Source organism: Macrotis lagotis, chromosome 8 (genome assembly GCF_037893015.1).
Source record: "Macrotis lagotis isolate mMagLag1 chromosome 8, bilby.v1.9.chrom.fasta, whole genome shotgun sequence".
Classification (NCBI taxonomy): Eukaryota; Metazoa; Chordata; class Mammalia; order Peramelemorphia; family Peramelidae; genus Macrotis; species Macrotis lagotis.
In genome coordinates this window covers 165,089,164-165,161,252 of record NC_133665.1, presented here as the reverse complement: position 1 = coordinate 165,161,252, position 72,089 = coordinate 165,089,164, and the positions used below count along the sequence as shown (strand labels likewise).

Sequence of the window (72,089 nt, the reverse complement as noted above, 5' to 3'; positions counted from 1 at the left end):
AAGAGTTAATGCAAATGCATCTCCCCTGTCATTGCAATCGGGGAAATATGGCGTTTCAATAATCTAACTCACTTTAACTACTTGCAAACATTGGGACAGAAGTAGAAAGTAATTTAGAACCACAGCACTTGGGTTCAAATTCTGTTTCTTCCACTTATGGTCCACATGACCTCAGGAGGCCACTTTTCCTTCTGTCTCAATTTCCTATGTGGTCCTCTCAAGTTGCTAATCCGTGACCCTCGGACTAAAAGATGTTCCCTTCTGGAGAAGGGCAAAGGACTTGGATGAATTTTGTCCATAGATGAACCACCTAGTTCTCATTTTTACGAAAGCTGCTTTAGCAATCTCTTGTAAAATAAAGGAGTTTGTTGGAAGTTTCTGCTTCTGCTTTAGAAGCTCATCATTATAATAAATTCAAGGTTTTCTAGTGGAATTTAATTTTTTTTAGGCTTTTGAAAGGCAAATAGGGTTAAGTGGCTTCCCCAAGGCCACAAAGCTAGGTAATTATTAAGTGTCTGAGACTGGATTTGAACCCAGGTACTCCTGACTCCAAGGCCGGTGCTTTATCCGCTATGCCACCTAACCACCCCAGAATTTAATTTCTTATGAAATCCCCATTTATATGATGTCACATAGGACTATCTACTTTGGAGCATGAAGAATCTAAGTAAATCTTAAAATGTAAAAAATAAATAATTTGGAGTGCTTTCATTTGTGAGAGTGAAGTTCAAACAATGCACCTAAAATATTTTATTTATTTTATCTTTACTTTGATCTTTTTCTTACAATCAGACATTGTGGACATGCCATCAAAGCAGCTATCTCAGGACTGACTAATCAATTTTGAGAATGACATCTTTTGAACTGGTCAAAACATTTTAACATTTAAGTGGTAAAAATAGGTAGTGTCCATTTCAAATAGTCTCTGGATTTCCCAAGAGAACTGAATAGAATAAGGTTTTTCCTTATTAAAATATTGCACCACCATTTTCCTAGTATCCCATGAGGTGCATTGCTCACAAATATTGAAAGCATTTTTATTTTAGTGAATATGCAGGCTTCTGTTGCACAATGTTGTACAAGGCCATGACTGAATAATTTTGAACTTAGTAAATCCAAAAAGTAGTATTTTGAGGAGAGTGCTGCACATGTGTTGCCATAATGAGATCATATTTTTGGAGCATATTGACAAGATTTAGAAATAAGCTATTCTCACTTCTCAAAGGAAGAAATCCATGCTATAAACAGCCATGTGAAAAATTGCTAAAATAACGATTAAATAAAGGAAAATTAAAAGAACTCTGATTTTGCTCACACTCATCAGCATGTGAAAGATAGCAAAAAACTTACAGCTGTTAGAAGGACTGCAGGAAGGGAGGTACACTAATATACTCTTAAAAGAACTTTGAAATTGTCCATCTTTTCTGGAAAGCAATTCAGAACTATGCACTCAAAATCACTGCATTTACTTTATGTTTTGTTTCACCAATGCCACTATTAAAGGAAAAAATACCCTACATGTACAAATACATTTATAGCAACACTTTTTCTCTTAGACAAAAAAAACCTAGAAAGAATGGGGGTACTTAACAATTGGAGGTTGGATGAATTTAGTAAACTGCTAGAATGTAATATGAATACAATTAGGAAATAGTGAAAGAGATAGCTTCAAAGGAACGATAGAAATATGAGAGCTGATGTAGAATGAAATGAACAGAAACTACCCAATTTATACACAGCATAGTTTGAAAGAAAATTAAGGAAAGATGAAAGAAGTCTGGTCAATGCAATGACCAACCACAATTCCAAAAGAATGATGATGAAGCAAGCTACCCACCTCATAAAAAAAGGAGATGGAATGAAGGTAAAGAATGAAGCAGATACATTTCTTTGACATGGGCAATATCTTTTTTTTATTTTTATTTTAATTTAAGAATCTACCAACATCTTCTATGGAGTCACTTTAGGGCTACATTCTGAAGCTAGGAATCTACAGTGATTTATTGGACAAGGATATGGATCAGACCAGGATAACCATAGTTAAACTAAGCTTCTAAATGTAAATGGGAATCTTGGTATCTTACCTCTAAGCAGGGTTATGAAAAAAAAAAATGGTGTGATCTGGTTTCAGACAGTTTCCCACCTAGGCATTAAAAGGCACTTGTAAGACTTAAGGGGAAGCAAGATGCAGCCCAACTATAGCAGCTTTCTTTTCTTAAAATAAATTGGACTACAACACCTAGGCCTAACCACATCAATCAGTAAAGCAAAAGATGGCAAATCTTGGCACTGGAAAATTCTAGATTAATAACTGAAACAATAAATATGAATTTATGAGTATTATAAAGAAGAAAGTCTACAAAAATAATTACTATGAATTCAAAAACATCCGCCCCCAAATTGCCAGAGTAAATATAATTTAACAGTAAGCACAAGTAGAAACCCCTCCCCTGAAATGATTGTCTAAGATTTAATACAAGAAACAAAGACAGATATTTTAAATTCAGTTTTATTTTAATTTTCAGTTCCAAATTCATATCATCCCTCAACTCCCTTCCCTATCCATTGAGAAGGTAAGAATTAAAATAATGATTCTATATGTTGTTGGATTTCAATGCAGAATGTCTGAGAAAATAATTCAGAAATGCAAGCTTTCTCCTAGGCAAGTAGTCATTTCACTAGTCACTGCTATGGCACAGTGCTAAGAGTTAGGAGATGCTCTAATAATGCAAAATTCAATAAATGCTCTTTATATAGGACAGAGAAGAAGCAAGAAAAAATGGTTTGGGTTGGTAATTAAGTCTGTTTAAGGTGACTGAAGGTTAGAAGTGACCCCAGAAGAGGATGGCATCCACAGGAGGTAACTAATTGACAATGAAGTCAAAATACATGTCTGTTAAGTTAGCCTGGGTGGATTTTGGATGTCAAAGGAGACCCCAGGTGAATGATGATGATGAAGGGGCAGTTAAGAAAAGATAAGGCTTATAAATTGCTAAGTAAACCAATGGATAGTGGAGCTGATAAGGGAACAGGCAGAACTAATAAGCAATCCAAAGGTGGCCTCAAACAGGACAGAGACCAAAAGTAGGGTACAAAATACTAAGTTTAAAGTTTTCTTGGGATTCAGAGAAGATCAAAATGTTGGGGATGGGGAGCAGTTCAGAGAACTAGGACAACGATATTTAGAGTGGTTATGGACAAGGTTATCCCTACCCAGAGGAAGAAAAACAAAACAAAACAAAACACACACACACACACACACACACACACAGACAAAACACCCATTCAGAATCTGATCAAACTTTATAAAAATTATCTCTAATGTATCTTTTCCCTTAATCCTAATTCCTCATACCAAAAATAACTAATTTGTAACCATGTTTATAAAAAATATGTATGTACAATGTGAACCTGTTCGCCGCTGTGGGGAGGGTGGTGAGAAGGGAGGGTGGAAGGAAATTTTGTAACTTAAAAATAAACATGTGTAAATGGATGAAAATAAATTTTAAAATGTTGGGGGGGTCAATAATCAGGAACTCATTAATAAGAAGTCATGCAAATCACATTTTGGGAATTAGAAATGTTCAAAAAAAACAAAAAGAAAAGGAAAATATATTTAAAATGAAATTAGAATATTTGAAATAATAATAAATAGCCTAAAAAAGAGTTGATAATATTTCCCAAGCAATTGATACAATATCAGAATCTCTTGACTCCAAGAATACCACGAAGAAAGAAAAAAAATTGCATGGCGTGTTACAAGAAATACTAAAAATACCAAATTAAAATTACCAATAAAAGAAAAATCAAAACATCATATCATAAAGGAAATTGTTAGACATTGTTTTGTTTAATTATATGCCAATAAAGCATAATCTGAAAGAAATAGATATAGTCTTTCAAATATATGAAATTTTCATATTCAAAAAAGAAAAGAATTTTAAATAACTAATCTCTGAAAAAGAAATTGAGCAATGCATTAAAGATTATCCAAAGGGAAAAAGAAAGGACAAAATGAAATTAAAAATGAATTCTATTAACATCTCAAAGAGTATTTAACTCCAATATCAGTTAATTTTTCTAGAAAAATCAAGAAAAATATTACTAAACTCTTTTTTTGAACAAATATGATCATTATGCCTAAAACAAGACTCAATAAAGTACAAATCATATATTATGATTAACCAAAATGGATAAAATATTAGCAAAAATGTATAAATACAATCTGATCATAATGATTAATTTTGTCAACATTTTGAAAATTAATCATTACAATCAGATAAAAGAAATGTGGGGAATACTCAACAATAAGAAAATTATAAACATAATATACCATAACAAGAGCAAAACAACCTACATCAAAACACAATCATATAATTTTTGTAGAAAGCAGAATTTACCCTAAAATGATAAATTTTATTAGCAAAATTCCAGAACCAGATGTTGAGGCAATATGTATAGACAAAATAAAACAAATTATGAAAATTTATAGATGTTCCTAATATTCAACTAACATTAATCCTTTCCAATCTATCCTTTTTTCAACCACCAAAGTGATTCAACCTTGAACAAGATTTAATTCAGTAAATTTCAGTGACTTCTGATACTCTCTAGGATCAAGAGAAGCAATTTCTTCTTGCCATTCCAAGTCTGTCATGACTTAACCCCTTCCAGTTTTGTCAGTCTTCTCATATTTTATTCCCTGCCATTTACTCTTTTATCCAACTTCCTACGTAATCCATGAAAAAGATTTTTCATTGCTTAGTTGCAGATATTTCCTATGACTGTCCTCCATGCCAAGGAATTTCTCCATTCTCCTCTCTCCCAGCTCACCTCCTTGATTTCCTTTAGGATATAAATCTACCAATTCTTTCAGGAGGCCTTTGTGAACTTCTCTTAATTCTAGGGACTTTCTTTTTTTAATTATCTCCTATTTATCCTTTCTATGATTTGTGTGTATATATTTATATCTATTAATTAATCAATATATGCATGTATGCATGTATGTATAGATGTATCTATTTAATGGCTAGCTAGTGTGAAAGAATAATTTCTCATAATTATATTGTGATAGAAGATTAATTCCCTTTAGAGAATATTAGGTTTTATATTGGTCACCTTGCTCCTTAGTTAAAAATTAACTCTCCAAAGGTATATTATTAATCACCAATCTAAGAGAACAAAGCTTAGGAGGAAGCAAGAGAAGAATTTATACAAAGATGATAATCTTTGAGAAACAGTTTTCAGCTAAAAATATTGTGCAGTTTCTATGTATAGGTCACTAAGGAGGTTAATTATTTTCCCTATTCTCAAATAGTATGTAAAGTCCAATTTCTTGCCCAGTTCTATGTGGTCATAACCTTGGAGTGGTCTCCACCTCTAGGTTATGGGTAAGATGTTAGAAAATAAAACATAAAAATTTCTAACCTATATTTTCTCTCATTTTATTTTAACTATAATTTTAGGATTCACACTAGCTAACTATTTTTTATATCTCCTATTAGATTGTGAGCTTCTTGAAGACAGGGAATGAATGTCTTTTTCCTCTGTTCAGATCTTTAATGCATAGGATAGTGCCTAAAACAGAGTAATGGCTCAAGAAATGTTTATTATGTATTAATGATAACTTTAGCAAGGTAATAAGCTGTAAAATAAATACACAAAAATCTCCAATATTTCTTAACATTAGTACCAAATTTAATCCGGAAAACACTTGGAGAAATAGTCAAAATAACCACAGCATTTAGCTATCATTGTCCTGTCTGAAATAAGTACACAATCTTATGTTGATTTGGAACTGCTCTGAACAAATTATGATGATATATTTTAACAAAAGAGGAGTACCTGGCAATAAAAAAATACTTCAAAGAATAGTTAAAAGAATGTCTCAGGAACTTCACTCTCAGGGAGAAAGGTGGACAGATGAAATAATTTGAAAACATTTTAATAATTTAAATTGTTTTTAAAAATATTAATTCTTCATGGTTAGGCCATGCCAATACTTTATAAGAGTGATGATACTCCCTAATTTTTGACAGATTTAATTTAAAATACAAGGGCATGTATTTGTTATGCTATTTCATAGAGTGCATACAACAAAAAAAATAATATACACTATAGTTTGCTGCACTGGATATGTCCTATGAAGTTGGTTATATAAATAAAATAATTTTCTAAAAGTTAGTGGAGTGAAAAGAGATGAGCAACAGTCATGTGGCACTGAAAATGTTGCTGAAAATGTGATGTCTATACATCTTTACTATGTTAACCAATTTGTTGCTAATTAATATAAAAATCTTTAATTTAAAAAAAATAAAAGAGCAGTAGTATATTTAAGTATAAATGTAGTTTAGTATAAGAAGATATGTAGTATATGTAAATAAAAGCCAAAGTCACTTTTTTGATACAATAGGAGAAACCTGGACAGGGAAACCTACTCATGTCTTCACTCATCAGGTAGATCTCTCATTGGTTATCTTATTAAAACTTAACAGTATTATCTGAAGTATGATAGGTTAAGTCATTTGCCTGGGTTCACACAGGTAGCTATTTATTTGCTGGAGATGGTAGTAGAACAAATGTTTTACCGCCTGTAAATCCAACACCCTGTTCGTAAAGCCATGCTGCCTCTACTACTCTGTTCCAACTAATATGTGCTTAGCCATTGAGATGACATAAAAGAGGCAGGTGACAGTCTCTCTTCTGACACTCCTTTTATAATCTTGTGGTGTTGGGCTTACATAAAGAAAAATGAGAAGTGAATACGATGGATAAAAAGTTCAAGAGACATAGTTTCTGGGTAATTAATCATTTTATTAATTTTTCTAGCATGTATGGACAAAAGGATCAGTGGCAGTCTTGGCTAATAAAGACCTCTCATAGACCCCAATCAATGCTTATATGTCCTTAGATATTCACCCAAGTTTACAGGGTTGGTAAATGTCAAAAGCAATATTGGAACTCATGGCCTTTGATTTCATGGTATTCTTTCCACTGTCTGGTGGAGAAAGAAATAATGGCCTTCACTATTAGAATAGCCATGTTGGGGAAGTTTAATGAACCCTGTCTGAGAAACCTCAGGCCCAGGAGATATCTGGGAAAACTAACACAGAGCTTTCAAGAGAGCAAGGGTATTAGCAAGGATAAAATGATGGGAGTCAAAATCAATGAGATCTAAGTTCGAATCCTGCCTCAGGTACTTACTAGATTGTTGACTCTGGGAAAGTCATTTTTAACTTCTGAGTCTTTTTCCTGATGTGCAAAATAAGGTATGTCCGAGGCATCTACCTTAAGGGGTTGTGAGGATCAAATGAGACAGAGTTTTCAAGGTACTTTAAAATTCTTAGAAGTATCATATAATTGGGAGTATTTATTATTCCTATCCCAGAAGGCAGTCACCATCTCTCAGGAGAATCCTGATGCCTGGGGACATGTCATTGTTTTCATTTTTGGAAAGAGGCAACAACTTGCTGTATTTTGATCATAGAAACACATTTTGCAAAGCACAGGAGGAAGAATGGAATTAAGCCACACTCTACTATGAATTCAGAAAAGCAGCCTCTGTCATAGCCAGAAATGAGATTCCCAATGCACTGCTTCTTCCGCTCCAAGGATAGGCATTCTTTCTTCACTTTTGTGTGCTTAGAAATGGATGTATTTACAAGCAGATGTTCACAATTTCAAGGTAGTGACAGCCACTGCATAGACAAATCCTTGAATTTTTTAGGTATCTGTGATAGGCTTTCAAACATCTCACCATATTCTGGGAAACAGTGCTTTTATGATGTTTGGATAATGCTACTAAGAACCTCTGATTCCAAATAGGGGTTGGAAAAGACCCCTTAGGAGCAATGTGTGTTGCTGCTGCTGTTCCCAGCTGTGCAAGGTGTATGGTGAGATATATTAAGAAAAGAAAAACAAACAAACAAAAAACAAAAACAGAACTTGGACCTCTAGCTATACTTAGCCTGGCTGTGAGGGCCTCGTGATGAGGGTGGAGATCCTTGGGATAAACCCTCACCACATATTCCTACAAGATCTTATATTTCACTAAATTTATCAATCATTTAGAAATGAAAGGGACTTAGAGGCCAACCAGTCCAACTGCAGAAATGACTTTGATGCTCAGAGAAATGAAGTATATACAAAAATATTTAAAACTAATACATAATGATTTTTAGCTGTGGAGGAAGACACTAGCTCACTGAGTTTCTACTTTAGCAACTCATAAGGCCATCTAGTTCAATCTAATCTGTCCCAGCCTGGTCCAGTCCAGGACTGTCCAGACCAGTCCCATTCATTCCTATCCCAAGAAGCATTTTCAGTGAAAGATACTCAATGTTAAATATCCTCAAACCAAGTGCAGACCTTGCCCTTAAAGAGTAGCCATTTTACTATATTGGGTGAAGTAGTAGGCACCAAATGACTCCAAAGAAAACTGAAAAGTCCATAAGGGAGACTTCAGGTCAAGTCAACTTTTGGGTTTTTTTTTTTTTTTTTGCAAGGCAAACGGGGTTAAGTGGCTTGCCCAAAGCCACACAGCTAGGTCATGATTAAGTGTCTGAGACTGGATTTGAACCCAGGTACTCCTGACTCCAGGGCTGGTGCTTTATTCACTACGCCACCTAGCCGCCCCTCAAGTCAGCTTTAATTAGAATGCCTTAATTGATAGGGTGTGGCTAAATCAAATATGTTGAGTTTTCTTTGAAACATTAAAACTCAAATTTCCTTTTACTGGTTCTTGCAGCTACTGAGCCAAGATGTCCTTAATTAATGTTGTCTTTGGTGGTTTAATTGCATTAGAGTCCTCATGTTGTTTGCCTGACATTCTGCCATAAAATGATCATTGTTGCATGTGTAGTGTATGTATGTATGTATGTATATGTGTGTTTTAATAATTTTGCTCTGTTAGACATTTTTATAGTTGTGTTCTTGTTATGTTAGAACTACTGGGAATATGGAGCACGAAGCTTCTACAAATGCAATGTATGCAGGAAAATAAAATGTAATCTAATCAGCAATACTGGAATCTCACCTGCATGCAAGATGATCTTTTCCTACAGATGAGCCTAGCCTGTGGGAGAGAAGACCTACTGTCAGCCAGCTGTTGCTCCTTCTTCAATTGCTCTGCTTCTTGAAATGGATGAACTGCTTCCTCTGCTTCCCAGATTAGAGTGTTTGATGTTGGTGGAAACACTGACAAATGGAAGCCTTTGACCAGTAAGAATGCATAGTGTGTGCCTAATTCAAACCATTTATTTTCCAGATGAGGAAACTGAGGTCAAGAGAAGTGATAGAAACTACCCAAGATTTCATAGTAAATAGCAGAGCCATAATTTAAACCCAGGTTATCTGTCTCCAGATCCAGTATTCTTTCCCATTGAAATTGGGTTCAAGTCCAGCATTATACACTTACTAACTGTATGACCCTGCACAAATCAATTAATTTGTCTATGCCTTGATTTCCTCCTCTGCAAAGTAATAGCACCTGTTTTCTATATGAGGATCTAATGAGAGAGTATCTGTAAACCACTTAGCAAATATTAAAGGTCTGTATTAATGCTAAATCCTAACTTATCATAACGACTTCTATTCATATGGAACCTAATAGTAGCAAAAACAGAGTTTACTTTTATATTATTTTTATCATGTAGAGAATATTAGATTTTGGAGTCATTTTGGAATCACACCTGAGTATGAATTTCAACTCTGCTCCTTTTTGTTGTATGAACCTGGCTATATTTCTTCAATTTTCATTCCTAGATATTATTTTTTTAAGATTTGTAGAAAGGTATAAGAGTAGGTTGGAGGGATGATTTAATTTAGGTGATCTTCAGATTCACAATAGGATTATGATCTTATGCTCCCATTTCAAAAATTCAGAGTCTCAGAGATGGAACAACCATCATAGTACACCTAGTCAAACTATAAACAGAATCCACCTTTACACACTAACTCCAGCCTGTGGTCATCCATCTCTTTTTTGAAAACTTCAAGTGGAAGGGAAACCACTGCCTCAGGAAGCAGCCCCTTTCCATTTTTATATCTCTAATTGCCAATCAATAAATCAACCAATAAGAATTAATTCAATGACTCTGATGTGACAGGAACTCCTGTAGATTGGCAATACTGAGACAAAAATGAAAAAGATCCCAATTTCAAGGATCTTAAGGAGTATTTCTTAAAATTTTTGCCTAAAGTTGTCTCTTTGCAAATCATACCCAGTGCCCTTGCTTTTGCTTCTTGGAACAAAGTAGAGCAAGTCCTTCTTCTTCACAAGAACCTATCAAAATACTGGAAGATTGATGATGTTTTCTGTTTTGAAGATTTAACATCCCCATTTCATTTAATGTATTCTTATATGGTATACTTTAAATTTTCCTCTCCCCCTAGTTACCCTCCTCCAGAATGCATCATTTTTATTAATATAACTCTCCAAAGATGGTGCCAAGAGCAGAATGCAATAATGTAGGAATGATTTTAGCAAGGAAGAATATTGCAAGATTAGCAGTTCCTTGTTTCAGAACATGGTACCTATGATCACATCAGCTTTTTAAAATATCATCTGGGAAGTTGATTCATAATGCAGAATTAACAAAATTTCAGACTTGTAATGTACATTGCAATAACTATATAGTCCAACTAACATGGTAAAAAATTCTCTGGTATAAAACACTGGATTAGTGGACATTCATCCTTTGCTAGAATACCTCTAATAATGGAAAACCTCCTCCCTAAGTAGCTGGTGCCTCAGTAATGAAATACCAGATTTAGAATCAGAAAGATATGAATTCAAATTTCGCATGACATATATGCTAGTTGTGTGAGCTTGGTCAAGTCACTTAACCTCTGCCTGTCTCAATTTCTTCATCTGCTTATATGTCTACAAAATTTCATTCTCTCCTGAATTGACTTCCAGTCTCTCCTGAATTGACTTCCCTTGTAGAATATTAGTCCCCCTGGAATCTACCAATCTTTTTTTCTTAGCCCCTTGAAATCTATTTTTCAAAAATCTAAGACAAATGTCAAAGTCCACTTGGTTTACTCTCTTCCATCAATCAACAAGAATTTTTTAAGCACTTACTGTATGGCAGGCAATATGCAAGATATTAAAAATACAAAGACAAAAATAAAACTTTCCTTGATCTCAAGAAGCTAAAATTCTATAGGCAGTGATTCTTTCACATTTATTCTTTTATGCTCAGAGACTTACATTGTTCCTGAAGCAAAGTGGGTAACCAATAAATGTGAGTTGATCAATTGATTTACTCTTGGAAAAAACTCTTATTGTTCCCTAGAATTCCCTTCATTTACTCCCTAAGAACCAATTCTTTTTGTTACTGAGGACTAGACCCTGAAAATAACTTCCCCCTTTGCTTCCTCTAGCCCTGAAAAAAAATAAAATTGTCATGAAGGCAAGAATTGAAGCTATTAGCTAAAAAACTCAGTTTTTAGCAAATGGAGAACTCCAACAGACTAGGATGATAATTAACATACAGCATCATTCCTAGATTATACTTTGATGCCAGGTTTATAATTTGGTTCCAAAATGTACCATCTATTTCCTCCAAAAATTCCCTCTCTTTATTCTATAGAACATTCTTTTGCCAAAATTATTGCTGTTTCTACATCTATCAGTTCTTATCCAATGCTATCCATCATACTTCTCCTTGGTGCCTGAGTTTCTTCACATGATTATACGTTCTAAATATATAGTGCTCTCTTTCTCCCTGACCCCTTTTCTTTCCTTGATTTTTGAATAAAATATATCTATCTGTAGCTATTTTCTGGTTTTGGTTTTCATCCACTAAATTTCAGTTGCATTTAAGAGATCAACCAAATGTATCTCATCATATTAGGGCCTTGAGTCCATCTTGTATCTTGTCTAAATGGCATTTGCATGTAGAAATTTAAGTCCTTGTTTTTGTTGTTGCTTTTATTATTAGCTCCCAATATTCACCAGGCCTTCTTCATTATATCCTCTCATAACATTTTTCCAGTCTTCATAATCTTTTTCCACAGACGCTTTTGCCTTAAGCCCATAGATTAATAACACAATTTTCACTCAATTGCCTACTTATGATACCCTCTTTTTTATTCCACACTTTATTTTTTAGCTCAAGTAAAGCAATTGTCATTTATCCTTATTAAATTTCATTGTATTTTCATGAAAATCCCGTGAGATAGAATGGACGGTACTGTTAGTCTCAGTTTATAGATATGGCACAGCAGGACCGAGAGACTTGGTCTCATTCATCCGTTAGAAAGAGGCAAACTTGGGGTTCTTAAACAATTCTTTTGACTTTCCTATTATGCCCCATACTATCTCTTAATGTTCTTCCTACTGATTTGACCTAATTTCTTATTTTTATCCTCATAACTAAAGCATCATTTTAAGTCATAAGGGAAAGGAACTCAAAAGGCCATAAAATTATGACTGACTCTTTACTTCCTATTATCTGACACTTTGACTTTTATAAGGACGTTGAACCTGTAATCTATAAACTTCTTTATAAAATATTTTAATAACTGAATTTCAATCTGATTAGTTGCCTTTAGAATCTTCCTTATTTTACTTTCAATATTTAAACATGATTCTGCGAAGGGTATCAAAGAGTCAAAAGGGAGCCCATGACAGACAAAAATAAGAAAGTATAATTTAGATTGTAGGATAAAGGAAGATAGAGGGCAAAGGAAAGAAGAGAAACACAGATAGAAGGTTGCTCTAGGAAGGGATATATCTTCTGAGAAGTGCTGGAATAGATTTCAGGGTCTGATGAAATGTGAACTTGCTCTCTAGTCAAAGACTCTAGACTGAGAGCTGCCTCTTCTACACACTTTCATGGAAACTTGGGCCATCATATTATCTCTTTAGTTATCTCAGTTATCTGATCTCAGTTATCTGATCTCTAAAATTAGGAGATTTCTTTAGGTCACCTTCAAAGTCCCTTCCAGCTGAAATTCTCTTGCTACATCCAGCAAAAGCTGAATAGCACCATCACCCTCTCTCAACACAAGCTGGAAGATCTAGGACTAGTACTTTTGTTACCATAGAACCAGAGAGGATGCTGTGGAGGGAAGCTTATATATCATAGATTCACAAAATCTCACAGCTGTTAACAGTTTTCAGAAACCACAAGCTCAACCCTAGAGTCAGAAAGACAAGTCCAATTCATGTACTAAATTGCATAGACATTGTATGATTTGAATGGCAATAGAGAAACTAGAGCGCATGCCTCCTAATTCAGATACAGGAGTATTTCCACTGCATTACCTTCCTTTCTTTTAGGTAACACAATGAGACATCAAGGACCCCTATGTTTATTTAGATAGTCACATTTTTCACTGGCAGGACACAAGGCCCTTTATTTCTTAAACTTTTATCACCCTTTGGGTATAGTTACAAATTACTCTCCAGAATGGTTGGATCAGTTCACACCAACAGTGCATTAATGACTCAATTTCTCCACATCTCCGCCAACATTGATCATTTTCCTTTTGAGTCATGTTGGCCAATCTACTAAATGTGAGAAGGTACCTCAGAATTGCTTTGCCTAATTTGCATTTCTCTAATCAATAATGTTTTAATGTAGTTTTATATGACTATAGATAGTTTTAATTTCTTCTGAAAACTTCCTGATCATATAATTAGACCATTCATCAATTGGGAATGACTTGTATTTTTATAAATTTGACTCAGTTCTTTCCATGTTTTAGAAATGATTCTTTTATTAGAAACACTAGCTCTGAAAATTGTTTCCTAGATTTCTTCATTTCTTCTAATCTTTTATTTGTGCAAAACCTTTTTAATTTAAAGTAATAAAAATATCCATTTTTCATTTTATAAGTTCTCTATGTCTTTGTCTTATTTGGTCATCAGCTACAACTCTCTCAATAGAAAGGCCAGATAAATTATTCCTTGTCCTCCTCATTGGGTTATAGTATCACCCTCTAGGTCTAAATCATGTACCCATTTTGACCTTATCTTGGTATTCCAAGGGTGAGTTGTTGACCTATGTCTAGCTTGCGCCATCCTGTTTTCCAGTTTTCCCAGTATTTTTTGCAAATAGTGAATTCTGTTTATCAAACAGTAGATTACTGAAATCATTTACAATTATTTCTTTTCTACATACTCCATTCCACAGATTCACCAATCTGTTTCTTAGTCAGTACCAAGCCATTTTTATTACTGCCACTAATAATAATGTTTTATATCTGGTAGGTCTAGACCATCTTTCTTTATATTGTTTTCATTAATTCTCTGGTATTCATCATATTTTGTTCTGCCAGATGAATTTTGTTTCTATTTATTTTTATAGCTCTAATCCATTTTTAATAGTTTGATTGGTATGGCCTTAAATAAGTAAATCCATTTAGGTATGATTATAATTTTATCATATCAGTTCCATCTAACCAAGATTAATTGATATTTTTTTCAGTTTTTTTAGGTCTGACTTTATTTGCATTAAAAAGTGTTTTGCAATTTTGTTCATATACTTTCTGGATATGTCTTGGCAGGTAGACTATCAGGTATTTTCATTTATAATTATTTTAAATTTCTCTTTCTAGCGTTTGCTGCTGAGTCCTATTAGTAATATATGGAAATACTAATTATTTATGTGGATTTATTTTGTTTCCTCCAACTTTGTTAAAATTGCTAATTGTTTCAAGTAATTTCTCTAAGTATGCCATCAAATCATTTGCAAAGACTGAGTTTTGTTTCCTCACTGCCTATTCAAATCCTTCAGTTTCCTTTACTTCTTTTATTGCTAAAGCTAACATTTCTAATACAATATTGAATAATTGATGATGAGCATCTTTGATTAATCACTGATCTTATTGGAAATGTTTCTATCTTTTCCCCATTACATATTACACTTGCTGATGGTTGGGGATAGATACTACTTATCATTTTAAGGAAAACAATTTTATGCTTTCTAGGGTTTTAATAGGAACAGGTGTTATATTTTGTCAGTGACCTTTTCTGTATCCATTTAGAGAATCATAGAATTTCTGTTACTTTTGTTATTGATATGGTCAACTACATTGTTTTCCTGATACTGAACTATCTCTGCACACGTGATATAACTCTTCCCTGATTCACAGTGTATTTTTTAATAATAATTTGCTATAACCTCTTTGCTAGAATTTTTGGGAAATTGGTCTATAGTTTTTTTTGTCTGTTCTGGCTCTCCCTGGTTCAGATATAAGCACCATATTGATGTATTGATGTCATAAAAGGAATTTGGCAGAGTTCCTTCTTTGCCTGTTTTTAAAAAATAATATAGAATTGTAATTTATTGTTCTTTAAATGTTTGGTAGAAAAATCCATCTGATCCTGGAGATTTTTTTTCCTGAGAGAATTCACTGATGGCTTATTCAATATATTTTTCTGAAATGAAGTTATTTAAGAATTCTATTTCCTCTTCTGTAAATCTGAGTAATTTACACTTTTATAAAATTCATCCATGAAATTTATTGGCATACAGTTGAGAATAACAACTCAGAATTACTACTTTAGTTTCCTTTTCATTGGTGGTGAATTCACCCTTTCATTTTTGATGCTAGTGATTTGGTTTTTTGCTTTTTTTTCTTTATGTAAATGAAATTAATCAAAGGTTTGCCTATTTTATTGTTTTTTATAGTCAAGTCTTAGTTTCATTTGTTAGTTCAATATTATGAACATTTCCTTTGATTTTCAGAAATAGCAATTTGGCATTTAATTGGAAATTTTTAATTTGTTCTTTTCTATCTATTTCTCATTGCATGCCCAATTCATTGACCTTTTCTTTATTTTATTTGTGTATGCCTTTAGAGATATAAAATTTTGCCCTATAACCACTCTGTCTATATGCCATATGATTTGTTATGTAGTCTCCTTATTGATATTCTATTATTATTATTATTATTATTATCTTGGATGAAATTATTGATTATTTCTGTGATTTGTTGTTTAATCCACCAATTCTTTAAAATTAGGCTACTTAGTTTATATTTAATTTTAGGTCTATCTCTCCATGACCCTTTATTGACTGTGATTTTTATTGCACCATTATCTGAAAAGTATACGTGTAATATTTCTGCTTTTCTTCATTTTCTTGTAACATTATAATAACTCTAATTCAATGCCAATTATTTTGTAAATTCCATTTTCCACCAAGAAAAGATGTATTTCTATCCCCATTCAATTTTCTCCTTAATTTTATCATATCTAACTTTTCTAAGATTCTATTCCTCTCCTCAACTTCCTTCGCACTTATTTTGTGGCTAAAATTATCTAATTATTAGGGAGGTTTAGGTCTTGACTGGTATAATTTTGCTGTCTTCTTATAACTCATTTAGCTTTTCCTCTAAGAATATGAATGCAATCCCATATGGTACATAGGTACTAAAAGGTGACATTACTACATTTAAGAGGAAGTTTCCTTCCTTATCCTTTTTTGTTTGTAAGGCTATGGGATTAAGAGGCTAGCCCAAGGCCACACAGCTAACTAATTATTAGGTGTCTAAGGCCAGGATTGAACTCAGGTTCTCCTGACTCCAGGGCTGGTGCTCTCTATTTTTATCTATTTTATAGATTCTGCATTGACTGAGATCAGGACTGCTTCATGTCCTGCTCCAACCTTTGACATTTCCTCTGTGTCTCATTACTCTCCATCCTGTCTTCCCCCAGTTGGCATTATTCTCTCCTTTTACCCTATTCCTCCTCCCTAGTGTGTTTTTGTTCTGTTTTAGTTTTGTTGACTGATTTTTATTTTTTTTATTTCTTTTTTAGGTTTCTGCAAGGCAATGGGACTAAGCCACCCCCTTTTTGGCTAATTTTTAAACAAGTCTTTCTTTAATAAATTGGTGGGACAGTCAGCATTCAGCAGTGTAGAAAAGACAACCAGGGTTCATAGAGCTTGACCTGTTTTGTTCAGATTCACACCTCACGGTGGGAGCTTCATCTGCCAAATAAATAGAACACAGTGATACTGGGGTTACTGGGAAGTCATGGCTCTGGGCTCTAAAGGACAAAGTCACAGGGCCTGCTCCTCCTATGAGGCTCTCCTCTGTCTCCCTCCACATATGACTGAGGAGAACACAGGTCTTCTTTCTTCCTCCAGGTCCAGTCTGAATAGAGCATAGGCCTTCTGCAGTGAGACCCTTTCCTAAAAGCCCAGCCCTCAGATGGAACCTTCATAAAGGTAGCTGAGAAAGGAGCATTACTGTAATAAGGATAATTGTGCCACTCACCCCCCCCAACCCTTTGGGGTCATTTCTTAGGCATCCTATTATTGTCTCATCTTTGGCATCCTAATATTCTGAAATCATATGGTTATTTTCATGCTATTACAAGAGTTTACCTAATTATAGAACATGCAACTCAATGGAAGAAATCTATGGAGATCTTCAGAAGCTTTGATAAAATAGATAAGAAGGGTCTGGTGGGAGAACAAGGATGAAGATAACTGTAGTCCAGCTTTCTCAGCAAAATCAGTGTTCTGGGGTCAGCTGGGTGGTGCAGTGGAGTCAGGAGGACCTGAGTTCAAATGTGATCTTGGTCAAGTCACTTAACCCCATTGCCTTGCAAAAAAAAAAACCTAAAAAAAATCCAAGCTCTTTGGCAGCTCTTCTGTGTCTGCTTGACTCAGAGGACAGAGGCATCTAGCAACAGCAACTTTTATTCCTTCAGTACTTCAGAATGACCCCTCAGTGTGGTTGAGTTTTCTCACTTAACAGAACAGAAGACTGCAAGTAGTGGAAGCGAATGTCTTGACCATTCAAGTTATTCCCCCGCCCTTTCAACAATCCAAGATGAAAGCACTTTTCCAAAACTATATCCCACATTCTCGTACGGGGATCATAATAACTTCGTTTCACATTTCCTAGAAGGTCAGAATCTTTAGATTTCTGTATTGTTGAATTCTTTGCTTTTTCAGGTGATTTTGTAGAATTTGCTACTTACCAAGGATGTTTAAGGAGCTCTTTTGGTATCAGCCTTATGCTTCAAAAGTCTTGAAATGAGATCCTAGTCTCTTCTATTACACAGGGAATTTATATTCACATTTTGAAATGCTGCTTCTATAAGGTTTTTTTTTTATATATTTCTGACTCAAAAGGAAGAGGATTTGTACCTAGAAATTCATATCACACCACTCCATGACTATAGATTGCCCTTTTCCTCATGCATTCTGCCTTAAATCATCTCAGGAAGGAGAGAGTCAAGAGTGCAACAAAGAGTTGTCATCCTAAAGTGTTGGAGCATGAACTGACAAACCCAAATCTGCAATCTTTAGTTTTCCATCTCATCCAATTAGTAAGTTCTCTGACTTAATAACTCTAAGAATCACCCATTGTTGATGTTTGAGCTTAAGGATGACAAGGCATCTGCCAGTTCTATAATATACATAATCATTCTTTGTTCATTAAACTTTGAAAGCTTCTGAAGATCTCCATGGATTTCTTCCATTGAGGTGCATATTCTTTAAGTAGGTAAACTCTTGTAATAGCATGAAAATAACCATATGATTTCAGAATATTAGGATGTCTAAGATGAGAATATATTTCTACTTCTCACCTCAACTGATATTCAACTTCTGCCTTTTCCAGTTGGGCCTTACAGAGCACTCAAAATTGCCAGGATAAGCTTGTTTTGCTTCTCTCATGCCAAGTAAACACTTCCAAACTTTACTTGTCCCAAAGGATGTCTTATTTTATTTCCTCGTTTTTCTTGGTGTCTCTTTCCAGGAGCAGTTGCAGATATTGGTGTCTGAGATTGTCCATTGTTTAGAATGCTATTTGGTGGTCTTGATGTAGAAAAAAATTACAATTGCTGACTGTAACTTCTGTGGTTGTTCAATAAGAATTGCTTTATGGTTATAGATTTCTTTTGAGTGTGTGCCTGGGAAGAAACTCGAATATTATTTGAGGAACATCAGACTTGTTAAGCCTCTTTATTGCTTGCAGATAACCCGTTCTGAGCAGAAATCTACCATGTCACAGGCACACATTTTGAATCTGATCCAAGTAAGTTCTTGTCTTGTTGCTAGGCCTTGAAATACTGTTTACTATAAATTTGTCCATATTGCCTCTCCCCTGTCTCAAGTAAAGTCCACTTAGGATACTTCTGGAAGGGAATTTCTATCCCTCACTAGTGTTTTACTTCTGGCTACTGTCTCCTTCAATCTGCCTTCCCTTCTTTCTGTTCCTTTCCCTTTTTCCCCCATTCTTCTTCTACTCCCCCCCCCTTTCTTCTTCCAGCCTCTACCTCCCCCTTCCTTTTTCCTTTCCCCTCCTACTTTCCCAAATGGACAGGTAAATTTCTTAAGCCAATTAGAAATGTATGTCATTCCATATTTGAGCTAAATTTATTGATAGTAAGATTCACTCAATGTTCACACTCCCCCTTCTTTCCTTCTACTAATAATGGTCCTTTGTGCCTCTTCATCTGATGTTATTTACCTTCTTCTGCTTCCTCCTTCCTCTCCTAGTATAATCCTTTCTTCATTTTGATTATTTTTTATCTGTCTTATGCACATCTTCTGTCTAAGGACACTCTTTTCAACTATTCTAATAGAAATATAATTCTTGAGTTAAAAGTATCAACACATTGTAATCAACTGATACTACCCCACTCTGTCTCAGTATGTTCCTTTTAAGTATTCTAATAGAAATACTGTTCCCAAGAGTTACATGTAGGAATGTATATAGTTTAGTCTTACTGATTAGCATTTTTTCTTTTTTTGTTTGCCATTTTGTGCATCTGTTGAACCTTGTATTTGAAGATAACATTTTCTGTTGTCTTTTTATCAGTTAAATTTGAAAATCTCTCCTTCATTGAATGTCTTCTTTTCCACTGAAAGAGTATGCTGAATTCTGCAGGGTGATTGTTTTTTGTTTGTAATCCACACTCCTTTCCCTCTAGAATATTATATTTTAGGTCCTCCAGTCTTTAAATGCTGAAGCTGATAAATCCTGTGTAATCCTGACAGTGGTTTCTCGATATTTTAATTGTTTCTTTTTTACTTACTCTCAGTATTTTTTTCTTTTAGTTAATAATTCTAAAATTTGACTTCAGTATTTCTTCATTTATTTTAGGATCTCTTTCAGGAGGTAGTCTGAGGATTATTTCAAGGGCTATTTTACCCTCTTGTTCTAGGATGTTAGAGCAGTTTTCCTTGATAATTTCTTGAACGATATTGTGTCAGCTGTTTTATTGAACATGGTTTTCAAATATTTACAGTAATTTGTAAATTATCTCTCCTGGATCTATTTTCTAGTTTAATCATTTTTCCTAAAACATATTTTACATTTTCTTCTTTTTTCCCCCTCATTCTTTGGGTTTCATTTGATGAATCCCTGGTGTCTCATTGTGTTATTAGTTTTCACTTGCTAATTCTAATTTTAAAGGATTTATTTTCTTCAATTAGCTTCAATTCCTTTCTTCTTTCTCTCTTCTCTCATTATATTTCTTATTATATATATTTTTATCTTCTTTTCCAATTGATCAATACTACTCTTGAAAGTTTTTTCCATATTGTCAAGTCTACATTTAAAGGTATTGTTTTCTTCAGTCAGTTATTGTTTACTTTTCCAATTCTTAATTCTCCTGTATGACTCTCATTTCTTTTCTCAATTTCTTTTCTTCCTCTCTTATTTGATTTTTAAAATTCTTTGTGAACTCTTCAAAGAGGACATTTTGGATCTGAGACCAATTCATAATTCCCTTGACATGTAGGCATTTTGTTGCTGCTTTTCTCTTCTGAGATGGCATTTTGTTCTTCTCTGAAACCAAAGTACTTTCAATGATCAAGGTTCTTTTTGATTTTTTTTGCTTATTTTGAAAACTGATCTCTGCTCTTGGGACAGAGGGATTGCACTCCCAGGTTTTTTTGTGCTGGGGTGGGGGAGAAGCTGACTGGTTCCTTGCTTTTCACACTGAGATCTCAGAAGCTTGTGATTTGATCCCTACTTTGGGGTAGCTTGATCTAGTACCACTTGTTGCAATGGTGTTCTAGGGTTCACAGTATATATTCCACACTTGGGCTATAGATTTCATTGCTGGACTACTGTACCACAGACCTACTGACTCAGGATCCAGATGCCTTGTTTATTAACTGTACTGTGGTGCAGAGCCTTTTGCAGGCTTCCCAGTTCCCCTGACTATGATGGACTGCACACCATTTTTATCCATGTGAAACAGACCTTTCCTGAAGTTCCTCCAACATACCTTGAACTAAAAATATATATTTTTTCACTATCTTTTTGAAGTCTCTGTCACTTTAGCATTTGGTAAGAGGCTTAATTTATAGTTGTTGCAGAGGGAAATTGGAAAAAGCTCTGAGAACTTCCTAGCTTCTCTGTGACCTATCTTTATCCTTTTTTTCCCTCTCTCCTGCAATCACTCTCCCTTCCTTTCTATCTTTCTTTCATTTTCTTTCATTCTTATCCTCTATCTTCCTTCCTTCCTTCCTTCCTTCCTTCCTTCCTTCCTTCCTTCCTTCCTTCCTTCCTTTCTTCTTTCTCTCTTCTCATTTTCTCTCTTATTATATGTTTTTATTTGCCTTACTTTTTTTCCTCTCTCCTTTCCTTCCTTCCTCCTTTTTTCCTTTGTACCTCTTTGAGAGTTACTACAAAAAAATTTCATAAACCCCACTTTGTGACAAGATTGTCAAAATCTAAGCGCCTCTTTAGATAATAGGTACATAATTCATTTCTTTGCCCATTCTTAAATTCATTCTGGCTAGGCAGAAACTGCTTTAGCCATTGAGGATCCATGATCACCTCTGAACTACAATGAAGAAGGAATGAAGGGTTTTCCTGGAAGATGAAACATTGATAGCTTTTTAAAATTTATTTAGTTTTGGATCAGCTTGATTTCTCCTTGTTAAAGTTTCCATCTTATAAGTCTTACATATATAGAAGCTCTAGGGAAGTGCCTCCACAAGGCCTGCAGGATCATCCCCACAGATGGCTTGCAATGTGTTGCAGAAATGCTTGCTCACAATGGGGATCATTTGTGTTTTCTTTTTCATGCACATTTCCGAGCCTTTCTTAGGTTCTCCTTTCCTGTATCTCTTAGTCAGAACTATACCCCATATATCAAGCAAGGTGGGAGTTGAGTAACTGCTTGACAAAAACAGGAAACGCTTTTGAGTAAACATTTTACAAAAGAGGGCATCTTTTGAAAGGAAAATAGATTTAAATCTCCTTTTTTGTCCCCTTCCCCCAATCATTATGCTAATATGCTATAATTCTCAAAAAAGAGAGAGCCAGCTAACTCTATAAATAAGTAGACTATAAAATGAGAACCTTAGTTCTGAAATAATGACCAAGATAGCAGGCAGGCACAATATGGGGATTTCTCTATCACTATGGTGTCAAATTCAAATAGGAATGGCAGCTACCCTGGGGTATACAATCTTTTAGTTCCTCTGGGCTACATTGTCTAACAAAAACTGGTCAAGGGCCACGCACAAAATTCAATACCCATTCATGAATACAATTTAATCTACACCATCAATAAGCATAATAACAAATGTCATGAGGGCCACATTAATAGGCCTTGAGGACTGTTGTTGTGGCAACTCAGACCATAGGTTTTATGCCTGACATCTCTAGACTACAGGTTTCTAGATTAGTAATTGTGGGTGGATATACTCTAATGTTATATTCTCTAACACAGAACTATGGTAAGGATTGAGACAGGTATGTCAACTTTTTAATCACATACATTAGCCAGACAACATTTGAGTAGTACCTTACTTGACCATTTATTCATTCACACATTCATTCAACAACCATCTAATAAGTATGCAATATTTTCACGTTGCTGTGTTAAAAGTTGACCATACAAAGACAAAAATTAACTTACCTGTCCTCAGGGGGTTTACATTTTACTGGGGGACAAATTAAACACATAAGCAGATGAGTAAACAATGATTTAAAGAGGGAGAAAAGTCTAATGGCTATGAGAATCTCAAGAAATGCTATGTAGGGGTGAGCTTTGAAGAAAGATAAAGTTGGTTATAGGTCAGGAAAAGGAAGGCATATTTGATGAATGATGGACAAATTGTATAAAGGCATATAAATGGGAGAAAGGATGTTGAGTTCAGAAAACAGGAAGTGATCATGTTGGGGCCTACATAATTGGGAGAAATGGTCAGAAATCTTGCAGCTTGGACCTAGAATATGGACTCATTAAGAAATATTGGAGATAATGGAAATGGGAAATACTTGGGATTGAGAGGCCACATTTTAAATACATAGCAACAATTCAAAAAGAATTGTTAGGGGTTAGGATGCTAGAACCCTGTGCATGGAAGATTTAAAGGAAGGCAAGGAAGAGCTCCAGCCACTGAGTATTAGTCAGGGAACCAAGTCAGAGGCTGGCACATAGAGTCAAAATTGGACCTCAATTACTGCAACCTATAGGCTATGAAATGGGAGTTTAGTCTCAAAAAACCAAACAAGATTCTAGTTGATTATTAAACAAAACTGACTTGATTTTGAGTACCTAACCTATTAGCCTAGGAACATGATTGGTTCCAATAAATGAGTTGAATACAAATCTATAAGAGAGGGTCAAGTAGCCACATCAAGAAAAAATAGTTTAGATGTTTGAATGGCTAGAAAGCCAGAGTGACTATACTGCTCTTTCTCTTTTTCCCTTGCCTCTCTAAATAAATTTTTCCATCTCTATCATTATTTGCCATTTTAGCACAGTTCATTAACTATGGTCTCCTTTAAAGTATTCTTTTCAATACCTTAACCTCTTTGTTGAGACACTTTCTTAATTTCCCTTTGAAGCTTATATCTCTTATTGAATTAAATCTATCCATATAGGTGGCATCCTCCTTCATTTAGCTTCATAACCCCAATCATTATTGACCTTTTTTCTTTCCCGTACCTTCCTCCCCTCCATACATACATATCTAGTATCCCTGGTCAGTTGCTAAGTTCTATCTTTAGTGACCTAGAATTATCTATCTAGAATATGTTGATCTTGTGCTTCACTCTTTTCCATTGTCAATAACTTAGTTCAGGCTTTCATATCTCATCAGATTATAACCTTCCCTCTCTGCCTCTGTCTGTCTGTCTGTCTATATCTATCTCTATATAGTGTAGATAAAATTATATGTTTTAATGTAATATATTTATATATAATGGGTTATAAATGATATAGAAATATATTTAATAATAGTTAATTTATATATATACAACTTGATATACAAATATAAATTAAGATTTCTATATCATATATTTATCTATCAATCTACTCTTATTTTTGTACCCTTAGTACCTAATAGTACCTTGCTTATAGTAGCAGCTTAATAGATATTTAATGAATTAATTCAATTAGGGAAAAAATCCTTGATCTGGGACCCACGTAGCCTGTATTATTGTGCCCTGCATACATAGTCATTTCACTTGTCTGGACTTCAGGTGTTTTATGTCTAAAATCTTGATGTATTTAACTCGGACAGGTGATCATCTTAAGTTCCTTCAAGCTTTCAGGACTTTTGATTCTATGGACACATTCAAGGTCTTAGAGTAATATATATTTATCAGGACTGACTGGTAGCCCCTGAGGGAATTGAGGGATTGGAATAACAAGTAAGGGACCATATCGATTCTATCTTATGACTCTATTCTGGTGCTACCTTAGTTCCTTTTCTATTCATTAATGGGTCTAGTTCAATTTCTGATTTGTGAGAAAAATTTTTTTTCAATGGTGAGATTCATAAGAGAACTATTCCATTGTTTGAATCTAGCCTTGAGTGACTGGGAAGCACCTTTTCCTGCTGCTTAGAGAGACCCTTAACTAAGGATTTAGAATATATACTGACCAGAAACTCCATCAGATCCAGCTATTGATGCAAGAAGTTTTCTTACAATTTTACATCTCATGCAGTCGATATGTTTTATTTGAAAACTGACCCCATACCAATCAATTAATTATTGTTTCTATATAACTTTCATCATATACAGACATGTGGGGTAAGTGGGACATCTGCCTTTCTAATTTTAGGGAATTGTATCAGTTCCCTCTCCCCCTCCCAAAATAGGAAGTCTCCAATCTTTCCTCCAATTAGAAATCAAATTACCTAATGTTGTATTATGGTTAATTGGTTCCTTTTAAATAATTGACCTTATTGTTTTTAATGTATAAAATCTGTCTCCCACTGTATCTGAAATCCAATGTCAAAGCCAGGAAGGTAAAATGGTCTTGCTTTCTTGAGCAATTGGCATACATTACTTAATAAATGAATATGTTGCTCAGGAGCTCAAATCTTTGTTTGGTCATTTCAACTTTCATCTGACATGCCACTTTGGTAGAAAATTTGTGACTCTGAATTTGTGAAAAAAAATTAGGCAACTGGACTTTAATACCACTCAGCTCCATTTTCAGGGCATTTGTGGCAGTTGTTGGATGCCATAAGCCTCAGGCAGTGTAGAATATGCCTGGGGGAAACTTGTAATGGCTGGAATATTGCTTAGCGAAATTTTCAGAAGGTTACATAATTTCTAGGGTTTATGTGTTGACTTAATTTTTTGAAGAGAAAGGAAAGGCTCACTGGACTTTAATGTAAGGAAATGTAATAAAGATCTATCCAGGGTCACTTAACCATAGGTAGAATAGTTAACTCCCTAAAGAGTTGACAGAGAACTGGCATTTTTCTTGCAAACTATATTCTTGATGGACAGATCATGCTAACTGTGGTATTACAAGGTTTATGGTTTCATTATTTTGGATTCAGAAGCTATAGCCCAAAGGAAACATTCAATAAATTGAGGCAGTTAGGTGGTACAATGGATAGTGTTCTGGACCTATACTTAAAAAAGTGAGTTCAAATCTAGCCTCCCACTTAATAGATGCTTGACCTCAGGTAGGTCTTTAATTCTCCCTGCCACCATTTTCCCAACTGTAAAACAAAGATGACGATAATAGGGTCTACTGCCTTTAGTTGTTATAAGGATCAAATGAGATTTTTGTAAAGCACATAGCACAGTACTTACCACATTGCAGTGCTATATAAATACTAGCCATCATCATCATTATCATCTACTTAAGCCATTCAAGATCAGTGAGACCAATTCCTTCACTTCACTTATATTAGGAAAAAAGGTGTTTTTTTTTCAAAAAGTTCATCTATTTTATTTCTTTCTAATATTCATCCATATGCAAATGTATATTTTTAAGTTACAAAATTTCCTTCTACCCTCCCCTCAGCTTCAAACCCTCAGGTTAACACTGTATATACATATTTTTGATAAACATGCTTATAGATTAGTCATTTTCAGTCTGAGGAATTAGGATTGAGGGAAAGTGCTACATAAGAGCGAATTTTTTATAAAGTGTTCATCAGATTGTAAAGGGTTGCTTTTTTTTGGTTTTGGTTTTGTTTTGTTTTATTTTTCTTCCTTTGGATGGAGATAATATTGCCTATAGCCAGTCTAACATGGTTGTCTTAGCTCTCTGAACTACTGAGAGGAGCTGCTTCCATCAAGGTTGATCATTTCACAATGTTGTTAATATGTACATCGTTCTCTTGGTTCTACTCCCTTCACTCAACATCAGATCCTGTAACTGGTAGAGCTAGTCCACCATCCTTTAGATTTTTTTTCAGCAGTTTCCTTGCTATTCTTGCCCTTTTGTTGTTCCAGCTGAATTTTGTTACTATTTTTTCTAGTTGGGTAAAATAGGAATTTGGATGCTATACAAATAGGTGCATACACATTTAGTATTCATTGGTAATAAATTGGTAATATTGATAATATTCATTACCAGTGGTGCTTTTTAAGAAGATATAGTTTCATTCCTTATCCCTTTAAATGAGAGCAAATTTTGCTTTTACTTTATCTGAGAACAGAACCACTACCCCTGACTTTTTTTTTTACTTTAGCCAGGCCATAATATAGTTTTCTCCATCCTTTTAGCTTTACTCTGCGAGTATCGCTCTGCTTCAGATGTGTTTCTTGTAAGCAAACATATTGGAGGATTCTGGTTTTTAATCCATTCTACTATCTGATTCCATTTTATGGGACAGTTCATCCCATTCACATTTATAAGTAACATTACTAATTCTCTTTCCATCTGTGCTATCTTTTCTCTTTCCTCTTATTCCTCCTCACCCCCTTTCCCCTTTAACTTTTCTTTTAAAATTTAACTTTCAGTTTATTTTCATTTATATCTTTGCCTTCCCATTTATCAGTCCCCTTTTCCCTTATCTTTCCCTTTCCCAGACCTTTTACCTGGCAATTAGATAGCTTTTTAAACCTAAATGGAAATACGTCTTCTTCCCTCTCTGGGCCAAATATATTGAATAGAATTTACTCAGTGCTCAAATTCTACCTTCTTTCTCTCTAACATTATAAATCTTTGTGCCTCTTCACAGCTATTATTTATCTCTCAAGTACTATTAATCAGGTATATCAATGACAGTTTGCTTGATAAACTCACCTTATTATAAAGTACCCTCACAGATTGCTTGATAAGAAGCATTGTCTCAAATTACATCAAATTATAATTATAATCATTTTTTTACCTTACCCCCTGTTCAAGTACCCTTCTGGGACACACAGTCTTCCTTGAACTATTTGTACCCCTCTCCCAGGTCCATTTTCTGTCATACTTTACCTTCCCTCCTCACTGAGGGTACTTAATTCCTTGTTAAGTGAAATAAAGATTAACTCAAACCCTGACATAATTAACTCCAAGAACCTTAAAGGACTCCAAGTACTAGGAGGCCTCACTTGAAAAATTTACAAATGATTGTAAATTATGGGAGACTCAGGATTGCCCAGTTTAAGACGCCCTCACCTGAGTAAGTGCTAAGCTTTGCTAACACAGCAGAGTTAAAGTGGGTCAGAGGATACTTAGACACTTAACTTTAAAGCTAACATCCTGCTTTTCATCAGGGCTTTTTGTCTCAACATGGTACTATCATCTTGTACCTTTTCAATACAGAAAGAAGACCCAAATATACCCATATGCTTTAAGTCCAATGTCTTCAAACATATTCAACCCTTTAATAATTCAAAGAGAAGTAAAGTTCTTATGAACTAGAAGTAATATATCTTCCCTTTTAGGATTGTATAGAATTTGATGGTCCTGACCAACATTTGTTTTGTTTTATTTTTCCCCTTTTTGTTTACCTTTTTATGCAATTCTTGAGTTGTTTATTTGGTGACTGGATTCTCTGTTCAGTTCTAGTTTTTGGCCATCATTTCCCTGACAGTATATGTTGAATTTTGAAAGGTAGTAAATTCTTTGTTGTAATCCCAGGTCCTTTGCCCTCTGATATATGGTATTCTAGGTCTTTGAGTCATTCAGTGTTGAGGCTGAATGTTTCTGTTTGAGTCTGATTGTTTTTCTCTTCTATTTAAAGTGTTTTCTTCACTCCTTTATTTGAGAGTTCTGGAATTTGACTATAATAGTCCTTGGAGTTTTTATCCTGTGGTAACTTCCCAGAGGGGTTGTATATTTTTCATTGGTTCTAATTGTCTTCTTCTGTCATATTTAAACAGTTTTCCTTTATAATTTCTGCATGATAGTTTCCAAGTTCTTTTTCTGATCTAGGCTTTAGAGTAGTCCAATGATTTGTAGATTGTCTCTTCTGAATCTATTTTTCAGGTCATTTGTTTCCCCTAAGAGGTACTTCAAATTTTATTCAGTTTTTTCAGCCTTTTTATTTTGTTTAACGGAGTCTTGTAGTCTTATAGATTCATTTGTTCCTATTGATTCAATTCTAGCTTTTATTTTCTTCAATTATCTTTTGTATTTATTTTTTAAAGGTGTTGAATTCTCTGGTTAATTTTTCATAATTTTCCTGCATGACTCTCATTCCTTTTGTACATTTTTCTTCCTCCTCTCTTCTTTGGTTTTTAAATTATTTTTAAGCTCTTCAATGAACTTTTGTATTTGAGTCCAATTCATAGACTGTTTTGAGACTTTCCCTGTGAGTTATTTTTCACTGATTTCTTCTTCAGATGTGAAATTGTTATGTTAACATCTTTGTCTGTTAAGTAGTTTTCCATAGTGAACACTCTTTTAACTTTTTTTTGCTCATCTTTGTTTTGTTTTAGCTCTGCTCCTGGGGTAAAGGGAGTATTGCCCCAAGCTTTTTTTTTTTTTTTTTTTTTGCTGGGTCTGGGGTTTGATCCCTGACTTGTCATTGGCCAAAACACTGCCCATGCACCCAAGGCCTTGCCTTTGCAGCATTTTGTTTCCCCCTTTATGTCCAGGTTCTTACTTAGCAGTGGTTTGTTCCCTACCCAATCTCTCTTTTGCCCCAGTGTTCCCAGGTTTAAGACTTTGTGATTGGGACCCTCACTGAGGGCTTGCTATCTAGCTGTCTGTACCTCTGCTGTTGAGCTGTTGGGATCTGGATTGCTCTATGGCTAAGAACCTCCTGCTGGCTTTCCAGCTCTCCTGCCTCCTGGACTTTGCTTCCCCTTTGCCCCCTAAGAGACAGACTTTCACTGAAAATCCTCCAGGATGTCTACTATTGAAAACTCTTTGAATCTTCTATTTTTCTTGGTGTAGATTGAATGTCAGAAAAGAAGCTTCATTTATCTTTGGTAGGGAAAAGCTCGGGGAGAATGTTACCTTCATACCACCATCTTGGCTTTGCCCCAGAAGTCTAGATGTGTTGTTTTCTTTCATCCAATCTACCCTTTTCTCTTTCTCTATTAGTCAACAGTGTAGAAATATACCTGGATATACACCAGACATAGACTTCAGAACTTTCATCTGAATCAGTTTTGAGAAAAGAACAGAAACCATTTAAGTTTATTTCAAGCTTCCATTTTTCAGAGAGAAATATCTTTTGACATTCATAGTGTAGGTATATAAGATAGTTTAGGACTGAATGACCATGAAAGGAATAGAGAACCTAATACAGCCTTTAGAGTATAGAGTTAGATTTTCCTTCCCATCTGGTTGGTTGGTACTTATCCTTCATTATCAAAGAAGACTAAAGTGATGTCACTATATTTGAGACAAATTACAGTGTGTCCAACTGTGGCTGATCAGACCAATACAAGTTAAGAATGTTCTACCACAGATTGGGCACAAATAATTCATTTGAACATCTGGGGTTGTTACTTTAAACTTATGGATGTCCTGTTTCCTTTGAGCTGCTTCAATTCTGCCTTCCTCATAGTGTGTGGCACCCTCACTGATGAGGGCAAGATGGTCCTCTGCCAGTGTCTCCCATGCTGTACAATCAGTTCCAAAGTTCTTCATGAGACCTTTCAGGATGCCTTGGCATCTCTTTGTAAGACTTCCCCTGTGAGTGATTTTTCACTAATTTCTTCTTCAGATATGGCATTGTTAACATCCTTGTCTGTAAAGTAGCTTTATATAGTGAATAACATTGACCCCCCTGGTGAGCACTTGCTCTGTGTGAGTTCTCCATAAAAATTTTTTTATTTTATTTTGTTTTGGCAAGCATACCTCTAGCATTCTAACAACCTATCCAGCCCATCATAGTTGCACTCTCTACAGTGATGTTGGCTTCCTGGGCAGTTTAGTTAAAGAAAGGACCTCAGTGTCTGCTATTTTCTCCTGCCAGGTGATCTTCAGAATATTCCTAAGGCAATTTAAATGGAAGCAACTCAGTTTCCTGACATGGCTCTGGTAGAGTGTCCAGGTTTCAAGGGCATATAGCAATGAGGTTAACATAGTGACTCTGTAGACCTTCAGTTTGGTAGTCAGTCTAATACCTCTTCTCTCTCTCACACTTACTTTTGGAACCTCCCAAATACTGAGCTATTTCTGGCAATTGGAGTGTTAACCTTACTGTTAATGTGTACCTCCTTGGGAAGGACACTTCCAAGGTAAGTGAACTTATCCACAGTATCAAAACATCTTCATTTGGTTCCACCTATAGATGTTGTGGTACTGGCTGATGGAGCACCCGGGTTTTCTTGTTAGACCAAAATTAGGACAAGTAGCAGAGAATTAATCCATACATTATTGCATATCACCTTCAGAGGCTGCGCCTGAGACACAATCATCTGCAAACAGAAGATCCTGCACCAACACTCCCTCCTCTTTTGTCTTGACTTGTAGCCTTTACAAGTTGACGAATTTTCCATCAGTGCCGCAGCTGACTTTGAGACCAAGTTCTTCCTCATTGAAGGCACTGGATAACATGGCTGAAAACATCATGCTAAAATTATGGGATCAAGGACACATTCTTTTTTAATCCATTGGTGACTGGGAAATCTGGAGAGCATTGTCCACTATTCAGAACCATGGGCAAACACGCCGTCATAAAATTGATGTACAATACTGATAATTTTCTCCAAATTTTGACATAATTTTCCATAAACCCTCAAGACATGATATCAAAGGCCTTATCCTGATCCACAAATGTGGTATACTGAGTTCTGTTCCTGCATTTTTCCTTGGAGTTGTTAGACAGAAAACACCATATCCACTGTTCCTTTACCCTTTCTGAAGCCACACTGGCTCTGAGGAAGGTGACCAGCTTCCAGATGAAGGATCAGTCCATTGAGAAGGACTCTGGCATGAATCTTACCAACAATGACTGAAAAATAAATACCCCTGCGATTGTCACAAGACAGTCTATTCCCTTTACCTCTATAGAGATGGATAATGGAAGCATCATTGAATTCTTGGGAGATAATCTCTTCATGCCGAATAATCTGGAAAATTTCAGTCAGTTTTTGGATGAGCAATGGACTTTCTCTCCACCTTGTCTCTCTCAGCTGGAATAGAATCAGCGCTAGGTACTTTACCACTTGAAAGGAGTCTAATGGCATTCAAAACCTCTTCTTCAGTTGGAACTCCAGCTAGGGACTGATTGACTTCAACTTAAGGTAACTGAGTCATTGTGTTCTGCAAGCAGATGGAGATTCTGTCTATTGCTTTTGCCACATTTGGAAAGAAATTGGTGGGCAAAGACTTTGTAGCAACCCCTTTACGTGAGGGTCAACCAGCACTCCCCAGGAAGCAAAAGCGTAGAGATGGAGAGAATGCCCCAGTTTTAGAGGATTGTGTTTGTACTTCTATTTTTTTTATATCTTCTCAGTAAATTCCTCTATGTAAAAACTAATTGACTTAAATGGGTCATCATTGATACTGGGGAGATACTAAATTGTACTGGCAAATTATATTTGATCAGTAATTACTGATGATTAGCATTTGGGGGAACACACCAGTATAGTATATTAATTCCAGCCACATATTAGAATCCCTTTGCTTCTCATGCATATCCCTAAAGCCAAATTGTGAAAAACTGTATCCTATAACAGTAACTGGTAGTACATGTATATGAATTGAAATAAGGATCCATATATCTCTATGTATCAATGATATTTGTGTTGCCCTGGATATTTGTGGGCGGTCCCTTAAAAATCCAGTCTTTTCCTAGTCTCAGGAAGTAATGTATTATGAGGTAATCTGAGAAGTGATAACTTGTACAGATTCATCCATGACTGATCTCTATCCCTTGCTCCTGGAGAAGATTCCCTGGAGGTGGGCATCTTCATGAAACTTCCATTAAAATGCAAATATTCATTCCAGGGGTAGCACATTAAACTATTGTCAGTTATTACTGGGGATTAGCTTAACTGCTTGTTTTTAATATGCTCCAATATGTCAGCTGGCCAAAAGAAAATGTGACTGAAATAAGTTTTTCTTGATACTGGCTGGAGTGTGGACATGCATATTGCAGAGAAGAAAGAAAAAGTTAGGAAGAATTAAGAATAGATTCAAAATTAAGGATGATCTCTATAGAAGATAGAAAAGGACTTTGGAGACTATCAAACCTCTCCCCTTTCCATGCCCCCCATTTTGTGGATGAAGAACCTAAGGCAAAGAAAGGAGTGGGAATAAAGGTGAGTTGTTATTCCTTTCCCTAAATATTCCATTCAAGCCAACCTTGTCATCACCATTTGCCAGAAAGATTCATTTTTATCTCTCCACCTTTGCTGTTTCCATCCCTACTGCTAAGAATGTCCTTTACACTCTTTGTTTACATATTTTAGTCATGCTTTGAATTCCAACTTCTTATAAAGGCACAAAATGTCAGCATTGAAACAGGATTTAGAAATAAGACCATGCTTTCTCAAAATTTTTTGTAAAGGGGTCCTAAGACCCCTTTACATTTTTACAGAGGATCTCTCAAATAGCTTTTTTATGGTAGATTTTATCTATTAATAATTAGTATGTTAGAAATGAAAACATCTTAGTATTACAAAAATAATTTTGACTTTTTTTTGGATCCCTTGAAAAATATTCAAGCATCCTGGGACTTCAAGGGTTCTACACTATATTTTAAGAACTGCTGATATAGACCAATCCCTTCATGTCTAAATTGTTCTATTTACTTTCTTATACATTTTACTAGGTTCATTGTGTTCATTTAACAGTCATTCCCCAATATAGAATTCTCATTAAAACTTTCCTTGTAGCATAGGAATAAAAGGAAAACAACTGACATAAGACTGCACCTACATTCTACACCTAGAGTACCCTACCTCCATAATGAGGTGAGGGTTATCTGTAATAGTAATTTAATTAATCAGAATTCAGATGCCCTTGAACATTTATGATAATTATTTTAATATGTTATATTTGAGAAAAATGTATATATTTCTCTTATTGTTGTTGTCATTGGTTATATTATTACTCTTTTATTCAACTGTGAGCTTCTTGAGGGCAGGAATGATTTCATGTTCTGTCTGTAATACCCAGAACTGGAACCATGTTAAACATCTACCAAGCATTTAACAAATGTTTTTAATGGATTTATTCACTTTTTACTAGTTCTTTTCATTTCACTCTGTATCAGTTCATAAAAGTCTTCCCTATGCTTCTTTACATTTCACTGATTCATTAGTTCTCATGGTGTAATGTTATACATTTCTGATGCATCTATATACCATAGTTTGCTTGTCCATTCCCTAATGGATAGGGGTTTCTCACCACAAATAAAGACCTGCCGTGAGTATTTTGGTATATTCTGGGGATTTTCCCCCTCATTGGTTTCCTTGAGTTACTAATGAGATCTCTGTATGATAACATACAACTAGTTAAGTGATTAGTTTTCTAGGAGATTAGAAGTTCAATGAAGTTCCTTCTAGAAGTGAGATCATTTTTCCCCCACCATATAAATTCTAAGGATGTCTGTCTTTTGGAGCACCTTCATTTTTGACTTTTTGCATTTGATATTATTTTGTCTCTTTTAGAAATATTATTATTCTTTTATTTGGTCAATAATATTGAATTCTTTTTAATTTTTCTCTGAAAACTGTTCTTTTGGAGAATAAAAATGGAATTAGAATTAGAAATGAGTGACAGGGAAGGAAAATCAATGGTTGTTAACTGGGGAAAAGTAAATAAAATAAAAGTCACAAAATAAATTCCTCTCAGGCTGTGGGAAAAACTCTGCCACATTTTTCTGCAGGAACTTAGGTCACAGGTCTCTAATCTGTGTTAAAGAAACTATGGATAAGCATTTGTAACTCATATTATTGCTTTGACTTTGATATTTTTTAATTTTTTTACTCATACTCACTTTTATTTGATTTATATATGCAGTTTTGACCTTTACAAACAAATTGAATTGAAAATAAAATGAGGAAAAGCAAAGCAAAGAATATAAAGACAAACTTTAAACAATATTACAAAATCAATAAAAATCTAGACTTCTTTTTTTTAAGATTTTTAGCAAGGCAAATGGGGTTAAGTGGCTTGCCCAAGGCCACACAGCTAGGTAATTATTAAGTGTCTGAGGCCAGATTTGAACTCAGGTACTCCTGACTCCAGGATTGGTGCTCTATCTACTGTGCCACCCAGCTGCCCCCTTTTTGCTTTTTTTCATGTACATTTTTATTTATTTACATATCACTAAAATGCTCTTGTAAGAGTAAGCATAATCCCCCTTCCCCCCCAAAAAAATTTAAAAACCTCATGAGAAATAAAGTAAAAAAGGGAACAAATGTGCTTCATTTTGTGTTCAGCATCAGCTTTGTCTCTGGGGTGGATCACATTCTTTATCATACATCCATCAGAGAAGTTAGTTCTGTACTTTTCCACAGTTGCTGTTGCTGATTGTAATTCCCTTCATCCATCCCTCCCAACTCCCATTTATTATATTTTCTCTCTCCTTTCACTTTGTGACTCTTCAAAAGTGTGCTGGGGGCAACTGAGTGGCGTAGCAGACAGAGTACTGGCCCTGGGACCAGGAGACCCTGAGCCCACATCCCAGCCCAGGGACCCACCCAGATGTGTGGTCCTGGATAGGCCATCAATCCCACCACCTTGCAAAAAGATAAAAAAAAACAAAGTATGGTATCTGATTACCCTCTCCCATGATCTACCATCTCCTCTATCACCTACATTCCTTCTCCCCTCCCCCTTTCCCCTTTCTTCCATCCCCTTCCTTTACTTTTCCCTCAAGGTTTCTATACCCTATTAAGTATGTATGTTGTTTCCTCTCTGCATCATTTCCAATGAGAATGTAGGTTCCCTCATTCCCATCCACCTTTCCCCCTTCCCCTCCATTGCAAAAAGCTTTTCCTTGACTCTTTTATATGAAATATCTTACCCCATTCTACCATTCCTTTCCCGTACTCCCAGTACATTTCCATTTTACTCAATGACTCCATTTTCACAATATATAATACCATCATATTCAACTCCCTCCTCTGCCTTGTCTATATATGCTCCCTCTATATATGCTCTATTAATTGAGAAGTTTCATACGAATATTATCAGCACCATCTTTCCATGCAGTTCATACATGCAGTTCAACATCAAGTCTCTCATAATTTTGCCTTCTTGTCCACACTCTCTATGCTTCACCTGAGTCCTGTACTTGAAGATCAAACTCTCTGTTCAACTCTGACCATTTCAACAGGAACATTTGAAATTCCCGTTTCAATGAATGTCCATCTTTCCCCCTGGAAGAGGATGTTCAGTGTTGCTCAGTAGTTGCTTGCTTGCATTACAAGTTCTTTTGCCTTCCAGAATATTATATACCAATTCCTACAAACCCTTAATGTGAATGCTATTAAGTCCTGTGTGATCCTGTCTGTGGTTCCACAATATTTGAATTGTTTTCTTCTGACTGCTTGTAACATTTTCTCTTTGACTTAGGAAATCTGGAATTTGGCTATAATATTCCTATCTTTTTGGAGCTCTTTCAAGAGGAGATTGGTGGATTCTCTCAATTTCTATCTTACTCTCACTTCTAGGATATCAGGATAATTTTCCTGGAGAAATTCTTTAAAAAATGAAGTCCAGGCTCTTTTCCTGATCATGACTTTTAGGTAGCTTGAAAATTTTTAAATTGTCTCTCCAGAATCTCTTTTCCAGATCAGTTGTTTTTCCAATGAGATATTTCATGCTTTCTTCTAATTTTTCATTCTTTTGTTATTGTTTTATTGTTTCATGATTCCTCACAAGATCATCAGTTTCCTTTAGCTCCATTCTACATTTGAGGTTGTTTTATTCATGGAGCTTTCTTCTCTCCTTTTCCATCTGGCCAGTTCTGCTTTTTTAAGGCATTCTTCTCCTAATTAACTTTTTGGGATTGTTTTTTCCATTTGACCTAAACTGTTTTTTGTGGGGCTTTTTTGCTTGTTTTTGCAAGGCAATGGGGTTAAATGACTTGCCCAAGGTCATACAGCTAGATACTTACTAACTATCTGAGGTCAGATTTGAACTCAGACCCTCCTGACTCCAGGGCTAGTGATCTATCCACTGGGCAAACTAGCTGCCCTCTAAACTGGTTTTTAACATGTTGTTTTCTTCAACACTTTTTTGTATCTCCCTGACTAAGCTGCAAACTTGGTTTTCATGTTTTTCTTACATTTCTCTCATTTCTCTTCCCAATACCTTCCTTACTTGATTTTTCAATATCTTTTTTGAGCTCTGCCATTCCCTGAGCCCAATTCCTATTTTTCTTGGAGGCTTTGTAGCTTGGACTTTGTCATCTTCTGAGTATGTGTTTTGATCCTCCATAGGACCAAAGTAATTGTCTATAGTCAGATAGACAATTACATCTTTTTTCCGCTTACTTACTTCCCCAGCCTGTGCCCAGGTTTTGGAGTACTCCCTGGGCTTTTTAAGTTTTATTAGGGGACCCCCACAAGGACTTCAGTTCCTTAAATATCTTATGAAAGACTCTGACTGTTCTCCTGGCCTGTGGTCTGGACAAGCACATCCCTCTACCCTGGGGCTATGAGGAGGGTTCCTGCTCTTCTATGGTAGTATGGGGACCCAGACTGTCACCAGGGTCTGAATATGGACAAAGCACCAGAGTCCTGTCCCAGGGACAGAGGAGAGACCTGTACAGTCTCCCTCCACACCCTTACCTTCAGTGGGCTGAGTGCTCTGGGAGCAGCTGCCAGGTGGCTCCCTGCTGGGCAGCTCTGTGGGCCTGCTTCCATTTCCCAGGATCTGGGCAGCACTGAGGGCCACACTGACCTGGGCTCTGTGCTCATTCTGCTTCTGATTTTCCCCACAGAGTTGTCCTCTGTGTTCTCTGCATTAACAGGTAAGGAAACTGCTTTTGCTTCCACATGCCAGTGCTCCCAGGGACCCAGGCACCCCACAGCTTTTCCCAGAAGGTTGGAGCTCCTGCACTCCAGCCCAGTGATCCTGGCTGCACTGCTTCCCCCTCCAACCCTGTGGAACAGAGCCTTCCCACGATCTTCCACATTACTTTGGACTGGAGATTTACCTCCTTGTATTTTTCGATGGATTCTGTCTCTTGAAAACTTAATTAGAGTCATAATTTTAAGATTTTTGGAATATTTTGAAAGAGATCCTAGGAAAGGCTGTTCTCATGCTGCCACCTTGGCTCTGCCTGACTTTGATAATTTTAAAACACTTTTGTTTCTAAAATTGCATGCTCAGTTCATTTTTATAACATATAACTTGATTTTATTAGTGAAGAGAACATTTGATCTGTCAACTTTCTTCACCAATACACCATTTTCTATAGCTAAAGTTTCAGAGAGATGCCTGAGAGACTAGAAAACTAACTTGCCTATAGTAACAGAGCTGCAGTGTGTTTAAGGTAGTGCTTGTACAGGAAATTTTTATTGTTTCCACAAACAAACTCCTGAACTTTCTGATATTCTAGACTATCATAATACTTTAAAAAGTTGGAGAATATATCCAAGCACAATGATTTGTTCTTCATATAGATATGTTGTCTGCCTCCTCTGGACATTTCTCAGGCTCTTGCTCAAACTGGAATTACTAACAATCTTCATTGTCACTTTCTTACTCTCTTCAGGTATCAACTAAAATACCTCCTTTTACAAGAATCCTTTCCTAATCCCTTTTATGATTAGTTCCTTCACTCTGTTAATTATGCTTTATTTATCCCACATATATCGTGTTTGTACACGGTTCTTTCCATATTATTTCCCCCCCCATCCTGGGAGCATCTTCAAAGTAGGGTGTTATTTGTTTTAGTCTTTCTTAATCATATCCTCAACTTTTTACAGCATGTCTTCACTTAGTAGACACATAAAAATGCTTGCTTATATCATAGCTACTCAAAAAATATTGATGTATTATTTTACTGTTGATGCTGCTGCTCAAAGACAAAGTAGGAGAGCATTGAACACAAAGTCCCTTCTTTTGTAGCATGACCTATGGCTTGACTTGTTTGACTCTCCCATCTTGTTTCTCCTAGATTTGAAAGCCTAGAGAGAGTTCTTCTCTTGCAGTGATAATAGATTAGAAAAAGGCATCCAAAGGGCAGAGGTTATGGGTTGCATGAAAAATAATCACATAGAATATGGATAGGATGAAATTTGTATTTGTGAGTTGAATGTTTACTAAGAGCTATTCAAGCAGTCAATGAAGACAGTAAGAGAAGAGAAATTTAAAATCATTTTTGCAAGTTTTGCCTGGGTTTGGCTCAGAGAGGAAATGAGACTTCCTTCACTACATAACAGATAATAACCCTCCCTTCTTCTCCCTCTTCCCTTCACTAAACTACTCTATTATAGTACTCTCTCATTTTCCCCCACTGAGAAATAGGATTAAGATTTATACCCAAATTTCAGAAAATTCTGGAAAGACTTGCATAGACTGATGCTGAGTGAAATTAGCACAATCAAGAGAACATTATACACATTAATAGCTACTATGTGCAATGATCGGTTGTGATGATCTAGGTTCCTCATTGATCAAGAACAATTCTAAAAGATTTCTGATGGAAAATGACATCCACATTCATCTATGGATTCTGAATGTAGACCAAACCCTACTATTTATGTTTTTAAAAAACATTCTGTGTTTTTTCTCATGTTCTTCTCTCTTTTCAATTATTCTTATACAACATATCTTATATGGAAATATGTTAAACATGACTATGTGCATAACCTCACAGATAGCTTGCTATCATAGGTACAGCAGGAAAAGGGAGGGAGAAAAATGTGGAACTTAAAAAAAAATGATGAATGTTGAAAACTATCTTTACATTTAATTGAATAAATAAAATAACATTAAAAAAAAGATTAGTAGCCAGGAACTCTGAGTGACAGAAAAAAGAAAAGCCTGAAGGAAGCTTATAAAACATTTGGGAAGTTGTTTTATTCATCCAACTCCAATAATAAGCAATTCAAATAAATTCACATTAATGGCGGCAAGAAAGTGGAGTCTATTGTGTGGGGTGGGGTGAGGCTAGAACAACCCAGTTAGAATCTGTCATGAAACCCTGTAATAACAACCACTATTACTTTGTACATCACCATCTTTCAAACAATACGCCTCTTCTTGGCAACCTACTGGAACTCTCAAAGAACTTGAGTTGATTGCCAATTACTTGTTCTTTTCTGAGCCCCAGGATGTTTTGTTTTCCTGATCACACATGGCACTGTGTTGGCACATTGTAATTACTCAGTAAATGCTTGCTCAATTAACTTAACTAGTTAGTTGGTTTAAAATAGGTGCAGCACCCATGTAACACCTGCTCACAGTCACTCCTTGCTGATTTTTCAAACAAATTAAGTGAATCATTTCAGAGTGGGAAATACTCTCTTGAAGATGGCATGATTTAACTGAAAGGCCACTGAATTGGAATTATGCTACTGAGTTGTGGATTCTAGTACAGGAACTATCACTAACTAGTTGTATGCTATTTAGCAAAACCATTTAGCCTTTTTGAGCCTTAGTTTTCTGAATGGTTAATAAAGTGAATGGGAGCCTGGAAGATCAACATTCAATTCCCCTCACTGACATTTAATTTACTATGTGATCATGGATGACACATTCACTCCTTGAGCCTCAAATATTAGGATCAATGACTAAATTTACGTGATTTTTGTGGAGATCTAGACAAATGTACATGCTAGAATGAAGACTATGCAAAACTATCATGTCATCATTGAAAGAGCACTGACCTTGGAATCAAAGACCTGAGTTCTGGTCTTAGCTTTGCCAAAGAATAGCTATGTGATCATGGGAAAGACATATCTCCTCTCAGAACCTGTTTCCTCAAATGTAAAATGAAGGTGGGATCACAGATTTCTTAAAGCTTTAAGATTTTGTGAATCTGTATCTTAAAATCTTAGAAATAGATGTCTGAGGTATTGGAAGTTTAAGTGATTTTCTCAAGGTCATATTGTCAGTTAAATAAAAAGGTACCCACATTTTTGAGGTATTATCATCTTAATTTTTGATAATGATTCTGGCGCTCTATCCACTATATTTCTCCCAAAAATTACTATAGATGTTAAAGCTATAATATTTATGGTGTGCTCTAAATGAGGTTGCTAAGTAATCATATTTTTCTAGGTTCAAGTGGCATATTTGCAAAATTAAACAATAAAAAGAAATTATGAATAAATGTAAAAACAAATCATTAGACATCTCTGTAGTTCCTTAGAGAATCAAAATAGTTATACAAGGAGTACAAGTAAAAATATAAATGAAAATGGAAATTTAATAATGAAATCCTAAATAAAAATTACTCAAGATTAAATCATAGAAATAAAAAAATATAATTTTTCTAAATTTCTGGAATGCTGCTAAAGTAGATCTTATAGAAAAACTGTATTCCCTAAACAAAACTAGCAAAATATAAAAAGGCAAGGCAACCAGAATATGTTAAGTACTTGATATACTAGGGATAAAAATTCTCACAAAAAGAAATACATCCTTCAAGGGCCTTACATTCCATTAGTAGAAAGTAACATAGAAAAGGCATTTGAAAAACAGACTAAGGAAGGGATTAAGGCACATTTACAGGGTCCTGGGGTTGAAATCTGAAAAGTCAGAAGAATAGTAATTAGGTAAATAAAGGTCCAGTTAGCTGTGTCCCTCTCCCAATGGAAGCCTCAGAGCAACTCACCAATGGGAGAAGGAGTCTGGTTAATGAGAGGATTAATAAACTAATTTGTATGCATTTTAAAAAAAAAAGAAAGACAAAGTCCAAAATAAGTACAAAAGAGAAAATTCTGGGAAGAAGAGAAAACCGAAAAATTAGAAATCAAAAAGAAGGTAGAATTGATAAAATTTTATAAAAAGATTATCCTTTGAAAAGGCTAAAAATCCCTTTAGCCACCATGATTGCAAAGAGGGAGGAAAATACAATTTAGCAAATTTTAAAAAAATTAACAATTAAGATCACACTGAAGAAAAAAATGAAAATACATGAAAAAAATCAGAGCCTGCCATATGTTATAGTCCAACAAAAAACTGATAATTCAAAAGAATAAGCTACAAAAATACAAAATAATCAAGGTAGCTTTATATTCGATTGCAATTTCAAATTATCCCAATTCAGAAGAGGAAATTAAACTAGTAATAAAAAAGAATTGCCAAAGTAAAATCGCTGCAACTGATATATTTACCCAATTCTATCAGATTTTGAAATTCCACAATTCCTATACCATATACAAATATACTACCCAAAAAACTGAGAAAGAAAATACTCTATAAGTGCATTTATGAGACAAATATAGATCCTGAACCCAGGGAATCATAAAGACCAATATCATTAATGCATATCAAAATTTTAAATGAATAAAAAAGACTGTAACATTCCCCCCAAAATCATTCATTATGATGAAATGAGATTTATAGAAATACTTCAAAACTAGAAAAGTAATTAACTTAGTCAATGCTTTCAAAAAATTTTAAAATACCCTACATGTTTTTCTCAATAATTGCAAAACAAAATTCCTTGATGAAATACAATGATGATTTGAACTAAAATCTCCAAAAATTATAAGCATAAAAGGGTAATTTAATATAATAAAAACTATCTCCTTAATATAAAAACTAGATGATTTCCTTTTAAATGCAAATTAGCCCCTTACCTCTTAAAGATTAAGAGAGTTGGTGGTGATGTTTATCCTTCATTCTCAAAGACCAGGACATCAGGGAGGTGTTGCCATGAGAAGATCATGAATTGGATTTGAGTGAGGGGTGCTGTGTACGTCACCAGCCTCACTTTCTCCTCCAGAGCCATCTAGATCCAATTGCCAGATATGAATCAGCATGACTGGAGATGGTCTTGGATGTGAGGCAATAAGGGTTAAGTGACTTGTCCAATGTCACACAACTAGTAAATTGCAAGTGTCTGAGACTGGATTCAAACGCTTATCTTCCTGACTCTGTGGTGCTCTATTCATTGAGCCACCTAGCTGCCCAAGTGAGTCAGACATAAAGGGTACTATGTTCACCTTATAGTGAGGAAGATGTGAGTTTAAATACTCTCTCTGAAATTAGCTGTCTCTCTTGGCACATAACATTTGTGAGCCCATTTCCTCAGTTATAAAATGAAAATGATAATAGTACCTCCATTTTTGGACTATAGATTAATTGTGATAATGTTTACAAAGTGCTTTGCAAGACATAAATGTCAACCTGAGTATACTCCTTGTATTACCTGCTATCAGGGGAAAAAAGAACAGAGTGCTAGGGGAATGTAATGTTGATCATAAAATATTTTGATGGAAAAAGAACAAGCAGGAAGCTCAAAGGCTGAAAAGGGAACTGCATTTGGAGAAAGAGACAGGAAAGTCATAGCCAGGTGTGGGAGGAGAGGATTAGAGGATTCTTAAACTTGGAATGGAGAATTATAAGACAAGATAACGATTTTGTTTTATATTATTTTAAGGTTTTTGCAAGACAAAGGGGTTAAGTGGCTTGCCAAGGCTACACAGCTAGGTAATTATTAAGTGTATGAGGCTGGATTTGAATGCAGGTACTACTGACTCCAAGGTTGGTGCTCTATCCACTGTGCCACCTAGTTGCACCAAGATAATGATTTTATATGGGATTCTTCCTGATTATGGTTTCTGTTCTAATCAATTAATAAATTAAACAATTATTTATGTATACCCACACCTTAAGTATAAACCCTCCTACTATTTTCAACAATTATGAATCAGTAGATTTTAATTTCACCAATTAAAGAATCAGTTAAAGTATCACTATTTTCAAAGTCTATATCCATAACCTTTCCCTAAGTAAGTTTCTTTAACTATCCTAAGAGAAATACAACTCTCAAGAGTTACAAGTATTGTTTTTCCATGTAGGTTATATCCCATAACATTTTAATGTTTTTGACTAGTGATTTTTCCCCTTTCCATTTACCTTTTAAGACATCTCTTTGGGCTTGTATTTGAAAATAAATTTTCTTTTCTTTTCTGGTCTGTTTTTATTAGAAAATTTTGAAATTCCTCTACTTTATTGAAAGTCTAACTTTTTTTTTTCCCTGAAAGAATATGCTGAATTTTGCAGGGCAATTGATTCTTGGTTATAATCCAAGGAACTTTGCCCTCTAGAATATTGTAAGACGCTCCAGTCTTATAAGGTTCAAACTGATAAGTCCTTCTTAATCCTGACTTGGTTCCGTGGTATTTAAATTACTTCTTTTTGGCTGCTTACAGTATTTTTCTCCTTTAGCTGAGAATTATGAAATTTGGCTACAATATTCCTTGGCGTTTTTAGTCTGAAATGTCTTTCTGGAATCAATGTATTCTTTCAAGAACTATTTTGTCTTCTTGTGTAAAAGCAGTTTTCCATGATAATTTCCTGAAAGATATTTTTCTGGCTTTTTTTTTGATTGAGGCTTTCAGGTAAACCAAAAATTCATAAATTATTTCTTCTTGACCTCTTTTCTAGGTTGGTAATTTCTCCAAAGAAGTATTTTACATTTTCTTCTACATTTTTAAGGCTTTTGTTTTTGTCTATTGGTAGCTTATAGAATTATTAGTTAACATTTGTCCAATTCTAATTATTAGAATTTCATTTTCTTCAGTTGGCTTCTGTGTTTCCTTTTCCAGTTGGTTAATTTTACTTTTTAAATAGTTGCATTTCTTTCCAGATGATTGATTTTGCTTTTTGATGAGTTATATTCTTTTTCTAGTGGGTCATTTTTACTTTTAAAGGAACTGATTTCTATAGTCAATTTTTCATAATTCTTCTGAATGGCTCTTGTTTCTTTTCTCCCTTTCTCTTTTTCCTCTCTTCTTTGTTTTTTAAATCATTTTTGAATTCTTCCAAGAGATTTATTTTTTGGATTTTAGGCCAATTGATAGTCCTCTATGAGGTTTCGCATGTAGGCATTTTGTCACTACTTTTCTCTTCTAGTATGACATTTTTATTGTCCTTATCAGAATTGTAACTTTCTATGATTGCCACATTTTTATTTATTTTTATTCATTTTGATAGTGGAGCTATACTAAGCTTCTTGTGCTGCAGATGGGATCTGGTCTCTGGCTTATCACTTGCTAAGGTGTTGCCTATGTAGAGGTTTCTTTCCTGCATTGGGGCAGCACAATCCAGACCCCCCCCGTTGCACCAGCGTTCCCAGGGCTTGAACTTTGTCTCATGAGTTAGTGTTGGCACCTTCACTGCTGGATCTGCTGTCAGCGATGACTTGCTGAGTGTGACCTGAACTGTGCTGAAGGTAAGAGCTTCCCTTGGGCTTTCCGGCTCTCTTGCCTACTATGGGATATGCTTTCCATTTACTCTTAAGGGACAGACCGTTACTGAAGTTCCTTCATGATATCTTGAGTTGGTAACTTGTATCACTCTTTTTTGTAACTTTAGGTATGTGTAGAGGCTTCATTTAAGCTTTCAGAAAAAGCTTTGGGAGCTTCCTAGCCTTGTGCCACCATCTTGGTGCTGCCCAGGCAATTATTTATTAAGAACCTATCACAACTCTGAAAATACAAAGATAAACATTAAAGTTCCTATCCTCAAGGAGTTAACATTGTATCAAAACTCAGATTTCATTATATCAAAAAAATGTTTTGAACTGCCTTGGTAGGTAATTGTTACAATATTAGCATTTATTCATTCATTCATTCATTCATTTATTTTCATGTTTGTTTGTTTATGTGTTTATGTGTTCATTTATTTATCTATCTATTTATCTATTTATTTATTTTTGTTTGTTTATGGTTTTTGCAAGGTAATGGGGTTTAGTGACTTGCCCAAAGTTTCACAGCCAGGAAATTATAAATTATCTGGGGTGGGATTTGAATTCATATCCTAGGGCTGATTCCAGGCCTGGGGGCTCTATCCAATGTGCAACCTAGCCATCTCAATTACTACAGTACCAGTTGAGGTCTTTAATAAAGTCTGAATGGTAAAGGGTTCGTTAATAATGGTTAAGGGTAGAAATCATTTGTTTTTCCCAGTATGAATGGACTAAAGGTATCACTAAGGCCTTTTCAAATCCAATTTTGTGACCTTCAGGGGATTGTAATTTATAAAACACAAATAATTTTCCAAGGCTTCTAAAACCTTATGTAGAAAAGCCTGAGGTGGATATTCATCTGACTGCTGCTTACTGCCTGTTTTTCATTAAAAGCAACTAAATCAACCCATATATAATGACTCTAAATTGCGAAGTCTTGTTATGATTGTGTTCTTATGAGACAACTGTTGTTTTTTTTTTATTATTTTTAAGACAATCAATGACAACACAAAGATCTGATGGCTTGATTTGCTCTTGATTTAGAGTTGAAGGAGAGTTGCACATTCATCAGCCTCAATCTTGCTTTCAGAGTCATCAAAGTCTAATGGCAAGACAAATGTGAGAATATCTGATGATAGCTCAGGATACAGTGGATAACCTTGACATCTTTCGTCTGACCAAGCCCTAATCACTCAGTGACTCCTGTTTCAACTGCCTGCATGACTACTGCAACAAATTGTTCTTATCCATTCTTCTTTTGTCTGGGATTGACATCTCCCCCAATTCACCAATGGATTTGAGGCCTGGCAATTAACTTCAATCTGGTGCAGCCTGTCTGTCAAGACAGTATTATTGGGGTGTGGTTGCTATACATACCTCAGCTTCTTATAGTCATAGCTGAGAGTTTTATTAACATGACAGGTAGATGAACCACCCCGAAAATGCTCAGCGACTCTTATGTCAGAGGTGGTAGCTTTACTTGAACATCCTCATACTCCTGGGACAGAACTTCAACATTCACTAGGATGTCATAATTGTCAACCTCAGATGATAAAAAGCATTTTCCATTAGAACCTTATTTCTGTAAATCCCATATTAATTTTCCTTTGTAATAAACTCTGTTCCAATAAATGTGTTAGGTTGCCAGTATCATGTGATGGGAAGGATAACTAGATTTGGGAAGCAGATGATATGATTCAAATACCACAACTTCTCCATATTACCAAGATGAATTTGGGCACCTCAGTTCCCGCCTCTACTTCATTATTGGCAAAATGAAGAGGCATGACTGACTTCAAAAGTCTTTTTCATTTGCAAGTTTAGGATCCAATGCAAGTCCTTGGGCCTCAGTTTCCTCTGTAACATGGAGGACTTGTCCTGCTCGAAATTTCTGTTTCTGCCATGTTTAGGTGTTAATACTCTATAGATTGTTTCTACCTTCTCTCAAAGAAAATCATATAAACAATACTTTTGATGGAAAATATACACCCAGCAAAGGTCAAATCTGTCATGTTGTCTAGAAGGGCCTGGCTTACTATGCCTCAGGCAGATGACAAACAAACAGTCTGAGCCCTCTGCTCTGTGGCTTCATGCCACGTTCTCCAGCCACTAGTTAGGCCTTAATAGACTTAGAAGGTGGTTCTTCTAATTTGAACTGTTTGAGCCTTTGGCTGGAGGCTACTTCTGTGTCCCAGTGATAAAAGGAGACATAAAACAGCCCAGTGCCTGATCATTCTCCCTGGCTGTCAGTGATTCATGTTTAATAGCATCTCCATTGCAGCTTAGGCCAATTTGCTTGCAACGACACCCTTTTCCACGGGCTCACTGCTCAGCAGGCCCCGAAGCAATCTATGAATAACTTCCCAACAGATGCTGTTTATGAATTGAAGCAAATGGCTTCCCTGTTTCTCTTTTTTCCTCACTTCAATAATTTTCAGTTACATTCCGATGAATATTTATAGTCCTAGAGCAGTGCATAAAAACGAAGAACGGGCAGGCCAGTTCGTTGTTTCTGACGTGAGCACAGTTCTAATGGGTTGGGGCTCACTGGTTTTAATAATCTTTCTATGATGAACTGAGAAGAGAATGCAAATTGTCCATCAGTTGTTCCTTTTCTTGGCTTGGAAATGGGCATTGATTGAAGGCCACATTAGTCACTTAGATTGGGGAAGAGTGTGACAGGATGGTCTTGACTTATGTTGTTGTTGTTGTCGTCCTTCATAATCAAAGAAGACCATGACATAAAATGAATGATGGAATGAATTGTGCATTATGTTTATTACAGTGATGGCCCAATGAAGGCCATATTAGTCACCTGGATCGGGGAAGGGACAAGATGGTCTTTACTTTTAGAAAGGGTCCATCCCATATTATATATCCATCCTACATTTTGCTTCCTTTATGTAATTTCAAACACCAATTTCAGCAGAGTTTTGAACATACACAAGAACACTCATAGAGTTCATTTTACCTTTAATGAAAATCCTGGGAGAATAGCTAGGTGATATGATTGGTGCAAGCAAATGTCTGGCTGTCATGGAAATAAAAGGGATACTTTTGCTAATATAAGCACACTTATAATTAAAATGTAAATGTCACAAAAATATCTTGATTTTGATTTGCCTGCTTCTACTAATGGAGGGATTCTTAACTTCTGGAGTATCATGGTCCCCTTTGATATTCTGCTGCAGTGTATGGATAGCTCCTCAGAATATGGCTTTTAAGCGAATGAAATAATAAAAAAAAATACATGAGAAATTATTCAGTTACAAAGGATATGAATTATGTTGAAACTCAGTTATCTTTTAAAAATATTTTTAAGTTATGAACTTCTGCTTTAAGAAGAGAATAATATTTTATACATATTTGTATACTTCACAGTATACATTTGTGTGTGTGCATGTGATTTTATCCCAAATAGGAAGAATCAATTTGAATATTATATTTGATTTGGATTCTGTTGCATCATATTTCTCCCTTAATTTTCATTTTTTGTTATATACTGCTGCCAAACTGATTGTCCTTTGATCTAACATATCACTACCATTTTCAATAGACTTTAGATTTAAATATCAACTCCTCTACTTAGTTCTTAATGTCCTTCACAACCTGTCCCCAGTTTTGTTTTCTGTTCTCATCCTACATCCTCACCCTCCCAACACAACACAACACACAACACACACACACACACACACACACACACGCACGCATGCACGCACATGCACAAACGCACACAGGCAAATGCATGTGCGTTTCCTGATCTAGCCAACCTAGGTTTCTCTATATTTCTCTCCCCCAATACTTTCACTCCCATTTTCTTTTCTTTTTTCTTTTTTTTAGTTTTTTTGTAAGGTAGTGGGGTTAAGTAGCTTGCCCAAGGCCACACAGCTAGGTAATTATTACGTGTCTGAGGCTGGATTTGAACTCAGGTACTCCTGACTCCAAGGCCTCACTCCCATTTTCATACTTCAATACTGGCCATCCCCATTTCCCAGAATGTTCTCCCTTTGTAACCCTGACTCATTCAATTACTCTCTTTGTTCTAGGCACAGTTGAAGAACTACTTACCACATGATAGTTTTACTGCTATCCCCAAATGCTGTGGCTTCCATCCTAAACTGTTTTGTATTTCACCACTTTGTACTTATTCCCTTTATATTTATTTTGTTTACATATGGTATGCACTCCATACAGACACATATATGTAGGTATCTATATATGCATATATGTGTATATATATATATATATATATATATATATATATATATATATTTGCGTGTATATGTGTGTCTATGTTCTTGCCTTCCCTGTTAGAATACAAACTCTTTGCCATCAGGGATTATTATATTCTTTGTACTTGTACCCTCAGTCCCAAACACAATGCCTGGCACATTGTAGGCAATTATAAATACCTGCTGAACAATAAATTAAATTTTATATTAAATATTAAGATCAATCAAATGATTAATTATTTTAACTTTTATTTATTATATTTATAATGATAATTATTATTATTAATGATAATGAAATAAATAAATATTTAAAATGAGCACGTTTGTTAATTGTCATCTCCTTCTATTTCCAAAACTAAGGTTTTCTGCTACTTTATAGGTATGTCTACAATTGAAAAACAGCAGCACTACCTTTTCCTCCTAGTTGGCATATCAACCAGAAAAGTAATTGAATCCAGGCAAATTGTGAATCAAATATCATTTTTTAATCTCTGGCAAGTAATTCTCTGGGCTTTAATTTCATCTATAGAATAAGTAGATTGGATTAGATCACCTCTGAGGTCCCTTCCAGATCTAAAACTCTGATCTTTTATTCTTGATAGAAACAAGAGAAATTGATCTCACTTCTAATTGCCCATCCTTGGCTAGGCAGAACACTGTAACTTAGACCCCTTAAACCTGATTTTTCAGTCATCAGTAAAAGTTCCAGGAGTCTCTGACTTTGGTGAGTACTGTTTGTTCTTCCCTTGTCCCCTTTTTCCTGGGTCAGTAAGTCTCTAGATTTCTTGTCTTCCCCCATCATCTTTATTCTGGACACGTGGGAGACTGTTCAGAAGAGGCCAATCAGGATGCTATAAGGCCTTGAGTTCATGTCATATGATGACTGACTGAAGGAATTATGATTTTTATACTGGGGAAGAGAAGAATCAATCCGAATATGATAGCTGTCTTAAAGTAGGAAATAGATAAAAGAGGTAATTCCACCATCAAGGGTGGAACTATTCATTTAGCAATGAATAGAAGTTACAAATAGGCAAATTGTGTGAGGATAAACTTTTTGAGTAGTCCCAGAGTGAATGGGCTTCCTGTTCCTTGGAGGCAGTCAAGTAGAGAGCTGATGATTATTTGTTGGGAGTGTTAGCATTTTGGGTGCGTTTTTCCCTCTTTGATCTATCCAAACCTTTTTTTCTCTCTCTTTTGGTTTTGCTTTTTTATTAGAGAACTCAGCAGGTATCATATCCAAATAACAGCTCTGAGTGAAACAAGGCTACTAAATGAAGGCCAGATGACTGATGTGGGAACTAGAGTGGCCACAGTGAAGGGAAGTGTTGTGAAGCTTGGGTAGGCTTTTCAATCAAAACTAACTGAGCTGGGCAGAACCCAAGATGGCAGAGTAAAAGCAGAGATTTGCCTGAGCTTTCCCCCAAACCACTCAAAATACCTTTAAATAATGATTCTAATAAAATTCCAGAGTGGCAGAACTCATAAAAAGACTGAGTGAAACAATTTTTCAGTCCAAAACAACTTGGAAGATTCATGGGAAGGATCTGTTATGCTGGGGTTAGAAAGGGCCCACAGCACAACCAGACCACTCCAGAGCAACCAGCTCTAGTCATCCAGTAACATACCACTGGGTGCCTGGGTCCTGGGGGCACCTGGGTCTGTGCCAGTGGTGGCAGTTTCCAGACCTCTCAGTCCAGGGATTGCCAAGGGCAACTTGGAACATCAACAGGAAAACTGCACACCAGAGTGAGAGCAGAGCTCAGTCGAGTGCAGGTATCAAACCCAGGGTTCCAGGAGCACTCCTGGGGAGCCTTAAAGCAGGGAGGCAAGCTTCCAGCTGCTTTCAGAGTACTCAGTCCATGGACATGGGGGGGTTATGGGAGATTGAAGAGGTCTCTTTGCCATCCCTGAGGCAGGACTTTGTTGCTTTACCCATACTTGGATCTTTGTCTTATTCTGGGGCTCCAGTCTCAGAACCACAATAGTGCTTTAAAGTCTACAGTAGAGCTGAGACCCTCCTCCTGGTACAGGGCAGACTGGAGTGCTTGTGGTCACACACAGACCAGAGCACAAGCCAGGAGAGCATTCAAAGCCTCTTATAAAACCTTGGAGAAGTTGGAAAATTGTAGGACCTTGAGGGTGGGGGGGGGGGTGTCTCTGAAAACAGCTGCAAAAACCTTCAAAAGCTTAGGACAGCGAGTTCTTCACCCTGGAAGCAGAGCCTCACCTTAACAAAGAATTAAAATCAACTTTTAGGCTGGAGAAATGAGCAAACAACAGAAGAAAAATATCCAACTATAGACAATTACTTTGGTTCTCTGGAGGATCAAAATAAACACCCAGAAGAACATAATGAAGTCAAACTTCTGCATCCAAAATCTCCAAGAAAAATATGAATTGGTCTCAGGCTATGGAAGAGCTCAAAAAAGATTTTGAAAATCTAATAAGGGACGTAGAGGGGAAATTAGGAAGAGAAATGATAGCAATGTGGGAAAATCATGAAAGCCAAGTCAGCAATTTGGTGAAGGAGATACAAAAAAAAATGAAGAAAATAACATCTTAAAAACAATTTTGTGAAGGCGGAAGCTAGGTGGTACACCAGCCCTGGAGTCAGGAGGACTTGAGTTCAAATCTGACCTCAGAAATTTAATAATTACCGAGTTATTTGACCTTGGGCAAGTAACTTAACCCCATTGCCTTGCAAAAACAAACAAACAAACAAAAACAGTTTGGGTCAAATGCAAAAAGCAGCTCTAAAGACCACGTCTCATCACAAACTCTGTCCTCCATTTACCTAAATGCACTAAAACTCCCTGGATGCACACTTGCAGCAAACATTGCCTTCTAATAAACTATGTAATTGCAAGTACAAGAGATAGACAGAATACGACATTGATGAAATTGCTGTGTGGCACTGAGTTTTGTAAGACCATGATATCAGGTATGTAATGCCATGACAAGCACATGAATTAAATTTAGTTGAGGTGGTACTATGCTAAGTTATCAGCCTCACTTTCTTCTTGTCCAGTGGCCAGATATGAATCAGGACAAATGGAGATGGCCCTGGATACAAGGCAAACAGGATTAAGTGACTTGCCCAAGGCCATTTTGCTAAGTAAGTGTCAAGCATCTGAAGTTGGATTTGAACTCTTGTCCTCCTGACTCCAAGGCCAGTGTTCTGTCCATTGTATATACCACTTAGCTGCCCTATCTAAATATTCATATTGAACCAAAGTGGTGGTCCCAGGGCAAAGTGACTACCAGAAGAATTAATGGCAAGACGTTAGAGTGCTTTTCTGAGTGGGAAGAGTTTGTTGCTAACTTGGAGGGAAAGTTGAGTCAACACACAGTTGGCAACACTGGAGCAGAAAAGGAGTGGACGGCTTTCATAGATTTGATGTACAGCACTTTCATTTGCTCATCTGAGTCATAATGCTCACAAACATCAAGACTGATTTGATGATAATGATGGGGGAAATACAGAAGCAACTAAAAGAAAAATGAGACCTCTACAGGATTTACCAGCAGAATAGAATATCTATCTCTAAGAAAGAAGTGTTAAATTCCATCTAAGTGAAACTTAGAGAGATACAAAATTCTTGCCTCAGTAAGAAGGCAGATAAAATTCAATTTTATGTTGATAATAACACCTCAAAGCATTTCCCTTAAGGCTATTTGTATTCCAACACATGGTAAATCTCAACTACTTAGTGCTGATGGAGCCACATTGATTAGTGATAGGGACATGAGCATAGAGAGATGGGCTGAACACTTTTATAGTCTTCTTAACAGACTGTCCTCAACCAATGCAGAAGCCATTGACTGTTTACCCCAGTTTCAAATCAATTTGTCCCTAGCTGAAGTTCCAACTGAAGAAGAGATTTTGAATGTCATTAGACTTCTTTCAAGTGGCAAAGCACCTGGGTCTGACTCTATTCCAGCTGAGATTTACAAAGTGAGGGGTCCAATGCTCACAAAAAGATGACTGAAAATTTCCAGGTTATATTGTATGAAGAGATGATTCTTCAGGATTTCAAGGATGCCTCCATTGTCCATCTCTATAAAGGTAAAAGGAATTGATTACCCTGTGATGATCATTTTAGTCATTGTTGGTAAGGTTCTTGCCAGAATCTTCCTCAATAGACTGTTCCTTCACCTTGGAAGATGGTTGCCTCACTCAGAGCCAGTGTGACTTTAGAGAGGGTTGAGGAATAGTTCATATGGTGTTTGCTAGCCAACAACTACAGAAAAAATGGCAGGAACAGATCAGTGGTCCATATACAATGGCTGGAGATCTGAGCAAGTTGTTTGATACAATGGAAAGTTATGTTAAAATCTGGTTGGCCAGAGTTCATCAGGATTGTACCTCAATTTCATAATGGCATGCTTGCCTGAGGTCTGAAGAGTGAATGATTTTCCAGTCATCAGTGGATCCTTTTAAATGTGATGTTTTCAGCCATGTTATCAAACACAGCATCAAGGTCAGCTACCACAATGTTAGTAAATTGTTCAACTTGAAAAGGCTACAAACCAAGAACAAAGTGGAGGGAGTTTTGGTGCATGATTTTCTGTTTGGAGCCTCTGAAGCTGAGAAGGAACAAAGTATTGATTGATTCTTTGCTACTTGCATTAACTTTGGCCTAACAATTAACACCAAAAAAATGCACAGGTGCTCCATCAACCAGTACCACACTATCCATATGTAGAACCACTGATTATAGCAAATGGAGTGTTGTATACTGTTGATAAATTCACTTAAGTTGGCAGTGTACTTTTCAGAGAAGTACACATTGATAATGAGGTTGACACTTGCATTGCAAGAGCTAGCTGAGAATTTGGGAGATTCTGAAAGAAAATGTGGTAGAGAAGTGATATTAGACTGTCTAACAAGCTGAAGGCCTACAGCGTCATTGTGGACCTCATTCCTATTTGCCTGTGAAACCTGAACAGTCTACCAGCACCATACCAGAAAAGCAAATGACTTACATTTAAACTGTCTTAAGAAGATTCTGAAAATCACGTGGTAGGAGAAGATACCCAATACTAAGGTTCTTTTTTTGAGCTAAAATGTCAACCACTCAAACATTACTATAGAGAGTACAATGACAATGGGGTATACTTGCCAAAATGACTATTTTATGAACAACTCACACAGAGTAAGTGTTCTGAAGGGAGTCAAAATAAATTATATTTTGAAGGTCTCTCTTAAGAACTTTAGAATTGATTGTGTAGCATGCGAAACACTGAAATAGGACCACCCAGCATGGCATGCCCTCATCAGAGTCGGTGCTGGGCTCTATGCACAAGGGAGAATTGAAGTAGTTCAAAGGAAACGTGAAATAAATAAATTTAATGTAACCATCCTGGGTCTTCAAATGGACTATTTGTACTCAATCTGTGCTGGAGCATCAAAACTATTATTGGTTTTATCAGCCCTAGTTGGACACATTGTAACACAGTGTGTTCATTTTGGTCTTCTTCAAAAGGAAAGGACAAGAACCATCTGGAAACTGAAAAAAAAGATATATTTTTCCTTTTCCTATCTTCCTGGAGGTATTTACATTACAAAGTTTATACTGTATTTATATTACAAGCAGTTTATCACCATATAGGTATCTTCTCTCTTGTGAAATGAGGTTCTGTTTGTGTCTCTTCCATGTCTCTCTCTGACTGTAGGTTGTATAGAATACTATTAAAAGTTGTTAATGCTTAATTTCTGATTTTAAACAGTTATTACATTTTGCTAATTTCCATTCTGGTGAATTATGATTGAGATATATGTCTGAGAGTTAAAATTTCCCCATTGTCAGTATAATAACAGTGTAGGTAAAAAGAAGAGTTGAGGAAAGAACTCTATGGACACTCACCCAAAGTAAAGAAAATTATGCTGTGAAAAAAGGATAAATGAGAAAAAGCCATCCAGTATGGAGAAGATAGTGTCATAGAAACCAAGGGATGAAAAAATATCAAGATAAAGAGAGGGAGGCTTCTAACATGGTCAAATGCTAGGAAAAGGTAAAGGAAGTCTGAGGAATGCAGAGAACAGTTTTAACAGAATGTAGGGATCCCCGTCAGATTGCAGGGACTTGAACTTTCAAAAGGCAATAGGAAAATTGGGTCAGGAAGTAGAGATTACTCTTTCTAGAAGTTTAGCAATGAATGAGAAAGGAACAAAAAACAAATGAAAATTGAAGAAATGATAGGGTCAAGGGAATGATATTTTTTAACTCTGTAGCATGCTTGTAGAAAGGAACAGATTGAAGATAAGAGAAATTGAAGATGAAAAGGAAAGGAATAAACAATGAATGATTGATGGAGCAGAGTCCTAGAGGAGGCTAGAGGGATCAAGTGCAGACATTAGCTTTAGCAAGAGAAGAGCTATCACATTATCTGAATGAAGAAAAGGAGGGACAAATAAATGGGAAGATTTGATGGGTGGGCAGGGGGAGGAGTTGAGGGAATTCAAGAGCAAGAGAGAGAGAGAGAGAGAGAGAGAGAGAGAGAGAGAGAGAGAGAGAGAGAGAGAGATGGCCTTCATCTTCACAATAAAATGGGAGTCAGTGTTATCTCCTGAGATGCTAATGCGCAAAATCCAAGTTTCTGATTCTGGGCACAAAAGCCCTCTAAGTCACCCCACCAAACCAAATACCTCCTACATTAGCTCTCTCTCTATTTTAGACATGCTGATTTTTGTCAGCATGAACTAATTATCTTTATTTCCCTATTCCAAGTTTTTATTAATGTTATTTCCATTGTCTACAATATCTTCCATTCTTCCTCTCCAACAATGTAAGTCCTTTGCTTTCTTCAAGGCTTGGTTCAAGTCCCATCTGATCCTTGATTTCTTCTCTACTTTAGACACTCTTTTTTGAAACCTCTTCTCTGACACTAATTGCTTGCAAGTAGGCCCTGTCTTTCATTTTCCCTTGCTTATTTAATGTGTCTATTTTATTTTGTCTTTCTAGCCTGATTGCTTTATCTTCATTTCTCGCTCTGTGATTGGTTAGTTCAAGTATGAACTTTCCTCCATGCTTGAATACCTTGTCCTTCCATGGATTCTGCCCAGTGAATCCCCAGTTTTACATGTTGCTATTCACTTTTGTTTCCTTTCTTCTTAACAAATCGAGGACATAATCAGTTAACCAACAAACATTTATTAACTGCTTACTCTCTAGCAGCCATGTTAATAAGCCCTTAGAGTTCTAAGAAATGCAAAAACATGTTGACTGTCCTCAAGGAACTCACTGGATTTAGGAAAATGGGTTTAAATGCTTCTCAGAAATTTACTACCTTTGTATTCCTGGACTAGTCACTTGATCTCTGCCTCAGTTTCTTCAACTTCAAAATGGGAATATCACTTACTTCCCAAGATTTTTGTGAGGATAAAGTAAAATGGCAACAATAGTGATCACAACACCTTTGAACTAAGTGTCAAAATTGAAGGAGACATTAAAATGGTAAGACGAGTATCCATACCTCTTCTAGCCCCCATCCTTGAGATATAGTGAGTGAGAGCTTTCCCAACCATTTTCTTTTCTCCTCCTACTGGATGGTTCTACCTGTCTCTTTACCACATTCAGCTCCACCCTTGCTTCCTTATACGTGATACAAGATCCAGTAGCCATGCCTATTTTGAAACATTTGTCTGTTTTAGCCAAAAAAAAGAAAACATCCTGGATTCAATTTGGCTTCAATTTATGGGAAGTTTAACCAAAAAAATTAATATCAAAACTAAGTGACATTTTGTCTCATGTATTGCAAGTCCCAATTAGAAGAAGTCTGACACTTTTTTAACCAAGTCTCAGCCTTGGTCCCTCTTGTATCTAGGTGTACTACAAGTCATTCATTGACTCTTTTTGGAAGCCATCACATTTTGACATGTGGAAACAGCTCAAAACATTTAGGATTCATCCAATATTATCTAGAAAGGAAAAAATCCAAATCACTTTAGTAGAAATTGGAAAGTTAGTTTAGAGAACTCAGGGAATCAGCCTCTGTCCCACTTGGATGGAAGTGAGGAGAAAAGAGTATTAAAGTATAGTCACAGATAGCCCAAAGATATACCAAAGGTCAGAAACAGTGATCATTGAATCCAAATTGCCTTTGATGCTTAGTCCCTAGACCTTAGATCCAAATCCAGTTTTCTGTCCCTCCCCCTAATTCCACTCCATTTACCTCAGAGTTCTATATTTCCTTCAAGAATTGCACATCCCACTGTCTCAGAAAAATTGCATGACTAAAACCTTTCTACTCTATATCCAATCATCAAAGAGTGTCCTGTATTTTTTCAGGAAAAGGGAACGGGGAAAAATTGTCTTCTTAAACCTATATTTCCCTAAAACTCCTGGAGGCTGTGTGTAAGCACTTCTTCCACTTCTCCCAAAGCTTGTTTCAAGTTCATAGAAGATGAGTAGAAAGCTTATATCAAAGTATCTAATATCATCCCTCTATAAACTATGAATAGGGCTTTTTATATTAATTTTGAGTAATTGATTTATTTTTTAAATCAATATCTAAGATCATATGTGTATATCCACCCAAATATCAGTGTCCAGAAAATTTTAAAAAATCACAGATTCACAAGGGAATTTGGCAAATTATGTCATTTTTACAAATGGGAAGACTGAAACTTGAAGAGGCTGAGCCTGGTCCAGAGTAGACAGTAAATAAATGTTTGTTGATTGACTGAGTGGTTTGCTTAAGTCACACAGGTTTAAGTATTAGAATCAGTTTTTGAACCCAGTGTCTCAGATTCAAGATCTAGTGTTCTTGGGGTAGCTAGGTGGTTCAGTAGATAGAGAACTGACCCTAGATTCAGGAGGATCTGAGTTCAAATCTGATCTCAAACACTTAATACCTACTTAGTTGTCTGACCTCGGACAATTCACTTAACCCCACTGCTATGCAAAAACCAAGGAAAGAAAGAACTCGTGCTCTTCCTGCTATTAACTATTGCTTCCATGGAATGGGTTCTGGTGGCCTTGGTTTCACAAGTCATTAGGGATCTCAGCAGTGCAATTCAGGTAGAAAGGGAGACAAGAGAAGTGCATGTCCTCTGATGCTTGGAATTTGGCATTTTTAAATGTGTAAGATGACCTTTTGAGAATAATTTTGATGTCCTTTCTTGGCATTAAAAGGATGAAGTGACCTTGAGAGAGTCGTCAGGTGGGAATTATGAAAAAAAAAGGAGACTTCCACACTAGCAAAGAAATTTTGACAGTTATTTTACTTTCCTGAAGGCTCATTTAGCTTCCAGAACAGATCATTTCAAAATTGCCTAAAATCTAAACTAGACATCTATCTATTTTGTATTTATATGGGAACATCTATCTATATCCATATTTATATCAACATCCAGATCAATATCTATTGCCATTTGTATGTTTATATCAACTCTATATAAGTCTTTGTAAACACATCTATAGCTACATCAACATCTATATTAATACCTGTCTATGTCATCTATTGGTCAATCTATATCTATCTATCTATCTATCATCTATATCTGTGGAATATAGACCTAGTGGTATTGCTGAAGTGAAGATGATACTTGGTTTATTAACTTTGGAGAAGTTCCAAATTGCTTTCCAGAATGGTTGGACCAGTTCACAGTTATACCAGCAAGACAATAATGTACTGCTTTCCCACATATTTCAGCATTTGTCATTTATATTTTTATCACCTTAGCAAATTTAATGGATGTGAGGTAGAACTTCAGGATTTTAATTTGCATTTCTCTAATGTTTAGTGTTTTTTGTCCATTTTTCATATGAATATTGGCAGCTTGAATTTTTCCCTCTGAAAGTTGCTTGCTTATATCTTCTGACCATTTATCATTTGGGTAATTGCTTTTATTCTTAGAAATTTACATCAATTCTTTGCACATGTAAAGGACTGTATTTTTCCTTTCTTTGTGTCCCAGGGATTGGCTGGCATATAATTGTTGTTGTTCATCTTTTGTCTTCCCGGTGGACCAATGACATCTTGGGTTGATGTGATGGTTTTCAGATGATTTGGATTTTAGTGAGGCAGAGTTATATGAAGTTGTCAACCTCACTCTCCTTCCAGAATCCTAAAAGTTTGATGGCGAGGCAAAAGTCAGAATGAGTGGTGATATAGTAAGTAAATGCTAGTTGACTGATGAGGAGTGCCACATTAATATAAAAGTCATCCACAAGAAGGAGGGCATGATAGAATAAAGAAGGAAATTCTTAATCAAGCTATATGTTAATAGTTTTAACAAATTATACATTTTTAGCTTGATGAAAAAATATTTGGAGTTTGATAAGTCTTAAAAACATGAATAAAAAAATTAGGTACCTTTTATTTGTCTGGCATTTTAGCAGGGCTTGGGGATAGAAACACCAACAAGGATAGTCTTGACCTGTTTAAAGAATGTAAGGTATTTGAAAGAATGTAATGTGGAAGAATTGAAGAATTAAACTTGCTTTGCTTAGTCCCTGCAATCAGAAAAGTTTTAGAGTTAGATTTTGGCTTTCTAAGTAAGAAAAAAATTATACAAAGACACATGCAGACACACATACACACATATACACACATACACACAAACACACACACACACACACACACACACACACACACACACACGTATACCCCAATAGTTAACCCAAATTGAGATTAACTAATGTTGGAGGCAGTGCATTTTCCATCGATGGAATCTTTATAAGTGGATCAAATTGGAAGATTATTTATTAGGGATCTTGTACAAGATGTTGAAACTCTATCACCTTTTTGTTCTAGTCCAGGGGATCTTGACCTTTTCTGTGACATTGACCCCTTTGTCATTCTGATAACAATTATGGGCCCTTAGAATAATATTTTAAATACATAAAATAAACTACATACAAACATTAAGAAAAATTGTATTGAATTTCATTTATCAAAATATATTAAAAACATTTTATGGTGTTCAGGTTATGAACATAGAGTAGATAGCTTCTTTTTTTAGCATTAAGGGTCTTGGATTCTATGAGTAGGTGGTCAGTTAATGGAGGCAAGTAGAGATTAGGAGTTTAACATGACAGAAAATCTGTTGTTAAAAAAGTATTGCATGTGCTCCAAAGGTATTTTTCAAATTAAAATAAATCCCCAAACTTTCTGACTTTGGAGGTTGTGATGGAAATTCTATCAGGGATGAGTAAAAGGATGGCCTGCTGCTTTGAGGGTCTATTAAGGCTCAGGTAACATAAACACATGGTAAATTTAATCAGCAGGTCATTGTGACTTCTACCATCCATGTTCAGCTACCCTGGAGTAGGAGCAGTGGAGGCAGATGGTGAGGGTGACCCAGGGTTGGGGATTGACTGGGCAAGAACAAACAAAAGGACAAGGGAGCAAGGAATTCGAGTATGGAGGAAAATGAAGCATTGAAATAACTAATCATAAGTTCAGAAAGAGAAGGAAGCAATTTCAGAAAGGTCAATTAATAAACAAATTTTCATAGACTTTCTTGACAACATAAAAACTACACACATATATAACAAGGTGTTTTCATTTGTATTATTCAAGAGCTTATATCTAATTAGAAACAATTTACTGGAAGTCCAAATGATTTAAATTTCCAATATTTCTGATGTTATTTAGTATTTTGAGCTTTTAATTTGTTGCCTAGTGAGCAAACTATAAATAATTTCCTACAGTAGCTTTAAAGAGAAATCACTATTTTCACTGATGGTAATCTTTACATTCATGATTGCCATGTAGTTTATAAATGTTCTGTTCAAAGAATAAAATAAAGTCAACTCAATAATGGATGTCACTGCTTCAATCTAAATGGCTTGCATGATACAATGAAAAGTTGCTGAAGTTAGACCCACAAGACCTAGATTCAAATCCTTTCTTAACTTCTTGCAACTACTACCATCCTGAGTCAGTCACATCCTTCTTAATAATAATAATAATAATTGTAATAATAATACATATCATTTATAAAAATAGCATTTACATCATGGTTTAGAGATTAGAAAACCCCATACAAATACCTCATTTGATCTATAAATGAGGGGTTGAACTTGATATCCTCAAATGCCCCCTTCTTGATATATATCTATGAGTCAATTTTGTCTCTTCATCATAATTTTTTTAATCCATTTCAGCAGACTTTCATTAAATAACAAATGTCTACTGGACACTGCTAAGATACAAAGACAAAATAAAAAACTTCCTCCAAGGTGTTTATTTTCTACTAAAGAATGATACAGCATGTGCAGAGAAGTCAATATATAAAGATGCAAAAGTGAATACAAAGTATGTTCAATAGAGATGGAGGTGGGATGAGAAGATATCTAATAAATGGAGCATTAGCAGAAGCTTTACATGGAAAGGGAACCAGAACTGTGTCTTGACAGAATCTAGGGGTTAAAAGAATCAGATGAAAGGTTAGCAACTTGGATCCACTGGATTCCAGATAAAGGATACTTTTCATAGGATCTGACTGGGTTGGGTCATATTGGAGATGGTAATGATCACAGATCTGACACTGAGTTCACCTTCATGAGATATTCCATGAAAATCCCCAGGTAATTCGGCATATGAGCAAGTTCGGGGTACCAATGGACCAGGCCATCAGAAGCAGAGCCTGGTTTTCTGTACTAGCTATTGTTTGTGCCAAATGGAATGATTTACTAATATCAAAATGGGGATAAATAACTATTCGTGACTTTAAGAGATGTTGTAGGGACAGGGTTTTGCCTGGTAAATTCAGCGTTTCTCTTTTGCCCACCTCAACTGAAAATAGCCCTCTTCCCTTGTTTATTCCCATAATCTTTATGTTGTTACTTGGGTCATGAGATGCCTAAATTGTAAATTGATTTGTTTTTAATTGTACAAATCATTCAAATAAAATTACTAAATATATTAGCATTCTTCTCTTTACTATTCCTTCTTTTGCCTTCTTTTATGTTCACTGAAATGGCTTGTTGTTGACATGAGACAAGCATATAACTTAGGAGACAAGAAATTAGATTCTAAAGTTAATTCTACCAAAAACTAGTTCCACCAGCTGAGTTAGGCTTCTGAACATGTTTGGATCACATTTGTCCAATCTATTCAAAGAAGCTCATGATCTCTAATGTCCTTAACAATTCTGACATTCTAGGACACTCTGAACTTTACTATAACACTATTTGTTACAAAGTGGAATTTTGTATAAGGTCATACTGTTTTGAACTCTCTACAATCAATCAAAAAAACATTTATTGAATGTCTATTATAGCTAAGAACTGGAGATACAAAGCTAGAAGCTTAGCATTCCCTACCATCAAGAAGTTTACCTTACAGTGGGGAGACAGTTATCTATACAGGTATATACAAGTCCGGGAAAGGTCTTATTACAGAAAGAAGACTGGAAGGTAGTAAGAGCCGTAGGAATCAGAAACAATTTCATGAATAGAGTAGTAGGCTGTGAGCTGAATCTCAAAGGAAACCCTAGATTCTAAGAAGCTACGGTCTATCCAGTGTGAATATATAGATAGCTTTAAAATAGTAGAATATTTAGGCAATATGCACAGAAGCAACTATGCAGAATAGTGATAGAATCTTACATTTGGAATTAGAAAGATCTGAGTTCAAATCTTGCTTCAGTCACTTACTAGATGTACAACTCTGGGCAAACCATATATGAACATCAGTTTCCTCAATGGTAAAAGTAAAATCAAATTTATAGGGTGGTTGTGAAGATAGCTTTCCAAAACACTTCTTTCTCTGTTTCTCTGTCTCTGTCTCTGTCTCTGTCTCTGTCTTCATTTTTCTCTCTCCAATCTAGTTTCATATATATATATATATATATATATATATATATATATATATATATGTACATATATACAAATAGCCATGCACATACATAAATACACATATGTGTACTAGAAAATATTATTTGAAGAAATTGGAAGATAATACAATAGATGTTTCATGTATAAGATATATTATTAGAGGGAACATGGCACAATAGAAGGAAAGTTGGTCTTGAAGGCAGAAAGACTAAGGGTTCAAATCCTAACCCTTGACATTAGTTATATGACTTGGGATAAATCTCTTAACCTGTCAATGTATCTCATGAAATATCTTATATATAAGAACTTATAATTCTTAAATCATAGCTAGAATATCATTTGTTTTAGTAGAGGTAGTTTTGTACCTTGAAGAAATCCTTTTGGCTTTTTTTTTAATTTCTCACAGTTGGACAATCAAAGTATACTGATTTCTGGTCTCCAGAGTGGTTGCAGGAGGTGGAAAGGGAGGAAATTCTCAATAGAGTTAATGAAGATTTTTAAAAGTTCAAAAGTCCAAAATGAGATTTAGAGCTGGAAGAAATCTTAGACATTTGGTCCAATTTCTTCATTTGAAGAATGAAGAAATTGAAACTGAATGACTTATCCAAGGTCACACAGAAAAGAAGAGCTGACATACTCTTTGTCTACAGATCCCTTAATTTCAAATTCAGAATTCTTTTCACTCTAGTTAAGATATTAAAAATTGAAAATAGGTTTTGGGAGTCAGATTGGTAGTAAAGCATGAAAAAATAAATGGTCTTTTAAAAAAAAAATAAGGGACCTGTTAACTCTCCAGGGCTTACACTAGAAAGATAAAAGAGAGAGCTGGGTCTTTAACAAAACTCAATTTAAAAAATCACAAGTGATAACTTCATTTCCCTGTGTTTTCTCACAGCATGAGATGACTCAGCCAGAAATAGCTTGATAATATCGCAGATGTTCCTTTACTCTGATAGCTGGTTATTGCTTATCTAAATGATATTTTAATACAAACACACAACTGTTCACTCTGCTTTATGGCTGTCAAAATTGTGCTTCATATTTAACAAATGGAAGTTTACGAGCAGATGTATCATTGACAATTTCCTTCACTAACCCCCACCACCACCCTCCCCTTGTTGCAAGGCAAAGCTAAATTTCACAGAACTGTTAGTCACATCTGCATTCTCAAAATACTGGATTCCAATCCTTCCATCCCAGTATCTAAGTTATAAACCCACTGCAGTGATAGTCAAATCTTGTCTCTAAGGGGTCCAATGTTAGACTCTTTGGTAAGATTCTGAACCTTTATTGGCCCAAGTTTTCTCATTTGTAAGATGAAAGAATAAAAGAAGATGACTTCTGAGCTGACTTCGTGTAGTCTAGCTCTATAGTTGTATTCTCATGAGTAGCCATGGGTTTAGACTTACAGTAGGGTAGAGGTGTATTTTTTGAGGGCCGACTATAATTCAAAGTCAAAAATGAAACAAATGTCAACTACAAGGAGCTAACTTTTTAATGGGAGTAGGATGGAAGGACTAGTATAACCTGAAATAAACATGAATGAGAGAGAGAGAGAGAGAGAGAGAGAGAGAGAGAGAGAGAGAGAAATTAGATAGATGGGATGGATAGATGTATATACACATACACATATGGAAAGAGACAGAAAGGCACAGAGAGAGATAAAAAAGAAGAAGGGGAGGGGGTAAGTCATTTAACCATTTTTGCCTTAGTTTCCACATCTGTAAAATGATATGGATCAAAAAATTATCAAAGAACTCCAGTATCTTTGCCAAGAAAATCCAAATTGGGGTCACAAATTGGACATGACTGAAAAATAATTGAACAGCAATGTAAAGAGATAGAAATAAGGTAGAATGAGGAACAATCAGTAGAAATTGAAAAGAGTGAGAGGGGAAAATGTCAAAAACATCCTTATCAGACCTATTCCAAATTGGAACGGGGATTCTGCAAAAGATAATGAGTGGTGTCATTCAATCTCTGAGGAAGTCTCCAAGCAAAGACCCGGTGCCTCTTGTCTGATATATCATAGGAGAGATTTTTGCTGAAGTATGAAGTATAACTTCTGAGTTCTCTTCCAGTCCTGGAATTCTATGATTATGTGAAAGAGAACTTTTTTTTTCCCTAGAGACCTATTTTATTGGATGACAATGACTCTTTAAAGGACAAAGTAGTCATGCTTTATAACTCAACAAGCTTTCTGAGTACCACCAAATGATTATCCCAAGGAAGGAACTGCTTCAGCATAGCAACACAAACAGGTAAAGCAGAAGCCATAAAATAGAGTAAAATAAGTAGAGTTGATCAATATAAAGTGAAAACTAAAATACTCAGGCAATTACAGCTTTCATATGATTTATGCCTTTAATTTGTCTAAATCAGTGACCCACAGAGTATTGGCATAAAAATCTCAAATTCAGCAAAAAACCTAAATCATTGTAAGGAAACACTGAATTTTTATTAGTTATCCTTGTTTCATTGACTTACCCAGAACCAAATGAATTCTTCCCTGAGCAAGGGAAAATGAAGTATTATTCTGTGCTAGGATATTATTGATTTGTGATTCTTAGCATCCAATGTGTCTTAAAATTGCAGGAACATGACCGGAATGTGGAGTTTGTAGTTCAAGATTTTCTTCCATCTAAACATGTGGCATTTGAAAGAGGTGAATTCTCAAGCCTCTCATTAATATTAAGACTGTTAACTACAATGCAAGGTAGAGAAATGATACAACTCTTCAGAAAATCCCAATTATTCCCTCTTTCCACTCCCTCAAACATACAGATAATTGAACTGTATCAGAGGGCTTTGGATCTAACTAATTTGATCTAACTAATCTGGCTAATTTTCTTAATTATTCCTCTTTACACAGTATTAAGTTATAGTTGGATGGCATAGTCTGGGTCTGGGTTTCTGACTCTCCCTCAGTCTAGTCTCTGATTGTCTCCTAATTCTGTGTTCTAAAGTGATTATCCAATCCCCCCAACACCTGAAATCCCTAGTTCAAACAAAAATGGATACACAAAGTGTTTCTCTGTGGCCCACTCTAAGAAATGTCATTTTTCCTTTAGTACTCAATTTCTATCAAGCTATCAGATGTGCCAGCTCAATGAAATTTTGAAAATGAAAATGCATCTATTAATGGAAATCCTCAGGTGTGCCTACAGAAAAAAATCACTACATATGTTCAAAAAGGAGCTTTCAAATTAAAATAAGACCCTAAAGCAGTTCCCGACATTCTAGTAGATTAAGGAGAGGAAACCTAACATAGCTTTTTACCTGGGGAAGCTGTCCAATAAATTGAACTGAATTGAGTATGTTCAAGATGGAAACTCCCCAGGAAAAACACACAGATACATATGCACATTCTCTCTCTCTCTCTCTCTCTCTCTCTCTCTCTCTCTCTCTCTCTCTCTCTCTCTCTCTCTCTCTCTCTCTCTCTCTCCCCCTCTCCATCCCCCCATTCCCTGCCCTCTACCCATTTATCTGGTATGTATATAAATAACCACTGAGCTATTTGAAAGTAGAAAAGTCCTATATTACAATTCCTGGCACTCACATTTGTGAGTTTATCTCCAGCATTTAGAGAGCCAATTTCTTAGCACTATAAGATGCAGAATGGGAGCTCTCTGGATTAGCAGAAGTTTTTTTGTTTTGTTTTGGTTTTTGTTCAATTATTCAGTCTTGTACAACTCTTCATGATGTTTGGGGTTTTCTTGACAATGATACTGGAATGAATTGTCTTATCTTCTCTAACTCATTTAACAGATAAGGAAACCGAGGCAAACAAGGTCAAATGACTTGAGGCCAGATGTGAACTCAGAAAGATGATTCTTTCTAAATACATATCCAGAACTCTATCTACTGCACCATTTAATCCTCTTGAATTTTCTATCTGGAATTTCTCAAGGAAAATGAAATTACAGATCCAGTCCAAAAATGCATCTCAACCCTAGAATATGAAATGTAGTCTCATCTAGGGGGAAGAAAGATTTGAAGTCTGGCAAAAATGGACTTAAGTTTGCCTTTTGTGTTTTTTTTCAGAGCTTGGAGTGAATTTCTCCAGTAATTTCTCCACCCTATAATTGATTATGTTATAGAGAGATGATGCTTGTCCAGCTTTGAATTGGCCTGGATGACCCCCCAAGGTTACTTTCCAACGCTGAAATTTTGTGATCCAGGGATTTCCAGTTCTTTCAACCAATCCTTGCATGCAATATTCTTAAGGACTTTCATTAGCCTAGTGTCTCTCTGCATGAATAAGGCAGGTTCCTTATAGCTAAGTAACTACATGCACAAGGGGCTAACAAGTTCATAGTGCTCCTTGGAAAAGTCTGGATTTTCCACATTGATATAATAATAATGTTAATGTGTTTATGTTACTTTAAGGTTTAGCAATTATCTCTGATGATCTCATAACACTCCTAGGAGGTAGGAGCTATTCTTGTTTTTTGGGGTTTTTTTTAGCTTTTTACAAGACAATGCGATTAAGTGACTTGCCCAAGACCACACAGCTAGGTACTTATTGTCTGAGGCTGTATTTGAACTCAAGTACTCCTGACTCCAGGGTGGGTGCTCTTTCCACTGTGCCACCTGGCAGCCCCAGTAGGAGCTATTCTTTTCCCCATTTTACAGATGAGGAAACAGAGACAGAAGTGACATGCCCATGGACATCCAAGCTGAAGAAAAATTGGAGGTCAGATCTTCCTGATTCTTTTCCTAGCTGTCTCTTAACTCAAGATTTTTCCTCTCCTGATTTAGCACCAGTTGCATATTTATTTTTCCATAAATTTTCTTTTGTATTTCTGCCAGTCCCTTTGAAGATTGTTTGTTGCAAACCAAAGCAAAATGAAAGATTGTGTATTCTCCTGAAACCTATATTTCTCAGCTGTCTCATCATGACCTATTGTATTTCTATGAGAGTATATATTTGTTAGAGAGTATTAATTACCTGAACTCCAATTTACACATTCTTGTAAGTTATATTAATGAGTAGAGGAGACATCATTGCTTTAAAGACTTCTCTTCGGTTCGCAAATCCTAGACAGAGCCATTTTTTTATTAAGCAGTATACAAATCGTCCTAGGAGTTCCAGGTCACCCTGCAATGTGGACTGTTGGCATTAATATGTATATCGTTACATCACAAAAAAGTTAGTGCATGAAATACCAGCCTTGCCAATTTTTAAATGTTAATGGGCTTGTGGTGAAGACTGAATGTTTATGTTCTCTACCTAGAGACTTCAGAATTTCCTAACACTGGCACCAGAAATGGCTTTGATTATCTCATAGGTCATTTCCACTTCTTCTATCTCTGGCTTTTTATACCTTTTTTTGTAGATTTAAGATCTAAAGTTTCTGGAACATTCTGTACACTAATAAACTCTCAGTTCCAAAGTTGTTTTCAAAGTCAAAGAAATGAAAAAAAGTCTAGGCCAAAATATAATTAATTTTTTTTTGCATTTCAGTCCTTCAGTCCTTCAAATGCAGATGTTTTTCCTTATGATTTCCTTTTCCTTATGATTCCTTGAAAAACTAGGGAAAATGTCAGTCTCCTTTCTACGTCATATGCTTGGTAGAGCTAAGTAAATAATAAAACCATAGATTTAAAACTTGGAGGAGATATAGAGGACATTTAGTTCAATATTGTCATTTTACAAGGGAGAAAACAGGCTCAGGGGGGTTTGATGACTTTCTCTAGTCCATACAATTATAAGGGGCAGAGTAGGATTTGAATTCTGATGATCTCATCTCATTCAATGCACTTTCTATTAGGCTCTATTTGCTAAAACTTGATTTGAACTCCAAATACTTTAAAAAAAGACAATACTTTGCATTTTTCTTTCCACCGAGAACAAATAGAATTAACAAGAGCATTGGGAGAACCAATAACACTTAGGCTTATAAGGGTCTCAATTTTGGATTTGACCTTTTATTCCAAGAGTATCCCTATATTTTTACCAGGGGGATATATTTTTGACAGATTATGCTCTAGATGTTCTCTGAGGTGCTATCCAATTTTAAATATAAATTTAATACTTCTATCCTATATTTCCTATGGGCATTCCTGGGCAAATCCTAAAGTACGTGCTTAAATTTGGAAAAACATCCTGACACTTATTATAATGTTTACATTAAACAAATGTTAATAGTTTGCCCTAGCAACTAAAGAAAGACTTGCTTGTGAAGTTCACAAAAAATTTATTTGTTTATGTAATCTAACTGAATTAGTTTGTAAAATTCCCAAATATTGTAAAATTAAATGCAAATTTTGAGAGTATAATTTGTACTTTGTTTTTGTATTAATCAGAGGAAAAACTAATATTTTTTACATTATCCACATGTAAAAACCTCAAAACAAAATAATATTCTTCAATGTTTCAAAGGATCTGTGACTTTTATCAATGTGAGGGCTCTTTTTAATGATGATCTCAACCCAACTCAGTCCATTTCATGTAATGTTTTTTCTATATCCTAGAATATGTCTGCCATTAATGGTCTATCTAAATGCCAGATCTCTTGACATTTTTATGGATCCCAATGGTATACCCAAGCTATCTATCCATTACCAGTCACCCTCATTATATGGCTTTGCCTATTTTTCTCTAGTCATAAATATTTCAGATGGCATCTCATAGGCTACTTTTTTTTGCACCATATAGAGGTTCTACATTTTTTTTTTCCGTTTGATAGATAAGGTGATGGGTGGGTGTGTGAATATTTCAGTGTTTGAGATTTCTTGTGTGATAATTCCTTTCACCAATGCATGTCAGTGTGTTGTTTCTAACTTCTAGCCTTATAAAGTTTTGCAGCCCACCTCCCATGGTTGGAGTCCACCTTCCCCCTCACTTCCATCTCTTAAAATGCCTAACTTTCTTCAGAGTTCAGTTTTTGCGTCATCTTTGAAGCATTTCTCAATCTTCCAGTTGTCAGTTTACTTTTTCTCACTCTGTCTCTGTTCCTTTGTCTCTCTGTCTGTTTCTGTCTGTCTCTCTGTCTTGCTCCCTGTCTCTGTCTTTGTCTATCTTTGTCTCTATCTCTCTGTCTCTTTCTCCATTTCTCTCCATCTTTCTGTCTTTCTCTCTGAGTCTCTGTCTCTCTCCCCTCCTCCTCTCTGCCTCTGACTTTGTTTCTCTCCACCTTTTCCCTCTTTCCTCCCTCTCTTAATTACCATGTATTTAATTATATGTTTTCCTCTTTTATTCCATAGTAGAAAATGAGCTCCTTTGGTTCAGAGTGTTTCATTTGTCCTTTTATCACCAGTGCATGTAGTATATGCCATATGCATATTGTATCAATTTGTATTTATTAATAAAGCTTGTTGGTTACAAAATCCTGTTAAATTTGGCTAAGATTTCCAATGGAAAGGGCATAGGAATGAATGTTGGAATTACCAGGGAATCTTGAACAAAGTGGTGAACTTAAGGTCAGCAAATACTAGGTGTGCAATTCCTTAAAAGACTTTTAAGTGTGTGAATCCACCAATTCACTTTACCTTTATATGCCTCTGTTTCTTCACAGGCAAAATTAAAGAGTTGAATTTAGTGACTTCTAAGTTCCCTTGTGTGTCTAAAGATAGGATCCTATGAGTCTATGATCCACAAATGGACTTCAAATAGCTCTGATTTTCAGTCCTTCCAATCTGGACTCGATTTGGAATCTGGACAGGAATTGTAGACATTATAGAGCATCACTTGATTTGATACTCCATAACATGACAGCTGTTAAAGTAGTTTAAAAAGCTATTATGTATATTTTGATCATGTTGGGTGGATAACTCTGCAACCAGGATTATAAGAATTTAACAAGATACTTCACACATTTAATTGATATTTTCTTATTTTTAAATATTTTCTTTGATCTCATTTCAACTACTAACTGAATGTTTGAGATGTAAGGGAATTAGAAACCATTTTCTCCAAGCTAAATCAACAATAAACATTAATTAGATGCCTACTATTAACCAGAAATTATACAAAGATTGGAGATTTAGTCCTTTCTTTTAAGGAGTTCACAATCTAATGGAAAGCAATAACCTGAAAACCACTATATATGAACAACATCTATGCAAGATAAATTAGAGATAAATTCAGGAAAAAAAAAAGGATTGATAAAAACTTCTTGCAGAAGGTTAGAATTTGGGTTTAGTCTCTAAAGAAATTAGGAGGTAAAGATAAAGCATGAAATATAACCAAAGAAAATTCTTGAATTTTATGGATGCAGTGTCTTGAGTTCTAGGAACAACAAGGAGCATCACTGGGTGGCAGAATGTTGGATGAGTTAAGGTATAAAAGGTCTGGAAACATAAGTCGAATCTGTACCTGTCAAAGAATATTTTCAATAGACTATATAGATTCTATTGAAAGACATTTAATAAAGGGGGGAATTCCCAAGGAAATCTATTTGATTTTTGGTCTGCTACAAATTCTGCAAAGATTTGCTTTATATGAGACAGAAATCTGCTTTCCTCATCCTCATTTTTCCTCTGCACCACAGAAGAAAAAAATCTAATCCTTTCTCCATAACAGCACCTTATATTTGATCTTAATATTAGCTACCTGGCAACCATTCAATTTTATGTTTTCAATATATGTGTTCTTAAAATATACTCACTTTTATTGTCTAAATTCATTCCTAAAATTGATAATTTATAGTAATAAAACATATACTACATATTAAATACATAAATATCTATATTTAAAATAGCAATAAACATATATAGTGAACAAAAATGGCAAACTCTTCCTTAAATAGCATTCCCTATATAGTAACAAGCCACAAAATAATAGTTATATACAATTAATATGGATTAAATAAAGCATAAAGAAGTTAAACTGATGTTATTAGTTGTCATTGACCCTATCAAAAAGTTTACATTTAGATTCTATGAGAAACTAAATACCTGTAGGGAAAAAAAGCAAATAGATGAAGAAAAACTCAAATAGTCTAGATTTATGTGAGATGTGCAATGAGGTAAGGTGCAGTTAGGTGGTAATGTGATTGAAGTTCTGGGCCTAGAGTCAGAAAGGATCATCTTTCTGAGTTCAAATCTACCCTCAGACACTTCCAATCTATGTGACTCTGAGCAAGTCCTTTAACACTGTTTGCCTCAATTTACTCATCTGTAATATTAAATGAAGAAGG

At 35.6% G+C, this 72,089-nt stretch overlaps 1 pseudogene; it reads right to left on the bottom strand.

The window, feature by feature from the left end:
• Positions 1-17,691: 17,691 nt before the first annotated feature.
• On the bottom strand, positions 17,692-56,781 carry LOC141496573 (aurora kinase A-like; annotated as a pseudogene).
• Positions 56,782-72,089: the final 15,308 nt, after the last annotated feature.